We start from the raw sequence: 72,089 nt of genomic DNA, 5'->3' as shown, positions 1-72,089 counted from the left end.
ACTGCTTTATCGCTATTAAATATATATATATATATATATATATATATATATATATATATATATGTCAGAATGCTAGTTCATTCATTTAAAGTAGAAATTTACCTTTATGGCAATCATATAGGTAGCAAGGGCACCCTATGCTTGGTATTTGGTGACTAATTGTGAGACATGAGTGACATTGGCATGGGACTTTCCAGTAAGGTAAACTTGTAACAAAGAAGATATCATGGTCTTTGAGCAAAGCAAATTTGTAGTAACTCATGTAAGGAGGGGAAAGGGGCTAATTTTTAAGGGTTAGACTTGATTATTTAAGAGTTTGGTCACTAGGAATTTAATTCATTCCAAAGAGATTTTATTTACAATTTCATTACAAAATTTAGAAAGAGAGAAGTAAGAAAGCAGAGAGAGGATAAGGTAAGATATCTAGCCTAAACACTAAGTAATTTACTCTCAGCCCCTGACTGAAAACCAGGACCAGGAGAGTTTGTCCTTAGCTGGACCTGGGGAAGTCTCTCCTGAAGCTAATCTCTTCAGAAAATATCCAGGAAAGAGCCAGATTTTTCACTCAGCATGTGTCAGTCCAGTCAGCAGATCCTCCTGCCCTTCTTCACCAGTCTCAACTCGAAAGCATGGAGAATTGTCCTCCAAAAGAATTGGAAGTCCAAGTTGAACTCCAATCCAAGAATCCCCCCTCCAAATCTATGTAGCACTCTCTCTTTTAAAGGCGTTTTCTCTTGTGTCACTTCCCCTAATTTCACATCTACCAATCACAGCTGATGCTCTGCTCTAGGACTACCCAGAACGCAGTTAGTCAATTCTGATTCATTACCCACTACTGCACACGTAGGTTACAGACCTCCCATTTCATGAGTAAGTGGGATATTTGCACTTCTGGTGATTAAATCTAAATGGGCAGGTCATCATAATTAACTTTTAAGTACTGTGTTTGCACTTTTTGTGATTGGATCTAAAAAATAGGCTGGTCTCTATGCTTAATGTTTAAGTAGAGTGTTTATACTTATGGGAATTAAAATCTAAAAACAGACATGAGTTACAATTTAAATCTTCACAATCAGGGAAGAGTTAAGTACCTTCATTGTTACAATCAGGAGAGCCAAATCCAATCTGCACACTCAAAAGAAAGATGTGATCCACAAATTCAAAGACATCTTCATCCCAAATGTTCCTTTGGGCTATCTGTGCCCAACTATCTTCTGAGCTCTTATTGGTCACAGTCAAATACACTACATCTTCAACCTAACACAGTGATATCATTTTGATCCTCTTGAATACAAAAGACTACAACCACCATGTAACTGGGAAATATAATTCACTGTTGAATTAAATTGCATCAGATAAATTGAATGATTTGATTGGAACTAGAGCCATGATTGCTGCATATTCTTGAAGGATACTTCAGTCAGCTGATGATACATTTGAAAAATAATCCCTGATTTAGTAGGAATTCTCCCACATAGAGTGAATAAAAATATTCTAAATTAATTAATTAAATAATTAAATTAATTAAATGATTAAACAAAATTTTACTACTATATATTTATTGATTCATAGTAGATATATTATACTCTGGTACCCAAGATAAAGTAAAATTTTCTAATGCCATGTACTAGACATGACAGTGTATTATAGGATACTTTTTTTTGTCCTCAGACTTAAATTCATTTTTTTAATTTTCCCTTGTTATTTAATATTTTATTCCATTTTAAATGAGTTTTCTTTACATTGATCAATGTAATATTTGAACATGTTAAGTAAAAACTACATTGGCAAGGAGCTACTAGGTGTAGAAATGAAAAGGTGCTAACCCAGTCAATATCTCTACCTAAGAAGGAGCAAAATGCCCTAATCATGCAGGGACTTAAAGGTCAAGCTATACCAGGAGGTTTAATTTTCTGAACATTGCTACAGAAGGCCTTTTTGCCACCTTTTTTACACCTGGTTTATTCTTTGATTTAATTTATTAACTTAATGCAGAGTCCAGATAAGCTTCACTAATATATAAATAAGGAAACTGAGTCCAGGAAAAGGAGGCTTTCTTTTTGTCCCCAAGGGATATATAATGCCACTCAAGGCTAGAGTTTAAGTCTTTTGGCACTCATTCAATTCTCTGCATAGTACACTATTAGGTTAGCCCACACAGCAAAAATCTTTCCTGGGCCAGGAAAAAATGAATAGTTAGATGTTGAAGTTGATGATATTGATATTGTTGTTGTTGATGATGTTGTTGATGCTGCTGCTGATGTTTTTGATAATGAAGATATTGATGATGGTGGTGTTGATGTTGTCAGTATTGATGATGTTGATAATGATGTTGATATTGGTGATGCTGAAGATATTGATGATACTGTTGATGATTTTGGTATTGATGCTGATGATGTTTATAATGTTGTTAATGTTGATGTTGATTATGATGATGATTGATTACAATGATGAAATATGAATGAATTTGGAGTGGGAGGTTTGAACCTTTCTGCCCCTTCCCATTGTAATTATTAAAATTGTCTTGGAGACTGTCTCCAACCTCTTTCATCCTTCCATTGTATTGGTCTTCTCCACACCTCCCACCATGTGCTTTTTTATACAATATATATTTACCCCATTTTATCTCTTTTCCCATTTATCTTACTATTATCCTCCTTTTTACCCTTAGTTTTTCATATATTTTAGGCATATCATCCTATACAGTTTGTCACTGTACCCTCTAAGTATACTTCTTCTAGCAACCCTGATGATAATAATTTTTAAGCATTACCACTATCATCTTTTCGTATAGGAATACAAATCGTTTAAACTTATTGGGTTCCTTAATTTGTTTTCTCTTTTTTAATTACCTTTTAGTGATTGTCTTAAGTCCCTAGTTTGAACATCAAATTTTGTGTCGAAGTCAGTTCTTTTCTTAGGAATGCTTGGATGTCTTCTATTTTATTAAATGACCATACTTCCCTTGCAAGAATAGTCAATTTTGCTGGGTAATTGATTTTTGGTTTTTAATCCACTTCCCTTAGTTTCTGGAATGTCATATTCTATGCCTTCTGGTCCTTTAGTGTGCATGCAGCCAGGTCCTGTGTTATCCTAACTGGTTCCATGATATCTGAATGGTTCTTCTTAGCAGTTTGTAGTATCTTTTCCTTGGCCTGGTAGTTCTTGAATTTGGCTGGAACACTCCTGGGTGTTGTCAATTGGGGATTAAATGTAGGATGTGATTTGTGGATTCTTTCAATCTCCACTTTTCCCACTTTTATTTTGTAAATAAATTATAAATAAAATCTCTTTGTAATTAATTAAATTCCTGGTGACCAAACTCTTAAATAATCAATCCCAACCCTTTTAAAATTAAACTCCTTTTCCCCCTTATAAAAGGAACTGAAGAGGAAGAGATGAATTGTAGAGACGGTCCCAATTGCAATTTGGAGAAGAATGAAATTGTTAACGTTAGTACCCTCCTTAAATGGAGGTCTAGAAGGAGGTATCCAATTAGAGGGAGAGGCCACAGGGGCAGAGAATATTACCAGTTCCAGAACTAAAGTAGGGCTTTGGGATGAAGAACTAGGGCATGGTAAAGGAAGTCCTGAATACAGACTAGGGAGGCATTTGAAGATAAACATAAATAGATACATAAATATAACCATTCTAGAAAGCAATTTGGAACTATACCCAAAAGCACATAAAACTACATACCTTTTGACATAGCAATACCACTACTATGTCTGTATCCAAGGGAATAAAAGATGGGGAAACCATCTACTTGTACAAGAATATTTATAGTAGCTCTATTTGTGTTAGCAAAGAATTAGAAACTCAAGATTTGTTCATTAATTGGGGAATGGCTGAACAAGTTGTAGTATATAATTGTAATGGGATACTTGTGTACCATAAGAAATGGCAAACAAGATGATCACTAAAAAGTTAGAAAAGTTTATATAAAATTATGCAAAAATGAGTGAGTAGAACCAGGAAACACTGTATACAATAACAGCAAAAAATGATGATCATCAGCTGTAAATGACAACCCTTATCAACAACGAGAAGATCCAGGACAACTAAAGGAATTCATGATAAAAATGGTTATTCATCATCAGAGAAGGAAGTGATGCAATCTGAATGCAGATTGAAGCATACCATTCATCAGTTTATTTCTTCTATGAATTTTTCACTACTATAAATGATAGGTGTCCTCTTTCACAACAAAACAAACATGGTAATATATACTATGATAACAAATGTAAGGCCTGTTTTTGGTTACCTGCCATCTTGGGTAAGGGGTATGGATAGGAGGAAAGGAGTTAACATGGATGGCAAAATGTAAAAAAAAAATTATAAAAGATTATACTCACATGATCTTGAATATTTTTTAAATTACTTTAAATCTGCCTTTTTTATTTTATTTATTTAATTAATTTAAGATATTTGTCCATGGTTACATGAATCATATTCTTCCCCTCCCATCCTCTGACCCATCTCCTGTAGCCAACAATCAATTTCACTGGGGTCAATCAAGACCTATTTACATATTATTAATATTTGCACTAAGGTAATTAGATTCTACATCCCCATATTCCCATCAAACCATGTGATCAAGAAGTAGTTTTTCTTCTGTGTTTCTATTCCCAAAGTTCTTTCTCTGAATGTGAAAAGTATTCTTTCTCATAAGTCCCTCAGAATTGTCCTGATTCATTGGATTTTTGCTAGTTGATTATGTCACAATGTTTCCCTCTCTATGTATATATAATGTTCTCTTGTTTCTGCTCCTTTCACTCTGCATCAATTCCTGTAGGTCTTTACAGTTCATGTGTAATTCCTCCAGTGCATTAATCCTTTTAGCAAAAGTGTATTCCATCACCAACAGACACAACACTTTGTTTAGCCATTCCCCAATTGAAGGGCATCCCATCATTTTTCAAACTTTTTGCCATCACAAAGGGAACAGCTATGATTCTTTTTGTACAAGTCTTTTTCATTATTATAACTTTGGCGTATAAACCCAGGAGTGGTATGGCTGGATCAGAGGACAGGCAGTCTTTTAATGCCCTTTGGGCATAGCTCCAAATTGGCATCCAGAATGGTTAGATCAATTCACAACTCCACCAGCAATGCATTAATGTCCCTATTTTGCTACATCCTCTCCAACATTTATTATTTTCTTTTGCTGTCATATTAGCCAATCTGTTAGGTGTGAGGTGGTATCTCAGAGCTTTTTTTTTATTTGAATTTTTATAATTATAAGAGATTGAGAACACTTTTTATGTGCTTATTGATAATTTATTTCTTATCTAAAAATGCCTTTTCATGTCCCTAGTGTAAACCTCAAAATTCCTTAGACTTATAAATGTTGGAAATTTCACCATTGGGATATTTCATACTTGGAAAATTTCTTACTGATAGTCTATTGGAATGGGAACTCCATTGGCATGGGAGGTTCCTTCTCTTCCCTTCTTAAGATTACTTTAGGACAGAAACCCTTTGCTGAACAATGGAAAGGACTTTGACCTATGCTTGAGCATAGAACAGGAATTTCTTTGAGTCTTGATTGATTTTAGAATTGATACAATGGAGCTACTCCACCCTATTCAGTCCTAAAAAGATTGAGTAAGGGCTGCAGCCTAGATCAAAATTTAATTATTCCAATCTCTACCATACTCAAGTTAACAGGATTTAGAAAGGGCTGGAACAAAGGAGTAAAGATTTAATCATTTGAAAAATATGACCTTCAACAGACATGTGCAAAAGCCAGAAACCTCTGGGCGGTCCTGGGTTAAGCGAGAGCCTCCATTGACAGGGAAATTGATGAAGAGTGATTGGTAGATGTGAGGACTGAGGGGAGGCAACTTGGATGGTGTCCTTAAAGATAGGAGGGTCTGGAGACTCGGGAGGGAGGATTGAGTTTTTGGTCGGTGTGGTTCCTGGGCTCTGAGGAAGCTTGCTCTGAAGGAAGCTGAAGGTGGGGGCCTCTGAGACTGTTTCTCCATTTTGGACACGTGAGTGAAAGGGACTGATCTCTTTTCTTTGCCCCAGCTATCTAAGGGCTTGGGCCTTTTGGCCCAGCCTAAACAGAAGGGGTATTTAAGCCCTATTCCCTTCTCTCCCCTTTCTCTCTCTATATATATCTCTAATTCCTTTCTTGCTCCTATTGTAATTAAACTCCAAAAAAGGCTGACGGCTGACTTGAGTTTTTCATTTAGGAATTACATAGCTGATTCCTTGGCGACCTTAAATTAATATATATCAGTCTTTTAAAGTGATTCCCTTGCAACACTAGCCCATTTATCAATTGAGAAATACCTTGATTTTTTGTATAATAGATTTAGCTCCTTATACATTTGAGTAATTAGACCTTTGTCAGAAGTTTATGTTATAAAGATTTTTTTCCCCAATTTGTTGCTTCCCTTCTAATTTTGGTTTTATTGGTTTTGTTTTTACAAAAACTTTTTAGTCTAATGTGTGAATTTTAGATTTACTCCACCATGCTTAGTCTTTAGAATTTTAGCAACCAGGAATGTATACAACCCCCCTTAAGTATTAAGTGTGGGGGAGGAAGGTGTATGATCTGCATGTGCTAGCAAGTGACAAATCAGAAATAACTGACTGCACCCCTGGGCTGTCCAAAAGCCAAATTTAAGCCACCACTGGTACATATGAGACACAGGAAGTGATGTAAAGAACTGCCTTTATAGTTCGCGTCACTTCCTGTGAGAGGATCTTAGAGGTGGATCTGGACTGTGGAGGAGCTCACATGTGAGACAGCAGACTGTGTCCCCGCCCACACTTAATGCTTAATTGGGGTTGTATACATTCCTTGTTGCTAAAATTCTAAAGACTAAGCAGAGTGGAGTAAATCTAAGATTCACAAATGTTATCAAAATTATTCATTTTATATTTTGTAATATTCTCTATCTCTTGCTTAGTCTTAAAATTTTTCCTTTCCCTTAGATCTGACGGGTGAATTATTATGTGTTCACCTAATTTACTTAAAGTTTCCTTCTTTATATTTGTCATTCACCCATTCTGTGTTTGTCTTAGTTTGGGTGTGAGAGGTTGCTACAAACCCATTCTCTCCCATACTGTCTTCCAATTTTCTCAGCAGTTTTTGTCAAATATTGGATTTTTGTCCCCAAAGCCAGGATCTTTGGGCTTATCATAGACTGTCTTGCTGAGGTCACTTACCCCAAGTCTATTCCTCTGGTCCTCCTTTCTGTCTCTTAGCCAGTACCAAATTGTTTTGATTACCACTGCTTTATAGTACAGTTTAAGACCTGAGGCTGCAAGTCCTACTTCTTTCACATTTTTTTTCATGATTTCCTTGATATTCTTGATCTTTTGTTCTTCCAAATGAACTTTGTAATAATTTTTTTCTAATTCAGTAAAAGAGTTTCTTGGTAGTTTGATAGGTATGGTAAAGAATAAGTAAATTAATTTGGGTAGGATTGTCATTTTTATTATGTTAGCTTGTCCTACTCATGAGCAATTAAAGTTTTTCTAATTATTTAGATCTAGCTTTAATTGTGTGGTAAGTGTTTGGTACGTGTGTTCATATAGTTCCTGTGTTAGTCTTGGCAAATAAATTTCTAAATATTTTATATTATCTGAGGTGATTTTAAATGCAATTTCTTTTGCTACTAAGATGTGTTGGAAGTGTATATAAATGCTGATGAGTTTGGGGGTTTTATTTTGCATTCTGCAATTTTGCTAAAGTTATTGATTATTGCTACTAGTTTTTTAATTGGTTCTCTAGGATTCTTTAAGTAGACCATCATATCATCTACAAAGAGTGATTGCTTAGTCTCCTCATTTCTTATTTTAGTACATTAAATTTCTTTTTCTTCTCTGTGATTGCTACTGCTAGTGTTTCTAGAATAATGTTAAATAATAGAAGTGATAATGGGCATCCTTTTTACTCCTGATCTTATTAGGAAGGCTTCTAATTTATCTGCATGGCAGATGATACTTGCTAATAATTTTTAAAATATACTTTTTATTATTTTCAGGAAAGGCCCTTCTATTCCTATACATTCTAAAATTTTCTATAGGAATGAGTGTTGTATTTTGTCAAAGGCTTTTTCTGCATCTATTGAGAAAATCATGTGATTTCTATTGGTCTGATTGTTGATATGGTCAATTATGTGGATGGTTTTCCTAGTATTGAACCGTGCGTGCATTCCTGGTATAAATACCAGTTGATCACAGTGAACAATCCTCATGATCACTTGCTGGAGTCTTTTTGCTAATATTCTATATTCTAGATTTTTGCATCTCATTAAGAAGATTAGTCTGTAGATTTCCTTCTCTGTTTTTGGTCTGCCTGGCTTTGGAATCAGTACCATATTTGGTCATGAAAGGAATCTGGTAGAACTCCTTCTTTGCATATTTTGTCAAACAGTTTTTATTGTATTGGGATTAGTTGTTCTTTAAATATTTGATAGAATTCACTTGTGAATCTATCTGGCCTGGAAATTTTTTCTTAAGGAGTTCATTGATGGCTTGCTCAATTTCTTTTTCTGATATGGAATTGTTTAAGTATTCTATTTATTTTTATGTTATTATAGGCAATTTATATTTTTGTAAATAATCATATCACCTAAATTGTCATATTTATTGCCATATAACAAGGCAAAATAGTTCTTAATGTTTACCTTAATTTCTATTTCATTAGAGTAAGGTCAGCCATTTCATATTTGATGCTGTTAATTTGGTTTTCTTATTTCCTTTTATTATTTGATTAACTAATACTTTATCTATTTCATTTGTTTTTTTCAAAGTACTAGCTTCTTTTCTTATTTATTAATTCAGTAGTTATTTCAATTTCAATTTTATTAATTTATCCTTTAGGATTTTTAATTTTGTTTTTATCTGGGGATTTTTAATTTGTTCTCTTTCTAGTTTTTTTTTTTTAATTTGCATGTCCAATTCACTGACCTCTTCCTTCCTTGATTTGTAAATATATGTGCTCAAGGATATAAATTTCCCACTGAGTATTGCTTTGACTTCAGCCCATAGATTCTGATATGATATCTACTTATTGTCATTATCTTCAATAAAATTATTCTTTCTATGATTTGTCCTTTAACCAACAACTTTTAGAGACTCAACTTATTTAATTTCCAATTATCTTTGGATTTGCCTCTCCATGTACACTTACTAATTATTATTTTTATTGTATTATGATCTGAAAAGGTTGAATTTATTATTTCTGCTTTTTTACATTTGTTTGCCATGTCTTTATGCCCTAGTACATGGTCAATCTTTGTGAATGTAACATGTGTTGCTGAAAAGAAGGTGTATTCCATTTTGTTCCTATTTATTTTTCTCCATATATCTATTAACTCTAATTTTTCTAAGATTTCATTCATATCCCTTACCTCTTTCTTATTTATTTTTTTTATATGGTTCAGGTCTCCCACTAGTATAGTTTTACCAACTATTTTGATTGTATGAATGTTCCAGTAGTTTATCATTTATAAATTTTCATGCTATGCCATTTGATGCATACATGTTGAGTACTGATATTTCCACATTGTCTATATGGTCTTTTATCAGGATATAATTATCTTCCCTATCTCTTTTAATCAGATTTATTTTAACTTTGGCTTTGTTATATATCATGATTGTGAGTCCTGCCTTCTTTATCTCAGTTGATGTCCAAAAAATTTTGCTCCAATATTTTACCTTTACCCTGTGTGTGTCTACTTGCCACATGTGTGTTTCTTGTAGACAATATATGGTAGGATTTGGTTTCTTAGCCAGTCTGCTATTTGCTCCCATTTTATGGGTGAGTTCATCCCATTCACATTCAGAGGTATGAATACCACCTGTGTATTCCCCATCATTTTTATTTACTCTTTTAATCTTGCCCTTCCTTCTTTCACTATTTTCTTCTATACCAGCATTTTGTTTTTAACCAATCCCCCTAATTCCCACTCTTATTTTATTTCCCTTTCCACCCCTCCCTTCTTATTCCCCTTTTATTTTTTTATGTTCTATTAAATTCCCTTCACCCTCTCTTTCCCTCCCTTTTTGTACTCCCCACTCCGCTCCCCACCTTGATTTTTCTCCTCTCAACTTTCCTGTAGGATAAGATAGAATTTGATTTCCCAATGTATCTAGATGCTATTCCCTCTCAGAGTTGATTCCATTGAGAGTAAGGTTTAAGTATTACCTATTAGCACCCTCTTCCTTTCCTTCTTATAATATATATATATATATATTTATATTTATATAATATAAATTTCCTTCTTATAAATATAATCTTTGGAATGCCCACATTTTCCCCTGGAAGTATGTAGTCAGTTTTAATGGGTAGGTGATCCTTGGTTGTAGGCCTAAATCACTTGCCTTTCTGAATATCATATTCTAAGCCTTGCAGTCCTTTAGTATGAAGGCTGCCAGATCCTGTGTAATCCTGATTGGTGCTCCTTGATAACTGAATTGTCTCTTTCTGGCTTCTTGCAATATTTTCTCCTTAGCTTGGAAGCTCTTGAATTTGGCAATTAAATTTCTGGGAGTTGTCTTTTGAGGATTTAATGTTGAGAGTGAACTATGGACTCTTTCAATGTCTATTTTGCCCTCTTGTTCAAGAATATCAGGGCATTTTTCTTGGATAATTTCTTGAAACATGATGTTAAAGTTTCTGTTTACTTCTGGGTTTTCTGGTAAGCCTATGATTCTGAAATTGTCTCTCCTGGACCTGTTTTCCATGTCAGTCATCTTCTCAATGAGAGATTTCATGCTTCCTTCTATTTTGTCATTCTTTTGACTTTGCTTTATTAATTCTTTTTGTCTTATGAGATCAATAGTTTCTTTTTGCCTAATTTTAGTCTTTAAAGATTGTTTTTCAGCTATGATCTTTCGAGTTTCCTTTTTGGTTTGGTCTATCCTCCTTTTCATGGCTTCTAGCAGGTCAATTTTGGTCTCCAACTGGCTTATCATTTAATTTTATTTATAGGCTTCTTTTTTTCCAAGTGGGAGATTCTGTCTTTTAAACTGTCATTTTATTTTTGAATTAGTTCCCACTTTTCTTGCCAAGTTTCTTCTGTCTTTATCACTTGGCTCATTATCTCAAATTTGAGCTCCTCAAGAACTTGTGACCAATTTCCTTTTTTTTTTTTGAAATTTGGATGTGTTTTCTTGTTTGTCTTCCTCTGCAGTCTCCTCTGAGGTCTGGAGTTTTTTTTCCATAGAAATTACTGGAGGTCAAGGGTTTTTTTTCTTTTTCTTTCTTTTTTGGGGGGAGAGGATAATTGTAAATTGTAATTCTTGGATGTTGAAGCCCATCTCTGTGTTAGTTCTTTCTTCCCTTCCCAGTCAGAAGTCTGAGTGAAGAGGGAAGGTATGTCTTTGTGAATAGAACTACAGAGCAGTTTTTGCTTTGAGGCTATTTTTCAGTCTGCTGGGTCTGCTATGTGCAGCCCCTCTCTGCCCTATCTCTTTGCTCAATCTCTCTGTTCCTTAACCTCCTGGGGTCCTAGGTCTCTCTGCTCTTTGGGGATAGTCTGTGGTATACTCACTCAGCCCCCTGAAAACCTAGCAATTGCCCTATGCTCGCTCTGACTCTGGCACCATAGCTGAAGTGGGGGCAGTATGATCAGCATGCTTTGGTAGGAGTAATTTTAACCCTTTATAGTGTGGAAATGCCCAAACCCTGCCTACCTTCAAGGCCGTGTCCTATGGAACAGACCCTTCACTCATCTAATTTTTTACTTTTTTTTTCCTTTCGAGGTGCTTTATAATGGTAGGTGGTGAGGAGAGGAAGATACTTGCTTCTACTCTGTGGCCATCTTAACCCAGAAGTCTTGAAAAAAATCTTAAGCATTTAAAGATATAAGTACATATGTTTTCCTCAATTTCCCTATCTAAAAATGAGCTGGAGGATGAAATGGCAAACTACTCTCATATCTTTGCCAAGAAAACCCCAAATGGAGACAGAAAGAGTAAAACATGACTGAAACAACTGAACAAGAATTTACAAAAACATGCTCCAAACCAGAAATATACTTTTCCTTTTACTACATTGGTTTCTGTGGGTGAATAGATCCAAACTTTAAAATATTTCTATAAAGCATTAACTCCAACAAGTATATCTTCAAATATGGCATAGTCAATAAACAAAGACATTTCCTTGCTTGCAGAGAAGTCAGTGTCTCAATATCAATCCATTGCTGGCCTGGATCAAGCAGGTTACTTGGAGCTTCACTTCTCATTAGGGTCAGCTGCCTACAAACTTTGACAGAGATCCTAAATCCCAGGACTTTGGTGGCTCATTTTTGACTTTTTTGAAGATCACAAGGTCAAAGCTTAGTCCAACCTAATAGCCTTCCTCCACTGTATGATGGACCAGAAGCAGTCATATAATTACTGTAGCTTGTGAAGTAGAAAGCAGATCCCTCCACTGCCCAGAAGCAGATGCACCAAACCTCCATATGCCCCAGGACAGATCCCTCATTGGCCATTTCTTCCATGATAAAAGGAAGGGGACAGGTTGTAAAAGGCTTTAATACTCATACTTGATTTTATATTCAATACTGGACTAATTTTGAACCCTTAGAGTTTATTGAATAGGATCATGATATGGTCAGAGTGGCCCCTTAGGAAAATCAGTTTGGCAACTGAGAAGAATAGATTGGAATAGGGGAAAACTTGAGTCTGGATATTGTATAATTCGGGAAAAAAATAGTGAGAATCTGAATAAGTGTACTATGTGATTAGAAAGGGAAAAATATAAAATAAATATGTTGTAGAGAAAGAAATAATAAGATTTCATAACTGACTAGATATGTATTCTGACAATAGAAAGAAATTGAGAATACTATGAACCAAGAGTAGATTAATCAATAGAAATTATTCTTATGGTAAATGCATGAGGAATTTGTGTGAGAAAAACAAGTCAGCTTACAACATAGTGAAATCAGAGTTTGGAGAGAACGTTCTATTGATTACATTTCAAAGGGAAGTGCCTAATTCATTCTGGAAATCGCTTTTTATAATGTACATAGATTTAGTTAGATAGACAAGATCTAGTCTTTTTGCAATGATTTGCCCCTTTCAAAGAAGTGTCCCCTTCTTGAACCTTCTCTGGAATTTCATACATCTGGAATCTTCCATATTTTTAGCTAACTAGCACCTGCCTGCCTGTGATATCAAGTTGTGTCAGGGAAGTTCATTCCCTCCCCCTCCTGGGTCGCTTACCTATCCATCAACATTCTTAAAATGCCAGAGCAACATCTGAAAATGTCAATAAAGAGAGGGAGCAGGGCCTTTGGGGCCTTTTGACAAACCTGGGGAGAGAGCAGTGTAAAGGTAATTTTAGGGCTGTGACTCAAATCTAAATTAATTTTGGTTGCCAGAGGAAATCCCAAATAAAATACCCATCAGTTAAAAATTCATGGTGATTTTAATTAATATTGAGGGAAGGAATTAAGGAGAAGAGAGAGAAGGAGGATATAGGATTTCTCTCACCTGACCTGTGCCAGGGGAAGTTCAAAGACTCCACCACAAGGTCTCTGAAGAAGATTAGAGGCTTTCTAAGAGGATAATGTTTGGAAGGTAAAGGAGAAAGGAATAGGCCTAAAATCCGAGAAAGCTCAGTTAAGATGCCTCACCTGAACTAGGCTACTCAGCTTATTCCAGTATAGTATCAAGGAAAACTCACCATCAAACTGGACAATAGCTGCCTCCACAGCAAGATGTCGAAAAGCTCAGCACGCTGCCAGCCAGAGCTACCTCTCCATGGAAAGAGACTGGAGAGAGGAAGTGATGTGAAATATATAGACATTTCTAACATCACTTTCCTGCATCTCACATATACCAATGGTAGCTTAAGCTTGAATAAGGACAGCCCAGGGGTCTGTCAGTTGTTTCTTATTTGTCATTTTCTAGCACATGTCTGTCATAGGTCATCCTCCTAAATACTTAATCCTTAAGTATGGGTGTAGACATTCCTGTTTTTGTTAGACTAAGTAAGGTGGAATAATCTAAAGTTCATAGCAGGCAGGTAACAGGAAGGAGGAAAGGACTGGCAGACTAGGCAACATGTGGTCAGAGGACTTAGGGTAAGAAAGAGATTTAACTCTGTGCTGATCTACCTTTCCTATTAATAAACTATGAAAATTAATAACTTGGTAGATATATTAATTTTCACTTAGTCTAGGATAGCAATCAAATTCACAAAAGCAAAATCTTACTTTTACTTAGAAAATACTTACATCTTTTCCATATACAGGCATAAATTACTTGCTATGAAGATCAGTTCAGGTATCCCACACTAAGTGCTAGAGAAATCCCTGATAGGATGACCTATAACCCAGATGGCAGAGTAAAAGGGAGCCTCTTATCATCATCATTAATCTTTCTCATATGAAGCCCAAAGGTCATTTTTCCCAAGTCTAGGATCTTATGTACTCTCCTGAGACCTGGATACATATTTGTTCCTCATCTGCTACCCACTCACCCCACTTTCTAATCTAGGTGTTTCAAGGTAAGTGCCTCCCTTTAAGTGAGATAAAATAGATTGATCTATGACAATATTTTTAAAGATCCATTTCTTTTAGCCATTCTTGGCTGGTTTATATGTTCTTTGAAAATATCTATCTCCCCAAAAGTATCGACAATACACTGAGAAAAATACCCATTAACTCGTCAAACAATGTAGTGAAAAGGCTGTCTCCCACCTCTCCTTCTGTCTCATTTTTCATATAATATTTATTTCTAATAGTTTATTTTTAATTGAACAGACCAAAACCTCTTCTTGGTCTCCTCAAAGACCATCATATATATTGAGTAAAAATATGCATAATGAATAAAAATAATACTAGGGGGAGCAAATGGCATTGAATAGTGTCTCAGGTCATTAAAATTCCATCTAGTGAATTACTCTTTTCAATCAGCTTCTGTCCTCTACCCCCAGTAGGACTCAACCCAGTGTGTAAAGCATTTTAACTAGGTATGAAAGAGATTCCAAATTAATACAAAGCACTGTTATTGGTAAATAATGGTTAATTTGATTACCAAGGGGTTTATAATGATATTCTATAAACAGGATAGACCCTGGGATCTTAAAAGAGTCAGTTTATTTTCCAAATATCTATATCTTACTTACTCAGCAAGTCATTAGCTCATTTTCCGACAGACCTCAATAGCCCATTTATCTTTTCAACAATCTCTCCATAAAAGACGTATGGCTTTATGTAAAAAGTAAATAGTTAAAATGGATTATTCATAAAAATTCTTTAAGAATTAATCATGCTATCACAGAAAGGGTGCTGGACTAGAAGTCAAAAGACTTGCATTCTAGTTCTGGTTGTGATATGATCTAGATATATTACCTTAGGTCAATCATAATCCATCTGAATGTTGATTTCCTAATCTATCAAATAAGATCCACCCACCATAAACCTTGATAATATTAAGAAGATATTCTAAATACATGAACCTGAAAACCTTAAAGTGCTATACAAACATATAGTTTGAGCAGAGGTTTACCTAGGTCTTAGAGAATTTGTTTTCAGGGAAGGGACCTAAATGTTATAAGATAAAAAATTTAACACAAAATCTCTTTCAGTAGAATTAAAGCCCGAAATTATCCCAATAACTTCTTGCATTATCTTCAGGTGATTACAAAATTGATCCTTTTTTTCTGCTTTTCCCACACGTTTCATATTGCTTAGCCGTAATGTCAAAATTGCTAGTTATAGGTCCAAATACGCCCTCATGTTTACCATTACTAGGCTTGATATGTTACCCTTTAGGCCCTCAGTCAAAAATTACTTATATGGACAGTTTTTGGAAAGGTTCTTCTCAGGTAGAATGAACTCTTGGTCAAGTTAAAATAAATGTCCTTTTGTGGAAATTTAAATGGAATTTTAAAATTAGCTTTTATATCATTACAACTACCATATAAGTCCATTAGTTCATCATTCAAAATAGATATCTCTTCTTTCTGACTTACAACAAGTATTTACTTGTCATTTATTATATATCTTTCTCTCTAGTGAAAAGAGAAGGAAAAGATATTGTTCCTTCCCTCAAATAAGCAATCAATCATAAAACATTTGTTAAATGTCTGCTATGTGCCAGGCAATTTAGTAACCACTAGAAATAGATAATAAACTTGGTCGTGGAGATAAATCATACATAAATAAAACATCAGTCATTCCCATGCTCACCTATCATTTACACTTTAGTCCCATAATTCTAAATTACACTTGCCCATAAAGATGTCTTTGTTTTTGTCCCTTTGTGATCACAAACTCAAAATATTTAAATTCAGAGTTATTTTTCAGGTATATGTGCTTGGCTTTGTGTTATTTAACATTTTTAACAATGGTTTGGATAAAGGCATATGTATTTTTACTTTAAAAGGAGGCTTTCTTTTTACCCCCAAAGGACACATACTGTCATTCAAACCTAGAGTTTAGATCTTTTGGCTCTTATTCAGTACTCTGATTTAGGTTAGGCTGCCCAGCAAAAAATCTTTCCTGGACCAGGAAAAGATGGATAGTTAGATGTTAATTTTGATCACAGTGAAGTTGATGATGTTATTTGATAATGATGAAGATGTTGATGATAAGGTTGATGCTGATGATGCTGATATTGTTGTTGATGATGATGTTGATGATGATGTTGTTGATGAGGGTGTTGATGATAATGTTGTTAATGTTGATGATTGAATTTGGAGTCTGAGGTTTTCCTTCCATTTGAACCTTTCTTTCCCTTCCCATTATAATGATTAAAATTTTCTTGGAGACTATCTCCAACCTCTTTCACCCTCCCATTGTATTGGTCTTCTCCCCACCTCCCCCAATGCACTTCTTTCTGAAATATATATTTACCCCATTTATTTCTTTTCCCATTTCTCTTAATATTATCCTCTTTTTTACCCCTAGTTTTTATATATTTTGACATATTATCCTATACAGTTTGTCACTGTATCCTCTAAGTATACTTCTTCTAGCAACCCTGATGATAATAACAAGTTTTAAGCATTAACAATATCATCTTTTGTTATAGAAATACAAATCATTTGAACTTAATTGGTCCCTTAAAAGATTTTTTCCCCATTCTTAATTACATTTTGGTGATTCTCTTGAGTTCCTAGTTTGGGCATCAAATTTTGTGTTCTTTTCAGTTCTTTTCTTAGGAATGCTTGGATGTCTTCTATTTTATTAAATGACCATACTTTCCCCTGCAAGAATAGAGTCAATTTTGCTAGGTAGTTGATTCTTGGTTTTTAACCCACTTTCCTTGCCTTCTGGAATATATTCTATTGCTTCTGGTCCTTCAGTGTAGATGCAGCCCGGTCTTATGTTACCCTAACTGTAGTTCCATGATATCTGAATGGTTTCTTTTTAGCAGTTTGTAGTATCTTCTCCTTGGTCTGGTAGTTCTTGAATTTGGCTATAGCATCCCTGAGTATTGTCAATTGGGGATTAAATGAAGGTGGTAATGTGTGGATTATTTCAATCTCCACTTTTCCCTCTTGTTCAAGAATGCCAGGGTAGTTTTCTAGGATAATTTCCTGTAGAATGATGTCCAGGTTTTTCCTTTGGTCATGATTTTCTGGTAGAACAATAATTCTTAAATTGTCTCTTTAGGATCTATTTTCTGGGTCTGTAGTTTATCAGTAAGGTGTTTCATATTTTCCTCAACTTTCTCATTCTTTTGATTTTATTTTGTAGACTCTGACTGCCTTGTGAAGTCATTTGTTTCTAGCTATTGAATTCTAATTTTTAAAGACTGAATTTCATCCCTGTTTTTTTGGTCATCCTTTTCCTTCTGGTCAGTTTTTCTTTTTAGGTCATCTTTCAGTTTCTTTTCCTCATTTTTCAAACTGGTCAATTCTGGCTTTCAAGAACCAATTTTCTTGTTTTAGTTCATGTACCTCTCTTTCCAGATAACTTATTTTCCTATTTAAGTTCTTTTCCCAATTTTCTCCAGTCTCTTTTAATTGTTTTTTGAATTGTGTTTTGAGTTCTTCCAAAGCCTGAGTCCAATTCACTGGAGTTTTTGCATTTTTGCTTGGTGTTCCTTTGTTCTCCTCTGTTCCATTTGTAAGTGGCATAATATAAGGAGTTATTATAAAATGTTGGACTGGATTATTTAAAAAACAGGGTTTCTAGGAATTTTAATCAATTCCAAGATAACTTTTTAAACAATTTATTTACAAAATATAGAAAGAGTGAAAGTAAGAAAATCGGAGAGAGGATAAGGTAGTAACCACACACTAAATATTTTGCTCCAACCCCTGGTTCAACCAAGGCAGGGCTAATTAGTCCTTATCTGGAGGGGCCTCAGCCTTGAGCCAAGGACCTGGGGATGCAGGAAGCCTCTCTCAAGAGGATAGGCCTCTCTGAGGCTAGTCTCTTCAGGAAGTCTAGGTAAGAAGTCAACTTTTTTCACTAACCCCATGTGGTAGTTCTAAGGAAAATAGAAGCAGTCTGAGGTCCTCAGTCAGAACTCCTCCAAGGTCAAGTTGAAGAGAAAAGTCCTAAAGACTCTTCACAGGAACTTCTTGGCATTTTTAAAGACTATTTCTGTTTATCACTTCCTGTGACTTCCTTCCATTTTACATGTACCAATTGCAGCTAAAGCTTTGCTTAGAATTGCCCAGGGGGGCAGTCAGTGGATTCTGATTCATCACCCACTATCACACACGTGGGTTACAAGCCACCCCCCTCCCCCCGAAGTGTAAGAGGGGTATATACGTTTCAGGTGATTGCAACTAAAAATGGGCAGGGGATAGTTAATTTAATCTTCACACATTTGTGCTTTGTTCATTACTTGGATAGAAGCTATTGATTATAATTTCATTTTTTCTTTTTCTGTTGTTTACTCATATTTTTTTCTTCTTTCTACCCTGTCATTTGCTGTAATCTTGTTCCTCTGATTATTTGCTGGATCTGTGGGGTTTTGCTATTTTGTCCTGAAGGGGCTTCTTCTCTGCTCTGCTGATTGGCTACATTATGCTGATAGAGTATTAATGAGCCCTGAGGTTAGATTTTCTCCAACTGGCAGCATAAGGTGAAGGTGTAGGTGAAGGTGTGGAGGCTGAAGGAAGCTGTGCTTCCTTACAAAATATCAAGATGTTTTGTAGTGGTTGCAGTCTTAGCCCTGGAATCTGAGTTAGCAGGATTCTTACAGTGGCTTTCTGGCACTCTGTTTTGCTAAGAGAAAGGGGGTACTAGAATTATATCTGTCTCTGATAAAGTATAAAGGCAAAATTATATGGACTAGAATTATATCTATTTGACTCCCCTAAATTTTGTGGGTCTAGAGGAATTTTTTTTTAGACTCAAAGGGCATTTTGTTTGATGTTCTATAAAGGAGGGAAAATTCCACATGGTTATATCTGAAATCTGGTTCCATCCCATTGAATACTAGTAAGAAAAAATACCATTGGAAACAATGAATAGTAAATAAATCCATTTATCAAAGTAGAGAGTAAATAAAAATCAAGAAGATAAAATATATTAATTGCTTAGCACAGTGTATGGCACAAACTAAGTGCTATATAAATACTTACTTCTTTCTTTTCTCCTTCTCCAGATTAGGATATACCAGAATGATTAAATTCTCCCACTGGGAGTAAGGTTAGGCAACAAGCAATTATTCAGCTCTTACTATTTGCCAGGAATTGTACTAAGCACTGAGGATACAGAGAAAAGCAAAAGACAGTCCCGGGTTTTTTAGGAACTCACTATATAATGGGGAAAACAAGAAATCAAATAAACACAAACTATTTACAGGGTAAATAGGAAATAATCAACAAAAGAAAGGCACTAGAATTAAGAGGGATTGAGAAAAACTTTCCAATAAAAGGTGAAATTTTATCTAGGACTTAAAAGACACCAGGAAAGTCAGGAGGTAGATATGAAGAGAAAGAGTATTTCAGGCATGAGGGAGAGTCAGAGAAAAATGAGGAGAAAGCAAATAGAAAATTCTCAAAAGTCTCAATAAAGTTAAACTGGAAATCAATACTTTTTTATCAAGCCATGTTCTCCGCAATATTTGTAAGGTCAGCAAGCCCAATATATAATCAACACTACATGGAAATGCATTGCAAATCTCAATACTGACAATAGTTTCCATTAAGATACAGTCCATGGCTGGCAAAAATTAAATCCTTCCAAAATCATGAAAGCATCTCCTTAGAACTAATAAACCTTACCCAAGGGCTTAAGGCTGGTCCTGATATGGGAAAAATGGCATTATAAGGAAATACATAACTGCTAACATTTATTTATTCTTAAGCAGTTCTTAGAAGAAGTCAATAAAATTGTTTCATTTGGTGATTCAAACTTAAATTTGAAAATAATTCCTAGTGTGCCTTTCTTATTAAAAAATGAAACAAAACAACCAACCAATAATTTCATAGAATATTTTATTATCATAGTTATCCTTCACACAAGAAGCTTGTTGATTGTATGAGTAAAAATATGTAAATTACATTTTACTCCATAGACAAACTATGGTAAATTTAGACAATGTCAAAAGATATACACAACTGGCCATGTGCAGCTCAAAAAATCTCTTACATCCAATCTTTTCTCTTCACAGTCACACACAGCTATCACCTTAATTCAAGCTTTCATCACCCTTTCACCTAGGTTACTGCATCAATTTCCTAATTGGTGCACCATCCCCACTGCCAACTCTCCTTAAATTGACTCTTTTGATTAGCTAACTTCAGAGTCTTTCTATTCCCTCTATAATACAATAATATAAACTCCTCTGTTAGCTTTAAAAACTATACACAGTCTGACCTGAAACCTTCATTTTAGCCTCATTGGACTAGCCCACCCACACTTTGCAATCTAGACAAGCTCACCTTCTCTCTGGACCTCAATATAGGACATTCCCATTTCCCATCTCAATGACTTTGCACTGGCAGTCCCCTGTGCCTTAAATGAATTCTATCCTTATTTTAACCCCAGAGTCCTTCTTTTTCTTTATAAGGAAGATCAATCTCTAACTTCCTAATTTATTTTTTGTGTCCTTTTCCCTTAACTACCTTGTATTTAATAACTAAATAGACAGACAGACAGACAGACAGATAGATAGATAGATAGATAGATAGATAGATAGATAGATAGATAGATAGATAGATAGGTGTGTGGATAGATATAGATACTGCATCTGGTGGAATGGCAGATGAGAACAATTTGTTCCAACAGTCATGGTGGTGGTTGAAGCAGACATTGTGGTGCAGTTAGAGCTTGGTCAAACATTGAAGATGCCAAAGTCATCCACTGCATCCCTGGCATACTGAGTTTTCTGTCTTGCCACTGGACTTCAATAACTATGAAAGAGGAAGTAAAGCTAATAGCTCTGTGAAACTGCCTCACTTAAATTCAATTCATGCACAAATGAAGATAGCATCATACAATTTCATTGGTCATCTTCAAAAGTGAAAGATGACTTATATGTAAATTCAATCTACAAATGTATATATACATACTATCTTGTTGTTGTTGTTTTTAATATTTCAGTCTTTTCTGACTCTTTGTGACCTCATAGACCATAGGACACACCTACTATTTTCTAAAGTTTGTCAAAGTTTATGTTCATGGTTTGCATGACACTATATAGCCCACTCATCCTCCATCGTTCCCTTCTACTTTTGCCTTCCATCTTTCCCAACATCCTCCATATCAGTTACAGTTCTCAATTTGAGTTAAATCTTCTTTCCATTAGGCCATAAGATCCTGGTTCACTTTCAAGCCGGTCATTATCTTCAGTGAGGTAAAAATCTTAAGTTGGCTTAATTTGGCCTTTGTTTGTTGGTATGTTTTTATAGGAAAAAGAATGTGAATTTTTTTTGCTTAGTTTTCTCAAAGATTGAGGATGCTCCCATTGGGGACTGAATACCAGAAAAAAGGAAATGCAGGTGGGAGTTACCTTTTCAAAAGCATTTCCTACGGAACCAGGAAGTTCTGTGATACCACATGAATTTAAACAAGCCTTTAAACTGGGTCCTTTTGGGCACCCCAATCTAGAAGGAAGATATTTCCAACCTGGAATATTCAACCTCGTTTCTTTCCATCTTTCCCCACAAGGCCCTCAGAGCTCTGGCCAGCAATCCTGGGTTTTGTAAACACAGTATGTTGCTGGTTATAGTTGACTTAGGACAATACTGATATCCTGGAAAATGTGGGGAGAATGCTCTTAGAGTTGCTGAACTAACACAATAAAGCTAGCTATTTTCATTACATTTTTTTTTTGTTTGGCTGGAAGTTTCTGGACTCCTGGCCCTCTCCATACTCCCACCCCCAAATGATTTTTTGAGTTGTTAACAGTATTTTTGTTAGGTTTTTTTCCAGGCCCACACAGGTATCCTAACCTAACTTCAATGGTGTCTTGATTCCATATCTGATGGAATGGATCACTAAGAACCTGAATGTTAGAATAGTCTTCAGAAAAACCTATTTTAATATTCCTAGGTAAAATCAGTTCTCAAGGTGATTGAAAAGCATCTTTAAAATGACAAATGCAGATACAAGCTGACAGCAGTCAGGATAAAATCAGTCAGCAAAGCAATTTCTCTGGGATGTCAGGAATACCTCGCTAAAGTTCTTGGAAGTGTTTTTATATTCTTTTTTCCCCAAAGGTTCATGATTGGGTTCAAGAAAAATCCTCCTGAGGGCAAAGTTCTCTCAAATTTCAGCAGATTTGTACCTGAGATTCCTTGCTCTCAACAGTGTTGTGGCAATATATGAAGAGAGAAATAGGTGAAGAGTTAACTAATGATTTTCAAGGTCCACAAATATCCTGGCCCATAACAAACAGGTTCAGTTATATTGACTTTTAAAAGAATTGGAAAAATTTTATTAGATATATTCATTCCTTGGCTTGTCTTTTCTTTCCTATGATTTTACTTGAATTAGATACATTAGAAATAACAAAAGGTAATAAAGGAATTTTTTGCCTAATAAAGATGAAGGAAAAAAGATATCTTTCATATAAAAAATGGCAATTAAAATTGGGGAAAATTGCCACAGAAGAAATGATTACAATGCCAGATTGTGTTTTTGTTTTCCAAAATGGTCTCCAATTATTCTTTAATTATACCACATTTTCATACTCAATTATTGATCCAATATATACCACTAGGCATTCATTGTGGTGCTAGACTTGCAACTACAAAGACCTGGATAGAAACCCTTCCTCTGACATTTATGGCCTAATCCCTCTGAGTATGAGTTCCTCACCTATAAAATAAGAAGGTTTGACTAGATAGTTTTGAAGTCCCTTACATTCCGAATCTGTGATTCTAATGGAACATGTCAACTGTGGGCCTTATTCTCCCAACCCTCACTTGGACTAGCGGGTCAATTGTTTGGCTGGCAATTTCCTGTCTCCTGCCCCCCTTCACACCTCTGCCCCAAAAAATGCCTTTTTGAGACATTAACAGTATTTTTCCCCAGGTCTTCAACAGTTTCCTGGTCTTGATTCCATATGTGATAGAATGGATCACTAAAAACTGTTATGTTCAAATAAACAGTCTTGATAAAAACCTAGTCTAACATTTCTAGGTAAAATCAGTTCTCACATACAAAAGTACAAAGAACAGAGCACAGCTACCTACAGTTCCTCTAATGATTCTAAGAATAGTTCTGCAGAGTTGGAGGTATTTTTTCTCTATTATCACTCATTAGCCTCTATCTAATTTATTTTTCTTAACATCAAACCAGTTAATAGATTTCTAACCTCAATTAACAAATTAGCTTTTATTAGTTTTTATAAATGAAGACTTGCTTACAAGGTATAGGAAGAAGTGAAATATAACAACCTCTCAAAGTGTGAAAATGCTTTTCTCTACAACCTTGATAACTGGGAATAGTGGGTTCAGTTGCTGCAAATATTTCCCACAACATGTTTTGTTTTGTTTTTTTCTGAGTATTGATATAACTGTTGGGTTTGGGGGATGTTAATTTAGGCTAGTAACCTGGTTTGGGAAGACTATTCAAGCCCAGGGCAGGCAGAATCAAACCCTGAGATCACACACACATACACACACACACACACACACACACACACACACACACACAGAATCCTAGGTTATAACTAACAGGTGTTTAATATAACAAAGATAGGTTGGAAGGGATTTGGATGTACTTTATTCTATTGATAACTATCTATACCTCCCCAGATCTACAAATATCTCCACAGAGATTGTTTCTGAGTGGTTTCCCTACTCTATTCTTATACTATCTATATAACGCCAAATATACTATACTCAACTAACTAATACTAAACTCCCCTTTGGTAATCTAAATAAAAAGGTCTGTGTTTAAGTCTGACAGGGCCCAGTGATCATCTTAAGATGGTTAGTTGTCACAGTACAGGAACTTAGTAGGTGACTCAAGGCCAACAGGTACAGGATAATTTAAGCAGCAGTAAGATGTGATGAAAAAGCAGTCAAATGCCACAGGAAAAATCTAATTCTCCTCAAGTCCACCCAGAGGGAAAAAGCTATAGTTGTAAGCTTAACTGACTCTCCCCAACAGCAGCTGCTTTCTCAGAATTCCAGAACCTTTGCTATCAGTCTGCAAACTCACACACATTTAACTTTTACCTACAATAATATGGCACAGCCAATGGTCAACTTGCTCTCTGGCTTGTAGAATATGGATTCTTAGTTCTATGAAATGCTGACCTAAATTAAGCAGGCTAGCTTGTCAGGAGGTTCAGATACTCCAGGTACCTGAGGATTCTGCTATCATCCCCTGTGGTCAGAACACTGATAGCTCTTCTTTTTTATAATATCATAATCGAGTTCAAACTACCCCTTTGACTAGTTCACCTTACATCAGGAAGAAATAAATCCTTTCTGCAAAAAAAATTGGAAACAAAGTGGATGTCCATCAACTAGAGAAATAGTTAAACAAACTGTGATACATTCAGTAGGTAAGAAATTATATTAAGCATCTACTATGTGCCAGGTCCTATGAAAAGTGCTGGGGATGAAAGGTAAAATATAGAAGATCATAGTCTAATAGGGGAAGACAAGACTTAAAAAGAAGTTATGGGGAGGCTACTCAGAGAGTAAGCATTGTAGAACCAACCAGTAGAGTAGCCAGGTGGGAAATTACGAGATGGCACTCTCTTTATATGGAGACTATGGGAGCAACTCTCCCCTGTCTACTCTCTATCCTCTTTAGAGGGAGAAATGGCACCAAGAGCCATGGATATTGAGGAGATGAGAATTTCAGGGTTATCTGTCCTTATACTTTTAACAGAGATTCTGATGAAGTATGAGCATGCAGCCAGGTGAGAAACTGGAAAATAAAGTGTTATATTAATATAATAGAGTATGAGTGAGCTATAGGAAATTAATATAGAGAAATATAGAAAGGATTATATCATCTGATGCAGAATGATGTAAGTAGAACTGATTAAACAATAGATAAAAATGAGTACAACAATATAAATAGAAAAAATACAAAACTATATAAATTAAATATTATAAATATTCAAAGAATAAGCAGGACTTCAAGAAAAGAAACGAGAAAAATCTTTTAATCCATTCCTTTGCAGAAGCGGGAGGACCTCAGACATAGTAATTTTCATATATTTTCAAAAATTTTCATGTATTGATGTGTTTGATTTCTGACTCTTCTTTTCTTCTTTTAAAAATCCTTTTGGCTAAGATCAAGTGTTAAAAATCCTTTACAATCTTACTTGTTAAATTATATAGATTTCTAGGAAGAGGAAGGGGGAGAAATATTGGGAGAAATTTTGCTAATATAAAAAATACAGCAATGAAATTTTATTTAAAAAAGGAAATGAATAATACAAATGTACAAGGGACAAACTTGGCCCTAAAGATTTATGAAAACAGAACTTCTCTCACTCCTTTGCAAATGTTTACTTTTACTTTAAATTTTATTTTATTTTCCCCATTACATGTAAAACGTTTCCAAAATTTTTATTCTATTCATTTAAGAATTCTTATTTTGTTCAGTTTGCTGATTTTTCTCTTCTTTTTTTCTATTTAAAAATTCTTCTTTATTATAAGAGATGGCACTCTTTGAGGGGAAGAGATACAGAAGGAAATATAGGCCCTGTACCAAGTTCAATACAATTTGTTTAAAGATAGCAACTATTTGGAAAACAGAATCACCATGTGTTCATGACTATATGACAACTATGTGAGCTGATGAAACAGCAGGTAGCAAATAGTAGTCTACTGATGACTGGCCATTGCCATTTCTTCAACTTCTACTTTAACATCTCTTTTGACCTCAGTTTCCTGATCTTTAAAGTAGGGATAATAATAATACCTACTACTTCACAGAGTTGTTATAAGGATTAAGTGAATATATACATATATGTATATATGTATATGTAGGTATATATAAGCTAAGTTGCTACATATAAATGCTAGCCATTATTAACTAGATTGAGATGAATAATCTCTTTAGTAAACAGTTTAATAGGTGAATACTTAAATATACATTAGAGAAGACTGTCAACAAGTGACTTTATTTTAATAGAGGGTAGTGATGAAGAATAAAATTAGTGAAAGGTATCTGATGGGTATGAGGCCCCACAAAAGCTGCAACAAATTCTTTTTTAAAATGAAATGAACTAGAGGATTTGTTTTCAGAAAGTTCCAAACCCAACTTCATGAAGAGATGTATCAGCAAGAGGGCCCAAGAGGGACCTGTCAATCACATATATCATTTTATGTTTGGGAGTTGAGACAGACACTTTAGATCATAGAAAGAAAAATGAGCAGAGTGATACAAGTACATCATTCATTACCAAGAACTGATGATGCTTTGCACACCTGATTTATTGGCTCACATGACAACTCATTTACAATATATTGCACATACCCTTAAAGTCAGTTTTTCCAAATAGTGCTGGATTTCAAACTATTAGCATCCAGCTCTACCAGGAAGATGGGCTTGAAAAACGAATCTGAGAAGAGCCATTTGAGAATATGTCAATTTTCTCTGGCATAGCATAGTCATTTATTACTTTATTTGTCTTGTCAGTGCTAAGCAAATTAAACAAAGGAAGAATAATTTTTCAATAATATTCACTCAATCTGGAAAAGACCTAGAAAGGCTCAAGGCTCAGGCTGAGAGTTAGCACTTTGAAATTAGCAGTGGAGCTCAAAGTAATGTATGATTACTACCTTCTCTTGCTCTGTCCCCAAAGTGTTTCCATTTTTTTTTCATTTAAGGCAGTTGAAGCAAACCAAGTTAAAATAGAGAAGTACTCCCATATTCCCAGCTTCCTGCATTGACATTCTCTCACAGAACTTAGCCTCAGGCTGTTTGGAGATTGAGGAAACCTATTATTTGCCAAAGCTGCAGAGCACATTCTCCAGTGCGACAGCAATTGAGCATTTGTGAAGCTCTGGTATTTTGGCAGATAGAGCATGCCTCTGACTAATGGCAGGTGATAGGAAGTTGACCCGGAATTGATTCTACTGTGATGCCCTTACATGGGTCTCGGTGAGCCTCAATTAGATCACTCACTCATCTCTCTGGGATCCCAGTGAGTTAAAAACATTTACTAAGTGTTTGCAAGGTGCCACACATTGTGCTGAGTGCTGGGGATACAAGAAAAGTCAAACACACAACACTTGCTTTGTTTGTGATTTTTTATTTTTATTTGGATTTTTTTGTTTTAATAAATTTCCACATAAGTTTTCCAAAGTTATTTGATCCATATTGTCTCCCTCCTTACTGCCCTCCTCCCTCTTGAAGCTGACTAGCAATTATACATGTTTTATCATACAAAAATATTTGAATAATCTTTTAAAACCCAAACCCCACAACATAAACCCAAATAAACAAGTGATGAATCATGTTTTTCCTCTGAATTTCTACTACAACAGTTCTTTCTCTGGATGTGGATAGTGTTCTTTTTCAGATGTCCTATAGAATAACACTTGTTTTTAAGGAGCTCATATTTTAATGGGGTAGACGATGTGAAAACAACTACATGCATACAAGAAATAAAGAGGACAAATTCAGAGTATACCAGAAATGTGTGTGTTTGTGAGGGTGTAGCATCAGTTTGGGAAGGAAAGATCCTGTGCAGAAGATGAGATCTGAGTCCAGTTTTAAAGGAAGTAGGGGTCTCCTAGAAGTTGATTTCCAGCCAACGTCTCTATCATAAAATTACTCTGATGGCCTTTCTCTCAAATGACATAACAGCTAAAGTCAAGTATCTTTGAAACCATTTTTCCCCTTTCCCTAACTCTGATCTTTTTTCTAATTTTCTTCCACCTCAGTGAGTGAATCGATATTCCTGATCTCTGATACAGAATAAATTGTTTATTAGGGAAGTTTCTAGCCCTAGCAAGGACTAAGACATTTGTGTGCCTCAGGCAAGATTTGAAAATATTCTTTTCACCCCACTTTTCCTACCCAATAGAGTCTTTGGGGCATTAGCAAATTTCCCAAGTATACCAAATATGCTTCTATCAAAGTCACTGTAATGAGATAGAGAATGTAAATTCATAGCATGATATTAGAGGAACAAGGCTAAGAACACTAAAGCCCAGAATAGTCTGAAATGAGTGAGAAAAACTAAAGGAAAAAAAGATATTTTAGGTCCATTGGGCAAAAGAAGAAGCTCAAAGATATAATGGGACTGCTACTTGAACTGAGGAAGTTACCCATTAGATTATTTCCATAGACTTCCAAACATTCTACACCTCTTCCTAGGCAGGTGATTATAGGCTCATAGATTTAGAAGTGGAGAGGAACTTAGAGTCTTCATTTTATAGATATAGCATTAAGTCCTAGAACTGAGAGTTGAACAGAGGTCTTCTGACTCCAAACTTAATATTTTTTACATGAGACAAAAGCATCCTAAGTCAAAAGATGCTGGATTTTATAAGATTATTAGGAGGAAAAACTATCATCAGGCCCTATTTAATACCTTGTGTATAGTAAATTAATAATTGCTAGCTGAATTGGCATAAATTAAATCATCCCTAAATTAAAGTGCTATATTAACTCAGAATACCAGTGTATTTGCTGTGGAAAGAAAAATGTTATATAAAATTATATTGATATGGGTACTATTAAAAGATGAAAAATGTCAATAGTTTGTTTAGAGATTCCTTAGGTTAAATATCTGATACTTTTATTTTATTTTATAGGGTAAAATAATTATCCTTTTCAAAGAAATTGATAGCTATTGTTACAACATTGGACAAGGTATCACATGCATATATGATGAGCCTGTACACACTATTGTCCTAAAATGCAGCATGGTGGGTGAGTGGCAAATTAGAATCTGTGTAACATTTGTTTCTATTGATTTCTCAGTAAATAAATCCCAGGTGGTATTCAGTTCCTGAAACTAAAGGTTAAAATATTAAGAATCAGAGGGTTGAAACAAAAACTTATCACTACAAATGTTGATTGCTGAGAGAATGCTCACTCGTTCCAAATGTAGCCAGGGATCTTCACTTCCCTCCAACATGGGTCAATACGAGTTTTATCATTCCTAGTCAAATGATGACCCTGATTTTTTAAAAAAGTGATATCATGAAGACAACAATGGATTAGAACTCGGAATTTGAGTTCTAGTCCAGCTTTGCTATCTTGCAAACTTGAACAGAGAAGTTACTTGGCTTCTCTGTATTGTGGTTTACTTAAAGGTAATATGAGCGAATTAGGAAGCTTTCTTTCAACTTTGCAATAAATCCCATTCAAAGGGTTGATATAAGATTAAATGAGATCTTCTGAAAAGTACTTTGTAAATACTAAAGAGCTTTGTTCAATGGAATTGTGCAAGATTTTCTGCAAAGTAATGTGAATCTAAAAATGAAAATAATACAGACTGTCCTCAAGGAGCTTTTAGTCTAGGAAAGGAAGGTAACCTGTACATGAATAAGCATGACCAAAGTTGGTATATGATAATGTGGCAAAGGAATGATTCATAAAAAGAATTAGAAGGATTTAAGGAGGAAGTGGGTTATTTATAATTGGGGAAATGAAAAGACGCTTCCTAGTGAATTATTTAGGGAAATGATTTTTGTTATCATTAGTATACAAATAAAGATATTTTACAAAATGAGCCACTTTGTATAGTGGATAGAAGGTTGAGCATGAAGGAAGAGCTAGGTTCAAGTTATGCCTCTGTGCCATCTTCCTGTGTCACTTTTTGTTAAGACATTTCGTTTCTCAGTAATGTAGTCACTTTCACTAAGACTTGTAAAGAAAATATAGATCTGGGAGTTCCCTATGGTAGGAATGAAATCACAGTTCCTATCTTTATTCCTTTCAATAAAGGCAATAACAATTCCTTTTTCTAGATCTTGTACTTTTAAAAACACAATCATATCAATGACACACATAAAACCCAGTGGAACTGCTCATTGGCTATGGGAGGGGGGTGAGAGGAGGGGAGGAAAATGAATCATGTAACCATGGAAAATTATTCTAAATCAATTAAATAAAAATTTTCAAATAAAACAACAGCAACAACAAACATGATCATACACAACTACCAAACTGATATCCCTAAACCACAGACCCGATCATGTCATACCCCTATTTAAGAATGTTGAATGTCTCCCTATTTGCTGCTTTGACAAAATATAAACTACCATTTAAAGCCCTTTCTAATCTGGTTCCAGACAACTTTTCCATGTTCATTGCATACTACTCCCTTCCACATTGTTTTCCAACCAAACCAATCTACATGCCGTTATTCAATAAGTGATATTTTTCTCCCATCTCTAAGTCTTTACCCATACCTGGAATGCACTACTTTGTCTTACTTGATACCCAGCTTCCTTACAAGACAACTTTTAGTTCCACCTCCTACAAAAGGCTGTTCCTTGGACTTATGAGAAAGAACACTATCCACATCCAGAGGAAGAACTGTGGGAGCAGAAAAACAGAAAAAAAAAATAAAAACAACTGCTTGATCCCATGGGTTGGTGGGGATATGATTGGGTATGTAGACCCTAAACAAACAACCTAATGCAAAATATCAATAATATGGAAATAGGTCTTGATCAATGACACACATAAAGCTATTGGAAATGCACATCAACTAAGGGGGAGGAGGGTGGAAGGAGGAGAGGTAAAGAACATGAATCATGTAACCATGGAAAAATATTCTAAATTAATTAATTAAATAATTTTTTTCAATTTAAAAAAAAAAGGCTGTTCCTGAACTTCCCCACCAGTTAGTTCATGGAGCTCTCCATTCATATCATTTTATATTTACTTTATGTAATTGTTATATTTGCTCATTTATGTATATACCATTTCATCCAATAGAATGGAAGCTCCCTGAGAATGGAAGCTGTTTTTGTTTTTTACTTTGCATCTCAAGCACCTAGTCCTCAGTTCTCTCTCAGCTATGTTTCTGAATCTTCATATTTCACTGCCATGCTTCCATTGTCTTCTTAACCAGTAATATCAAGGATCATATAACATTTAATGACTCATATACAGCTCTTTACAAAAGTTAAAGTCCAAAATACTATAGCCCAGGTTTATACAGTTAGACTCTGTTGCAGGAGTCAAACCCAAATCTTCTTGACTGCAAATTCAGGACTCTACTCACAATACTTTACTGCTTCAGCTATCTGACACTTTATCACCTAACCACTTAGAAACAAAAATGCATATAAATAATGGAGGGGCAGCACATCACTGTGGATCTTTATCCACTACTCCTGGAGCAGGGAGAATCTGTACTCAAATCTGAGCAAGTCACTTAGCCCCAATTGTCCAGACTTTATTATTCTTCAGCCTTAGAATCAATAATTAAAATTAATTTTACACAGAAGGTAATTTTTTTTCAAAAAGAAGAAAAGAAATGGTGGAGTATATAAGCCAATGGGTAAAACAAATTAAATCTCTTCTCCTGGGTAACTCCTTTGTAACTACAGAGTTTGCTTATCTGAGAGAGTGAACTGACAGTTGTTGACTCTCAGAACAGGGCAAAAAATGGGGGGCTTTTTAAAGGCAGATGCATTTATATCATAGTTAATCATGATTTTGAGCACTCACCTTAGCCTGTTGGGCACTGCTGCTGAGATAATTTGAGAAGTCATGTTAGGTTCCATTTGACATTCATAGAAGGACACTTTGATACTTAATTTTCTGACTAGTGGCATTTGCTTTTCTCCAACTCTCCCTTCCTGCCTTCCTTCCTCTCCTCCCAAAAGGACAGGGAGGGAAAGAGATGTTTTTTTGGAGATTTTACTTATTACATTCTCTGGGATTTCCCAGAGGTTGTGGTTAGCCCTTTGAATGACAATGTTTCAGCAACTTTTTGAGCTTGGAGGAATCATTGTCATCAGGGATTTTTGGAGTATAGATTATTTTTCATGGCAGACATTGCATCCTCCACAAGGCTCATTAGACTTTCTGGGGAGAAGGAGACTGTCAGGAAAAGAGGTGTGGTTTCAATGAAATGCCTAATGGATCTGCAAAGACTGTAGCTTCCCTTAGATCTCTGAATTCCAAAGAAGAGCTTTCAAAATTGTCATTTACCTGACTGCTCATTCCAGAGCAATGGAGCCGCTGTTTTCCACATCTTTTATACTCAGACTTTCATTTTGACACTTACTCCACGGAGGATGTGGGCAGAAACATCTCTGTGATTTTACAGAACTGAAATTCCTTTCTAACTGGCTTCCTAGTTCATCCTCACTAGTTCAATTCCCCCCCCCCCATCTGAATGGGGGATTTAATAGCACCTATCTCTAAGGATTGTTGAGATAATCAAATGAGATAATTATAAGCCACTTTGCAAGTGGTTGGTTTCAAAGGTATGAAAATTTGCATCTCTTCTGCCTCCTATGGATGCTGATTCTGGAAATTTTCTATGTGATCCCTAACAAAGAAAAACATAATTCACTGAATTCCACTGAAGAAAGGGAATTGGGGCTCAAATTTAAAAGTCTATTATAAAGAAATTCTCCAATCAGCTCTGAGAATGAAAGATAAGCAGGGCAGGTTTCATTTCAGAAGAACAAAAGGATCTACTGTGTTTTTTTTTATTTTTAATCAATTCATCCTGTTAAATAAATAAAAAGGATAATATAATTTTACTAATTTTTTGCATTTGGTTCAAATTAATGAAGGAATATCTCCCATTCCTTTTTAGAAACTACTTATACGTTTGAAGAAAAAAGTTATACAACCCCAAAAAGGATACAATTCATGTGGTCATTCGCAATATTGTGTTATGCTTTGAATGAAAAAAAAAAATATATATATATATAGAGAGAGAGGCACCATGAAAGCTATGGAGTCTGGAAGTCCTTTTCTATGTAACTAAGGGCAAGTCATCTACTCTAATCTTCCTGCCTCTGGGCAAATGATAAGGATTAACTAGATTAGGTGCTAGTGTGCATTAGTGGAAAGAATTTCCACACCAGAAACTCTCTTTATCCATATAATCACATGGCCACATTATGTTTTAGAGAAAAGAGGAGTCAGAGGCCATGGATTCAAATTCCACTTTAATACTTACTACCTATTTAACATTAGGCATGTTCTTTGTCATCCTGGATCACAGTTTCTTTTTTTGTAAAATGAAGAGGATGGACTAGATGATTTTTAAAAAATCTTTCCTATCTCTACAGCTAGAGGCAGTAAAGTGCCATAGTGTCCTATCTGGAGTGAGGAAGACTTGAGTTCAAATCCATCCTCAGATGCATTATATAAAAAAAATATATATATATACAGTTTTTGTGTGTATGTATACATACTCATATATATTATACACATATATAACATATACACATACTACAAATATGTATGTATATACATAGTCAGATACATAAATACTCTTACCCAGCATTAATGACAACCTCTGCCTCAATTTCCCTGAATGGGGGATTTAATAGCACCTATCTCAAAGGATTGTTGAGATGATCAAATGAGATAAAGCAGTTAGAATAGTGCAGTCTGTAGTAAGCTATATATGAATGTTAGTAATGATGATGTAATACGTAATACATGATAACCTAATAAAAGAAGGCAAGATTTTATAATGAAGTAGGACTATAAAGGAATTAACAGAGTTTTGAAATATCACTGAAAGAGAGGAAAAATGCCAGATTGTGCCAGTGAATGTGTAAAGAGGATACATGTTAGTTGAATTCAAAGCCTTCAATTTATTTTTTATTTGATTCCTTCTGTGCATGAAATGAGAAGGCTATTACCTCTCTCTAGTCACCTTAATGCAAAGATAATTACAGAAACTGTTGTCATTCTACAGAATCACAGCTGAAGAGTACAGGGAGAAAAAGAAGAAAACCCTCCCTCTGGCTCATTCAAGATACAAGCTAATTAGGATGAGCAGATCTCAATTTGGTGATTTCAACTTTCTATTACTGATTATGAGGACTTGGTCTATGGCTGCCTTGTAGCTTAATGGAACATCAATTAACTGTAGCAAATATGAAATCAGAATGTTCAATCTGAATAATCTACTGCAAATTTTTCATTATTCAGGGGGTATATACATATACTTTATATATACATATTATATACATAAAATCTCCAAAGAGATAAAGAAGTTAGGGATTTGTCTTGGATGACTGGTAGATAAGGAACTCTATTCAAATTTGTCCCTTGCCATGATTAAATAGCAAATAAGTGGTGGAGGTAGCACCTGAGCTCAGCCTCCTTGACTTGAACACTCTATCTAAACCATTCAAAGTTAAGAGTACAGTAAAGAATAATCTCAGGGCACTTAGGCAGAATAGAATGCTGGTCCTGGAGTCAGAAAGATTCATCTTCCCAAATTCAAATCTGGCCTCAGATAGACATTAGCTGTGTCTCCTGGACAAATCGCTTAATTCTAATTTTCTCAGTTTCCTCAACTGAATTGGAGAGAGAAATATCAAACCACTCTAGTATCTTCACCTAGGAAACCCCAAATGATGTCACAAAAAGTCAGACACAGCTGAAAAAATGACTGAACAATAAAAAAGAATAATTTAGTACAGTATAGTATAAGGAATTCTAAACAGAGAAGAATGTGTAGGTTAGTAAAAAATAAAGTTTGCATTACATTAGACCCACTATAGTACAACTATTCTGTCAACCTTATTAATGTTTCTTGCAAATAACCATAATTTACTACAATACAATAATTGTTTATTTATTATCTACTATGTGAAGAGATGGTAAACTTTGAGAAAAGTACCGAATAGGTAAATACAAAGTACTCAATCCATTAGATTGTGAACTTTTTGAGTAGCAATTGTCTTTTGTCTCTTTTTGTTTCCTCAGTACTTAGCATACTGTCTGGCACACAGAAAGCACTTAACAAATATTTATTGGTGATTAATTAAATTAGATGGCATAATTCCTATCTTTCTGGAGCTTGAAGTTCAGGATCAGAAATAAGAATTTGGATAGTTGCAATATAAAATAATATATGATCAGTGTATAACAGGTGGAATACAAATAGTTTATAAACACAAAAGGTGGTTAATATCATTGATCACTATGTGCAATGTTCTTCTGGTTCTGCTTACTTCACTTTGCATCAGTTTATGTAAGTCTTTCCAGATTTTTCAGAATTTATCCTACTTTTAATTTCTTATAGCACAGTGGTATACTATAACTATCAGATACCACAACTTGTCTTGCCATACCCCAGTTGATGAACAACCAATTTCCAAGTCTTTCCTACCACAAAAAGAGCTGCAATAAATATTTTTGTACAAATAGATCTTTTTAATTTTTAAAAAATCTCTTTGAGATATATATCTAGTAATGGTATTGATGGATCAAAATATATGCATAGTTTTAGAGTCTTTTGATCACAATTCTCAATTTCGCTCTATAATGGTTGGATCAGATTATAACTCCACCAATGGTGTTTTAGTGTCCCAATTTTCCACACAAGGAAAATTGTCCTAGTGTTCTTGAAAAAGAACGTTTCTTCAAGAGAAAGAAGCCCAGGTTAACTGGAACATATAATATAGTAAAAGCATTGTAGTTACATTTCCAGAATATAATCCTACAATGATACAGCACAGTAGAGTAATACCTTCCTTAAAGACATCTAGTTTGTTATCCTAAAATTGGAGCTACAATATAGCGTGTTGATTTAATTTCTTATGTTCTCGTATGCATTGATGATGCCTAAATCAAGGAACAGTTGTGGAGTAATGCTGGTTTTATGATCACTGATACAGGCAAAGTTCCTGGCATGATGAATTGAAAAAAGGAGAAAAAAGGAAAAACATTGAGTAGGGATTCATGACTAATCATTAGCAAAAACTACAGATGCCACATACACATTCTCTCAGACATCCAGAAAAATATAACCCATTGGAAACCTAACTCTAATAGTATGATCCCCGGTTATTCATTATAGTAGCAGCTAACAACCCAAGTATGACCTAGAAAGGAAAATGACATTGTCAATAAGTATGAAAATGATTTTGTGGAATGATGTTTCATGAATCATTTAACATGATTAATTATGCATCCATTCAAAGAGATTTCTATGTCCAAGAACCAACCATGTTGGATGCAGAAAAGCTCATTACCAGAATGTTAGTTACTAGGTCATGAATTTTTTGATGCTGATGAATCAAGAAAGAGAAAAATTGAAAGATATCCTTGATCTTCTCTAGTCTTTTTTTTTTTTTTTTTTGAAGGGTGTGGTGATAGAATAGCACAAAATGGGTGGGTAGGGTGCTAAGAATGAGAATATTTTTAGATTAGCTTTAAACATTATCTCATTTATTAGTATTCTAAATGTATTATCAAATTGGACAGAGTCAATATCCAAAAAGTAATTCAAACAAACATCTAGAGCACTGGGCCACTAGGATTGGATAGAGTCTAGTCCTGTGATTTCATTAATATAAGGAAGGGGAAAGGAAGATTTATAAAGTGCCTACTATGTGTTGGGAACTATGCTAAACACTTTACAGTTATCTCATTTGGTCCTTACAACAACTTGGGATGGTGGGATGAGCTCAGATTTTTGTGGTTCCATTTTGTTTTTCTTTCCCCTATCCCATGCTACCTCGTTAGTCAAAGATCTTTTATAGAAGAAAATTTTAAAGCTTTCAGCTGGATTACATAAAAAACTCCTTCAAAAAATATAAAATGGGGAAGGCATTTCAAGGGAGAAATTCCATTATACACATTTATATATTTTAGTGTATGCAACATAACATACTTTGCGCTATATCTTGATGTTTTCAAGGTCTTTCACTGAATGGGAAATTCTTTCTAATAGTGTAAGTCACAATCAATCTGTCACTGTAATTGTCATGCACATCCTCCATAACAAGTCCACCCAATGTACTCAGGCAGTTTCCTCTAACTCTCTTGACATTCTAAGATTATCAGTGGAGAACACAATGTCTTCTGGGATCCCTTGACATGAGTTTATCAATGGTGAATGCAGTGACCTTCTAGATCTCTTGACATAATTAGGTTACCACTAGAGAACACAGCCTGTCCAATTTAAAATCTTATTCTCACTATATTTCCTTCAGCTGCTCATCTCTTATGCTCATGTTTTTGGTGATATCTTTTATTCCACTCATGGTGTGCAACTTTTTGTTGATAATATGTTATTGCTTATTTTTTGACAACTGTGCCTCCATTCTTTTCCTTTCTGAACACCTTTCAGCTTTTCAATATCCTTACTAAAATGTGGACCCAGAACTGAAGGCAAGAGTCCAATTGTGGACAGAAGACACTGGGACCATCACCTACCTTGAAATGAACACTGTGCTTCTCAATCCAGGTTAATATCTTATTAGTTAATTTGGTTCTCATGTCACATTGTTGATTAATGTTGGGCTTAAAGCCCATCAAATATCCTACTTACAAAAACTAAGTACAATTTTTTACTAGTTAAGGTGATATTTTCAACCTCAAGTACAATTAATCACATAAAAATTAAATTTTAGCACATTATGTTTGTCTGAAATGTTCTAGCTTATTGATATATTTTGAATTCTGACTCTGTCATCCAGTGTTAGCTCTCCCTTTCATCATTGCATCATCTGCAAATTGGACCTGTCATCTATGTGTTTTTTTCCAAATAATTCATTAAAATATTAAATGTCACAGGGCCACTGGACAGCACTCCAGTACATTACATTAATGTCCTCCTTACAAGCTGACCTCACACCATTAATAAGTACTCCACCTAATTGCACTCTTATTTAGAGCTTATAACTATCTTTTCTATAAAAATTTATGATAGCTTTGGTCAAATGCTAAACTATACTTGTGGTTTTCCCCTTACATATGAATCTAGTAACCTGATCAAAAAATGAAATAGTCTGGTACAGATTCTTCTTGATGAAGTCATACTGGCTCTTTAAACTCACCACTTCCTTTTCTAGATGGTCATTAACTGTCCTTTTCATCATGTATTTTAGAATTTGACTAAAAATAGAGATCAAACTTGTTGGCCTGTAATTATGGACTACATTCTCTAATTTTCTTCTGAAAATAGGAATAATATTTATCCTTCTTTATCCAAAATCTTAAACATTTTTGAGAGTACATAATCAATCCCATCTAGCAGTTCTTTGATTAGCTAATGATTTGATTCATGTGGGCCTATAGCCCTATGGATATTCTCCCCTGTGTAGGTTTTTATGGCATTGCTTACCTGATTGATCCCTCTCAATCTCCCTTACAGAACTCATTTCCCAACCCCCAAACATGAGTGAATGCCAAATTTCTTTTCTAGGCCCTATTCTCTTCTCTCTCAACTTCTCTCTTGGTGGTCTCATCAGTTTCCAGATGTTCAACTATCATCTCTATGCAGATGCCCACCACAACTGCATATATAGCCCAAATCTCTCTTCCAGCCTCATTTCCACACTTCTAATGCCTGATGGATATCTCTACCCAGATGCATCTTAAATTTAGCATTTATAAACTTGAACTTATCCTTTCCTTTAAATCAATCACTCATCTGAATCTACTGAGGACTCCCCAACTACTCTAGTCAGATTTTTAAACAAGACATCATCCTCAGTTCTTTACTAAAATAACCCCTTCATATCTAATTAGTTGCCCTAAGTTCTTTCATTTCATTTCTCTCTATATAATTTATTCCTCTCCTTCTTTCTTCTAACATGGGCACCACTGTAAAATTGAAAATTGATACCTCACTTTATTTCATATTATTTATTAAGAATTATATCTAATCAGTTAATCTAATTACTGGGATCAAAAGTTTTGGATCTGATGTTGACCTAATTGTATGGGCCTCATTGGTAAGATTTATAAGAGTTTAACTGCCATATTCCTATAGGTCAAAGCGTAATCACAAATTCTCAAATATATGAGCCTTTGATGACCACAGAGGAAGATGAGTCAACTTGATCATAAGATGTTTGTCTGTCATGAGACTTTCTAGAATTTCTAAGTCAACTCTGTGTTTTTTCCTCTTGCCATGGGCTTTGGAAATTTCCTCTCTGAGTCAAGTCAAATGAAAGCTCATCCTTCATCTCTCTCTTTCTGAATAATCACAGTCTTAGTTTAGTTTGCATCTCTGGACTATGTGACACCTTGTGTATTTCAACTGTATAAAGGAGTTGCTCTTGCTTTCAAATGCATTTTGGCTATTAGATATTTTTTAGATATTTCTTTATTGGCAGTTGTGAGCCTTGCTAATAAATTGATTATGCACCAAACTTTTTATCTCAGTTTCTCTTTAGTGCAACATGGCACTAGCTCAGTCACTCCTTAACTCTTTCCTGGACTGTTGCAATCACTTCTTAATTGATTACTGTTTATTTCAACTACCCTTTCCACTCCATAAAGCTACCAGTTGTTATCCTTAAAGTTTAAGACCATTCCTTTTACTCCACTGTTCAAGAAACTTCAGTTGCTTTCTTGCCATTTAATCAGTTATTAAGTATTTATTAAGTACCAACTATATGTCAGGTACTGTGCCATGCACTAGGGATACAAGTACAAAGATTTAAACAATCCCTGCTTTCAATGAATTTATATTTCAATGAAAGTGATAAATACATATAACAATGTATAATATAAAAGTAAGGTAAATTAACATTAATATATTAAGTAGTGGTGATTAAGAAGCTTTTGATGCATAAGATGGTGCATCTTAAAGGAATGTTTTTGACACAGAGAAGGGAGTATATTCCATGTCTCTCAGCATTAAGTTCTGGATTATTTTTTGGATAGGATTACAGATTAGTACCCCTCACATATTTTATTATCCTATTTTCTATTCTCTGTATATAAGTTACTATACTCCATCACAACAGCTTTTGCACAGCCTTACCTCTCCTCAAGTTCCATTTTTTTAAGAACACTTTTGATTTTCCCCAATTTTTAGTGGGTTCTCTAAAATTACTTTGTGTTTATTATAGTGTATACTCATTATGTGTGGAAATTATCTATCTGTATCACTGTATGACCTCTATTTAGAGATTGAACATTTAACAAATAAGGAAACTGGGTTCCAAGAAGTTAAATGACTTGCCTAAGTCAACATTTGATCCAAAAATAGTGATTAGATTCATCAATTAGATACAATTCCCACTCAATAACTAATAAATATTATGAAATAAAGTGGGTGTCCTTTTGCAGTTTCACAGGTGACCATGGTAGAGGAAAAAAGGGTAGGAATAAAAAAAAAGATATAGAAGGGAATGACAGATTTTAGGGCAATTAAGTAGGTAGGAGAGTGTTGCCATAAGACTGAAAGTGTTTGAGGTAGGATTTAAAGTCAGATTTCCCTAATACTTAGGTGACAGTGAACTGAGCAGTAGACTTGGAATTCAAATCCTAGTTCAATCACTAGTTGTGTGTTCCTGGACAAGGAACTTAAACTTTTTGTAAACTCAAAAGTCATTTAGTTCAACCCAAAGCAGCTTGATGCCCCAGTAGACAGAACACAAGATTTAAAGAAAGAAAGCTATACTTTTTGCATCCTTCCTCAGATAATGATTCATTGTATGATCCTGGGCAAATCATATAACCTTTTCATGCCTCAGTTTCTTCCTCTATAAGATAGGAGAAATAGCAGCTACCTGTTATTGCCTATTTCTTATATAGTAAGAATCAATTTTTATCATAATATATAAATTCGTTTGCATATTTAAATTCTAGATAAATTCTACCTATTAATATTAAGTAAGAGAATTTCTTTACAACAAATGTATTCACTCAATTATCCAGCTTTTTCTTGAAAACTTCCAATGAGGGAACATCTAGGTGATTCATTGGATTAAAATCTAGACCTATGAATGAGAGGTCCTGGGTTCGAATTTGATTTTAGATACTTCTTACCTATATGACCCTGGCAAGTCACTTAACTCCCATTGCCTAGTCTTTACCTTTCTTCTCTCTTGGAACCAATATCCAGTATTCATTCCCAGATGGAAGGTAAAGGTTTAAAAAAACACTTCTCATAAGGATACTATGACTTCCTCAGGCAGCCCACTTTACACGAGGGTAACTGTAATTGTTAGAAGTTTTTCATTGCACTTTGCTGCTTTATTATAATTATAGTTACAAAGTTATTCATTTGTAAATAAAACTTTTAACTAAAGATTTCAATATTACACCTTCAGTTTTCTAGCTAAAAATATATTGACAACTGAAAACACAAGGAAAATACTGAGCAATACCTTTCCATTTCTTGGGGCTCTCAAGGAAGGCAGTGTAGTGGGTTTTTTATTTTCTTTTTATCATATGTACAGGAAAATCCTTCTGCTCGGGCCTGTCTGAGAGATGAAGATCATGGGGTGTAAATATGTAAATGAATTATTTTCCACAGTAGGGTTGAGTAATCTTGATTTAACAAAAACCTTAACTCTGTGGTACTGCTCATCTCCCACTGAGATCTTTTCTTTGCCAAAATGGAACTGATTCACTTTTACTAAGTAAACTCAACATGGTTCTTCTGACAGCAGCTGGTGAATTCACCTCATTTGTAATTGTCTGTGTTGAGAGAGATTGATCTCTTCATATTCCATATATATGTTTTGAAAGATTTTATTAAGATTCTTTTGGGGACACAAAATCTACACACTTTAACTTACTTGAAGTATTATATTTGGATGTGAGAATCTATTTTTCTTAGACTCAGCACTGATTTCAGAAGGAACAAAGAAAGAAGTCAGGCCCAGAGTATTGGCATTCTGTTCTATTTGGTCTATTTCACCCCATTGAATATTTGGAAAAAGAAAAAAAGTAAATATTATACAAACCCATAAAGGACTTAATTTATATTGAATCAATGTAATCCCCCTCCCTACTTGATCAGCCTCATTTTTATATAGTTTTGTGAATTGATCTAGATTCTATGCCATATTATATCCTGGACTTCCCTCAGAAGGCATGTGAAGTTGGGGTTACCACTGTCAGGCAATTCTTTCAACCTCAAGATGAGTCCATATTCCTATAGTAAGTCATGAAGTCTTTTCCAGATACAGAGTGGCATGCTACAGTTCTTTACCTGAAAGGGGAATATGCTTGGGACTGCTAACCAAGTTACTTCCCTTCCCACCAGGTCCACATTGTTTAACTTATAACAGCATCCTTTATATTCATTCCTTTGGACCCATGGTTTATAATTGCATTGACCAAAGTTTTAAAGACTTTCAAAGTTATGTTTTACTATAATGTTATCATTCTATAAATTAGTCTTCCTATTCCTATTCACTCAATACTGAACCAACTCATAGAGGTCTTACCAATTTACTCTAAAATTAGTCATCTTTTTTATGGAACAAAAATTTTCAATTATATCCATGTGCCATAATTTATTTAGTTCTTCAATAGCAGGTTACCCTCTTAATTTTTAAATTTGGGCTAATATGAAAAAAAAATCTGTCACTAATGTTTTTGTACCTAGAGATATTTTCATTTTTCTTTAGTTTTTTTTTTAGTGTATGGGCCTGGTACTTGTATTTCTGAGCTAAAGGGGATATATAGTTTAACAACTTTCTGAGCATAGCTCCAAATTGCTTTCTAGAATGACTAGAACAAACCTTTTTTTCCTATATTCCCTCTAAAATTTGTCATTTTTTTCTTTTACCATCTTTTCCATTATAAGTATGTAAAAATTTAACACTAGACTGTACCATTTTCTTTGCGTACCTCAAGATTAATTTTGTATTTTAAAAGGGGTTATCTATAATATTAAGTTTGAAGTCACCCATTCAATAAGTTAAATGGCAATCCCCCACCCACAGATTAAATTAAGAAAAAAAATTAATTAGCTGCTTATCTGTCAACAAAAGTACTTAAGATAATGGGTGATGTGCACCCAAAAGTCATTCTAAACATGACTCCTGGAACCTGGAAGACTCTTGTCTCCTGTCCTTCATGACTCTATAGGGGCAAGAAGACCCAGGCCTTGCACAGAGTGATGTCAGTCTTCCAATCAGGGGGGCTTTGGAAAAGGACTTCACTAAGAGCATTAATGTTAGTTGGAAGAGTAAGGGGGGTGGAGGGTGGGAAGAGGGTTGGCTTGGAATTGAGAACAAGAAGGTGTATATGGGCCCAGCTCCTGGACTTGGAGGAGCCTAAGTAAGGGATTTGCTGGTCACATGTGGCTAGAGGCTTTTTCTTTTTCTGATTTCCTTTTTAAAGTATTTAACAAATAATTATAAATTAAGATACAATTGCTAGAGAATTTTAATCATAACAGGTATTAAGAAGAACCCTACAGGGACAGCTGGGTGGCTCAGTGGATTGAGAGTCAGGCCTAGAGATGGGAGGTCCTAGGTTCAAATCTGACTTCAGACACTTCCCAGCTGTGTGACCGTGGGCAAGTCACTTAACTCCTATTACCTAGCCCTTACCACTCTTCTGCCTTGGAGCCAATATACAGTATTGACCCAAAGACAAAAGGTAAGATTTAAAAAAAAAAGATCCCTAAAGTTGATTTAATTTTCATTCCTCTAATTATTAGTTATTTATATATAATTAATATATTTCACTTAATATATACAATATAATATAATGTAATGTAATATAATATACTTGATATAATATAATGTTATGTTATATTCATGATAATATAAGCTATGAGTTTAGAGCATTTTTAATGAATTTTTGATAGTTTGGATGTCTTTCTTGAAAAATTACTTTTCATATCCTTTGACTATTTTGGATGGCTTAGTCTTAACATTTGAATCAGTTTTATATATATATCTTGAAATGAGACCTTCTTTTAGCAGAAAAATTTGTTGCAAACATATTTCCTCATTTGCCTGTTTCCCTTCTATTTTTTTATTGTTATGTTTATTTGTGTAAAAATTTTAAATCTCATAAGAATTATCTATTTTATTTTTTGTGATCCTATCACTTATTTAGTAATGAAGTCTTCCCCTATCAACTGATCAAACAACATGACTTTTTAAATATTTATCATGTATCCATATGTATCTTATTAGAAATCTTTCTTATATTACTAGAAACCTTTATTATAAGCCGATAACTATTTGGATCAATGATCCTGAAAGAGCATTTGCTCTTTGATTGTTCTTTGATTTAAGCATTAGAAACACATCCAAAACAGAAGAAAGTTATACACACACACACACACACACACACAGAGAGAGAGAGAGAGAGAGAAATTGTATTATAGCTTTTATTTTATAAGTAACAAGTCGGTAGTTGAGGAAGGTACTGCTCTATCATAATGTATCATTGTAAGGGAGTGATATGGTCAGATCTGTGTTTGAATAATATCAATTTGGAAGCTATGGAAAGGGTAAGTTGGAGAGACTATGGACTGGAAGCAGAAAGATCAATTAAGAGGTTAATGTAAGAGTTTTCTGGGCAAAAGACAATGAGGACCTAAACAGGAGTAGAGACTACATGAACAGAGAAGGATATAGAATTGATAAAATTTGGTTACTGATAGGAAAGGCAGGGACAACATGGAATATGCCTCTGAATGAGTCATTTGATATAATCTGAATAAAATTTTAACAGAAAAGGACTCTATAAATCACATTTCTTATGACACATTAGTATTCCATTACAATTATATACCACAACTTGTTCAGCCACATCCCAATTGATGGAACTTCCTTCAGTTTTCAGTTTTTTGCCACCACAAAAAAAGAACTACTATAAATATTTTAGAATATATAGTTTCTTTTACTTCTTTTCCTTGATTACCTTAGGAAATGAACCTAATAGTGGTATTGCTGAATCACAAATTATACAGAGTTTTGTAACTCTTTGAGTATGATTGCAGATTGCTCCTCAAAATTGTTGGATCAGTTCACAGTTTCACCAACAATGTATTAGGGTCCCTATTTTTCCAGATCCCCTTCAATATTTGTCATTTTCCCTTTTTTATCATTTGGCCAATCTGAGAGGTGTGAGATGATATCTCAGAGCTATTTTTACCAGCATTTCTCTAATCAATAAAGATTTAGAGCATTTTATCATGAAGCTTTGATTTTTTTCATCCAAAACCATCTTTTCCATACCTTTTGACCTTTTATCAATTGGGGAATGCTTCTTATTCTTATATATCTGACAAAGTTCTCTATATAATTTATATATAAGACCTCTATCTGAGAAACTGTCAATAAAACACTTTCTCAGCTTATTTCTTTCTTTCTAATCTTGACTACATTAATTATATTTATATAATTTTTTTCAATTTAATGCATCCAAAATTATCCATTTTACAATGCTATCTCTTTTATTCATGAATTCTTCTTCTAAATATAAATCTGACAAGTAATGTTCCATGTTCTAATCTGTTTATATTATCTTCTTTGATACTTGGGCTACATATCCATTTTGATTTTATATTGGTAAATTGTGTAAGATAATGGTCTATAGCTAGTTTATGCCATACTGATTTTCAGTTTTCCCATCATTTTTTCCATATAACTTTATCTTTAATTTTATCAAACTCCAATTTGTTAAATTATGATATTTTACAACTGTTTGTTGTGAGTCTATTCTGTTCCAATGGATCTACTTTTCAATTTTTTAGCCAGTACCATATAGTTTTGATAGACCACTTTATAATATAGTTTGAAATCAGATCCTGCTAGGCATCCTTCCTTAACAGTTTATTCATTATTTCCCTTAAAATTCTTAACCTTTTGCTTCTCCAAATGAATTTTGTTATTTTTTCTAGTTCAAAACATATTTTTGGTAATTTAATTGGGATAGCAATGAATAAATAGAGTAGTTTAGGTAGAATTGTAATTTTAATTATATTGACTCTACTCACCTATGAACAATTACTATTTTGCCTTGTATTTAAATGTTACTTTATATGTCTAAAAAGTATTTTGTTAAGATGTTAATATTGTTTCTGGATTTGTTTTGAAGATATACTCCTAGGTATTTCATTCTCTTTATGTTGAATTTAAGTGGGTTCTTTCTTATAATCTCTTCTTGCAGGGCATTGTTATGCAGATATATACCAATGCTGATGATTTATGTAAATTGATTTTATAATCTGCTACTTTTTGGTGGTTTCAATTAATTTTCTAGTTGAATTTCTGGGATTATAACTATACTATATATATATGTATATATATATATATATGTAATCACATATATGTAATCATTTTATTTGCTTTTTTCTAATTTTTTCAATTGCATACCCAGTTCATTGGTCTGTTCTTTGTTTTATTTATATAAGTATTTAGAGATATAAATTCTCCTCTAATTACTCCTTTTTTTCTTTATCCTATAAGTTTTAGTATGTTGTCCCATTATTATCAGTTTCTTTAATAAAATCATTTTTCTATGATTTGTTCTTTAACCCAAATATTTTCTAATATTGTTATTCAGTTTCCAGTGAATCAATTGTACAAAAAAGCAAGCCATTCTCCAATTGATAAATGGGCAAGGGACATTGTGAGATTTAAAATAGTGAAGCCCATAAACTGTAGTGATTAAAATAGTGGAAGATATAAATTGTGATAGATATAAGAGATGGTGAGTAAATTTTACCACAGAAAATATGTTTCACTACAGTGTCTTGGTTTTAAATCAAATATAAGGTGGTCACCAGGGAAATATTCCCAATTATTCAATTACCCAAGTCAACTGGATTTTATAGAGATTTTTAATTAATACAAATGTGGAATTAAAGAAAAGAGAGAAAGAGAGAAAAAAGGAAATAAGTAGGAAGGGCCTTAAGCCAACATGGCCTAGACCTGAGTCTTAAGAGAGAGATATCAGTCAGTTAGTCTTTTAACACTCACCACAAGGTCTGCCTAAGCAAGGATTCTAGTGACACCAGGCCAGCATCATCTCAGCTGCTTTCACCAGCTCCCTCTCCATCTGAATGTTTCAGAATCAGTCCTTCCTCAATCTAAATGTTTCAGAATGACCTCCAACTCTTTTCTGAGCTCTTATTTTTAAGGGCAAAATCTCCTATGTCACCTCCCCTAAATTCTTCCATCTACCAATCACTGTAGATGTTTTCCAAAAGACAGCCCATTTTGAATTTACAGCTGAGTAGATTAATCTCTTTAGTAAGTCGGAAAAAAATGCTGCTGTGTTGACTAATTTCATTAAGAGAAAACCTCTGAGTAAGTTTTCACCTTTTAGGTCTAAGTAGTTACAAGTTGCCCCACCTTTATAGGCACCTAGCATCCCAGTGTATCAATGCCAAAAACAGGCATGGCTCAAAGAACTCCTTTCCTTTATAAGTATGGTTTTCAAGTACTTTCATTGTTTAGCAAGGAGTTTTCTGCCCTAAAGCAGTCTTAAGTAGGGGTGGAGTAGGGATACTCCCATAGCAAGGAGTTTTCACATTCAAGGAGAGTTCTCACTATCTGGTAGGGAATTATTTCAAGTAGGGAATTGGAGGATTCCTCAATGTGGAGTAAAATTTTTAACATTCATAAGTCTGTAAAATTTTAAGGCTTACAACATAAATAGGCAATTTTCAGCTAAAGAAATCAAAACTATTAATAAGCACATGAAGAAGTGCTCTAAATCTCTTATAATCAGAGAAATGCAAATCAAAACAACTCTGAGGTATCACCTCACACCTAGCAGATTGGCTAACATGACAGCAAAGGAAAGTAATGAATGCTGGAGGGGATGTGGCAAAGTGGGGACATTAATTCATTGCTGGTGGAGTTGTGAATTGATCCAATCATTCTGGAGGACAATCTGGAACTATGCCCAAAGGGTGATAAAAGACTGTCTGCCCTTTGATCCTGCCATTGCACTGCTGGATTTGTACCCCAAAGAGATATTAAGGAAAAAGACATGTACAAGAATATTCATAGCTGCTTTCTTTGTGGTGGAAAAAAATTGAAAAGGAGGGGATACCCTTCAATTGGGGAATGGCTGAATAAATTGTGGTATATGTTGGTGATGGAATATTATTGTGCTAAAAGAAATAACAAACTGGAGGAATACCATGTGAACTGAATTGTCCTCCAGGAATTGATGCAGAGTGAAAGGAGCAGAACTAGGAGAACATTGTACACAGAGACTGATACACTGTGGTACCATCGAATGTGATCCTGAACAACCCAGTGTCAGCTACTGGAGAGGTTGGGGGAGGGCAGTATGATTTTTGTAACCAAGGAATAGTATTTTAAATTGACTGACTAAAATAAATTAATTAATTAAATTTAATTTTTTAAAAAATGAAGGAAGTCTTTGGGAGAAGTTTATGATCTAACATTCTCCCTCCTTTGGCAGTTAGGTGGTGTAGTGGATAAAGCACTGGTCCTTGAGACAGGAAGACATCTTCCAAAATTAAAATCTGTCTTCAGACATTAGCTGTGTGACCATGAGAAAGTCAGTTAACTCCATTTGCCTCAGTTTCTTATCTGTCAAATGAATTGGAGAAGCATGTAATGGCAATCCACTCCAGTATCTTAGCCAATAAAATCCCAAATGGGGTCACAAAGAATTAGATACAACTGAAAAACAGTTAAACTCTAACCTTGCAATCAGAGGACATAAGAGTTTGAGGGAGGTGAGATGTTCAAATCTGAGTCAATCAGTATGAAGATGAAATTTCAGGTTATTACCTTCTCCAATGCAGACCATAATGTTCCCTGGAGTTCAAACCAAATAGAACTGCTCAAGGCAAGTGCAGAATTAACATAAATGGCCACATATTTCCCCAGTTTTATTATTCTTAATTATACCTTTTATATCATTTGCTTACAAGTTAATTTTGGAATTATGATGTTGCTTTTGGTATTTCCACCCACAATAAACTTTCCACTGTCGTTTTGGTCACTGGTAATGTAAATTTTTCATAAATTGCAATGTTCACATTCATAACTATTTAGCATTCCTGGGAAAATAGTGAAATTAAGGCAATTGACTTTGTTAGGACATAACTTGTGATCATCAAAAGCACTCTAATTTTCCAAATGCAATCTGGCCTATTACTCTATATTCTCCATATCTATATATAATGTCTGTCCAAAATGCTAATGGACAAGTTCAATTGGCTGTCACTCAACTTTATTTCACAGTTTTGGATATTCCCATAATTCACTTATTTGTTTTGTATTTTTTCTGGAAGGAACTGTTAACTTTTCATTTTTGAGATCCCAGATCTCACGGAAGAGAAAAGTATAGAATTTTATGATGACACGATTTGGACAATGTCCTCAAGCAAGAGTCTCTAGCTTCATTTCACAAATTTCCCTTCACTGAAAATGTTTCTTCAAATTGGATTTATCAAAGGATATCATCTATGAAAGTAGAAAACACCTTTGGTGAACATTTTACCATATTTGGGGATTTTTTTTAATTTGGAAAAATGTATTTAATTAATTTAGAAAATTTTTTCCGTGGTTACATGGTTTATGATCTTTCTCTTCCCTCCCCCTAATCTGCTCCCAAAGCCAGCAGGCTATTCCACTGGGTTTTACATGTGCCATTGCACAAGACCTATTTCCATATTATTGATATTTGCACTAGGGCGATCATTTAGAGTCTACATCCCCAATCATCTCCCCATCGACCCATGTGATCAAGGAATTGTTTTTCTTCTGTGTTTCTACTCCAACAGTTCTTTCTCTGGATGTGTATAGTGTTCTTTCTCATTAGTCCCTCCAAATTGTCCTGGATCATTGCATTGCTGCTGTTAGAGAACTCCATTAGGTTCAATTGCACCACAGTGTATCAGTATCTCTGTGTAATGTTCTCCTGGTTCTGCTCCTTTCACTCTCCACCAATTCCTGGAGGTTGTTCCAGTTCACCTGGAATTCCTCAAGTTCATTAATTCTTTTAGCACAATAGTATTCCATCATATTTTTGGCTTTTAAAAAATGTTGATTTGATTAAAGATTTCAATTGATTAATGATAAAAATCATTAAACAAAATTATTTCTGTGGTCGTCTTTCATGGAAACATGTATGATCTCAGCATACGTGTGGGCTAACTTGTTGGAGAAGAACTTTTAAAGTTTAATTTTAATATTCTAAGACAAAAGCTTTATAATCAATGAACAAAAGAGTTGTATTTATAGAATTATTAGGATATTTTCTGTCTGTAAAGATATCTCCCATGTATAATCCTAGGTGAAGATATGATTCTTTCCTTTTCTCATATTTTCATCAATGTTATACTTGAATAAATAGGAAATTCTTCAAGGATATACAGTGATTTGGGCTTAATTAAATAGAAGGAAAGAAAATATCCAGATTTACATTTGGTAAATTGGATGGTGTTTTTGGTGTTTTAATTATTGTAGTTTCAAAAATATTCATTCCTTTGAGTAAAGAAATGGGAGGGTGGAGAGGTAATGCTATTGATATTCTCCTACAGGTGTTACATAACTGAGAACCATGACACACCGTAATCTCAGAAGTATAAAAACTTCAGCTAATCCAAGAAAATGGATTAGGCATTTAATGCCTAATGGAAAATGGAAAAGGCATTTAAATGGGTGGGTGTAAACAGAATATAGCAATTTGACAACACATCAATAATTCATTTATTAAATGCCTACTATGTGCCAGGCATAGAGTATCATAATCAAACTTATTAAAAGGCATATGTGTCCAGAAAAAGAGGCAGACCAGCCATCTAACAATAATATAACAACATCATAATAACAGTAATTATAGGTAGCATTTATACAGTACCTACTGTGAGTCAGGGACTTTGCTGGGAATTTTGCAAATATTATCTCATTTGATACTCACGAACAACTCTGGGAGGTATATACAATTTTTTATCCACATTTCACAGCTGAAGAAACTGAAGTAAACAAGTGACCTGCCCAGTGTCACACAGCTAGTAGTGAGTGTTGTTAAATTTTTTATGGTTGGCCTTAATTTTGATTGGTGGTGACCAGGGATTTAAATTCTAAATCCCAAAATGAATTACTAAAATAGAATGGAATTATGGTAGTTTATTTACAATAGAGGGAAGATATTAAGGAAAGAGAAAGAGAGAGAGAGAGAGAACTCCGGCTTCCTATGAGCCAGGTAGAAATTCTAAGACCCTAATCAGGGAAAGAAGTCTCAAGAGAATGGGTTCACACTTCCAGAAAGGTGGGGAAACTAAGTCAGCTTTTCACTCGCCATGGTGACAGTCTAAAAGGAAAGCAGTCTGAGGTCTCCTGCATAAGCTCCTCCAGGGGTCCAGTGCCACAGCCACGTCTCTTCACTCCAAGTCTGAGTGTCTGTCTTCCAGTCTCTCCTCAATTGTCTGTCTTCCAATCCAACTCCAAGCAACTGATTCTTTTTCCAGTTTAACTCAGAGTCAGAGGATCTATATATTTTCTGGCCTCTGTGGTCCTCTGTTTAAAGATCTTTTTCTCTTGTGTCACCTCCCCTAAATTTTACATCTACCAATCATAGGAGATGCTCTCTCCAGAACTTCCCACTTTAGTTCACACCTTTTTTGGTTAGATTATACCATTTTTGGTTTTATCACAACTTTTGTAGTTATTTCGCACCTTTAGTAATTAGTTCCCACCTTTATTGGTTAGTTACTTTTTTGTAGATTAAAATGAGTAGATCTACTTCAAATAGTGAGTTAACACTTTCGGGGATTAAAAATCTAAAAATAGACTGGGGATTATAATTTAATCTTCCCAATAAAGGAAGAGCTAAATACCTTCATTGTTACAATCAGGGGAGAGCTAGATCCAATCTTCACAGTATCTGAGATTGGAAATGAATTTGGGATTTTCTGACTTCAGGCATAGTGCTTTATCAACTGTGTCACCTTGTTGCATCCTAAAAGAGTAATGAAAAACAGATGGGCTATTTTACCATTATATTTCTGTCTACTAAGTATTTAAAGGAGTGGTGAAAAGCTTCCAGCATATTGAGTGGATCATTATAAAACACATATAAAAGTCACATAGGATGAAAGAGAATAGATAGCCTCTTTAAAGGAGGAAGTCATCATACCAATGAGATTAAGGATTTACTAAAGAAATGAGGTAAAATATCTTAAACACTACAGCTGTCCAAAAGTAGAAGAGGCTGACTAATAGATGTTTTGACTTCTTGATCACGGGAGGAATTCATTTAAAGGCTGGATAACTACTTATTGGGTAAAAATCTAAAGGTAGGACCAATGCTTTGGGTGGGTGATGGAGGGAAGGTGTTGCCTTAAATGACCTTGGTAATTCTGATTCCAGTTCTAAGAGTCTATCTATGAGATTATGTATTTATTGGTAGGGGTAAGGAGAGAATTTCCTTCCATTCAGGCTGTGGATAAAAATAGTTCAAATTCTGGCTAAGTTCATGTATTCAGTCACAACTCTTGTCAAGGAAGTAGATTGCAACTAAAAAAAGAGAGAGATAATCTTTTTCTTAAAGAATCCACCATTATTATCCATTAGTAACTAACTAAAGTTATCAGAGGAAATAACATAGTAAAGTGAAAAGATTGCTGGATTTGGAGTTAGAGAGTCAGGGTTCAAGTCCTGTTTCTACTACTTAGTACTCATAATAAGCATGAGGTAGCCTTGACTTCTCTATGTTTGATATTTTTCATTTTAAAGTGAAGGAATTATAATAAATGACCTCTAAGCTTCCTTCTATTTCAAGCTCTGCATCTGTAATCCTAAAATCTAATAAAATTACAATAAGGGAGTAATGTTCTTGATCAAAAATATCTTTTAAAAAAAATTTGTCAGTCTGTTTACTTTTCCATTGGCCAGAAATACATTTGGGAGTTGGGGATGGGGAACAGTACTCAATCTGTCTGAAAAATCAAATTTGTCTTGGTTCTTATGTAATTGACTTCTTTAGGCAGTTGGCTAACAGAATACTAATATCCCAGCGCTGCGCTTAAGAGGATTTTCATGAAGGTCATTTTAGTTAGCCAACAATATTTTAAAAAATAAGAAACCTGTCTTTCAAAATGGCTAGGTCAAGCCAGAAAGGTCATATTTCACAAGTCAATGTCCACAAAGGCTCAAAATATAGTTCTTCATATTGCTGGTATCCCATGAAAAGGTGCAAGGGTCAAGAGAACAAAGAAAGCTATGGAGAGGAGATATTGAGAGAGCAAAGCAAAACTTGCGACCACAGAATATCCAGGGAAAGAGGGAAATTAAAGAAATGTGAGGAATACAAAGTACGAAGCGGAGCTACTCAACTGTGACCGTAGCTTACCCCCAACATGACAGAGAGCACAGATGGACAAAGGATTAATGTCCTGCTGCAAGCCTAATGCCACCAGGCCAAGGCCTTACAGTAAGACCAAAATGTTTTTTATAAAGAAAAATAAGTGTTCCTGTTGCAAGCTCAGGCCAGGACCCTACAGTATGACCAAATTGTCTTTCATAAAGAAAAGTGAATGCTATAAGCCAAAGCCAGTCATGTGTAAGCACTACCAAAAGACACGGCTGGTTGCCATTATAGTTCTCAAAACTGGCATTTAAAATCACTCAGACAGATGGAAGAAAATTATGCAATAAAAAGTTGACATTTGATTCTACTCTGTGTGTTTGTTAAGTTAATTCTTATCTTGCACTCAGATTAATTCTGAATGACAATCAGATTGTGACAGTTTGTAGTTCATGTGAGGATTATATTGGTTCCAAGGGCCAAATGGAGACTAAATGATGCTTCAGTTTATAACAATTAATCACAAGTATGTAATTATATCAAAAGCCCAAGGATGACAAATGATGAGAGCAAAGCTTACCAAAGGAAATATGAAACACATCAGTCTTATTTGTAAGAATGAAAAATTGCTTGGTGGGGATGATCAAGGATGATGTAGAGAAGAGAAGAATTAGCACCTCCATTTTTACAAATAAGGAAATTGAGGCACATAAAGTCTAAATATTCTCAGGGTCACAAAGCTAATAAACACCAGGGTCAAATCCTTATCTATCACTCTACCTCTCTTGTGCAACACAAGTGTGCAAGACATTGAATAAGATTTATGGTACATTTTTGATAACATTTTATTAAATCAAAGAATTCTGAGACCTCTTTCTTCTCCATGAATTCAGTGTGGCTTTCAGTCTTTTCTTTCCTTCTAAAATCTTCCCTCTAAAAAATTTCCTTCTAAAAATTCCCTCAACAAGGGAATTTTGACATATATATTTAATATTTCTCCATCCACTCTAACTTCCTGTTTCCTCCTTTCCAAAATCTAACCCCTCCATCAAACCACAGCTAGAAACAGATTTTTTTTAAGTTGTCATTACCCACAAGTGTTCCACTTGCAAATTTCATGGACTCTGAGATTCCTTTATTTGCTCGCTGTGTGATACTGTTCCATTTCTTCCTCTTTGTTTCAACTCCAAACCTTTGTTTTCACCAAGACCCCAAGTCTTTCTGCTTAACACTTCTTTCTCAAGTCATTATCTCCATATTGACTACACAATCTTCCTTTTCTTATCTTGACCCTTTGATGAGCTTGTTCAGCTCTATACTGTCTCCTCTCAAATTTCCTGCCCTTTATCCTATTTAAGATCTTGCCTCTCCAAACCTCAATCTTATGTTACTTTCACCATCTAATTCCTTTACTTCTGAACTTCCAGGTTGCTGAACAAAGCTAGAAAACTACCATGAAGTCATGCTAACTGAGTCCACTATAAATTCATGTTACATTATTTCCACTATGTCCAATCTATGGCAAGGCAATCCTTTCACATCTCTTTAATCAATTTACCATCCACTCACATGGAAGCTTTTCCAAGTCTTTACACCCCTACGCAAGCCACTCATGATTCCTTGTCTTCCCATCCTCTCAGTTGAGAGCTTTGCCTTATTTCACTGTTTCATTGAAAAAAATTGAGACAATTAACTGGCAGTTTTTTTTCTCTGCTCTTCAACTCATAAGATACCTTCTGTGTCTATTTCCTTATTCTCCCATCTTTCATAATGAAGTAGTCTTTCTCTTTGCCAAGGTAAATCCCTCTACATGTTTAAGTGAATCCATTCCATCCCATCTTGACTAAAATATTGCCCCCCTACAATTCCTTCTCTCTTCATAATCTTCTATCTCTCTCTGGCTATTGAGTACTTCCCTAATGTTTACAACCATATCTGTGTCTCCCTCATTTGCAAAAGAACCTCAGTCTAACCATTCTTGCTAGCTATCATATTATATCTCTCCTCTCTTTTGTGGCTGAACTCCTAAAGAAAGTCATCTCTAAATACATGTTTTCTCTTTCTTTCCCTTCACTCTCTTCTTAACTCTTTGTAGTCTGATTTCCAACTTCATTATTCAACTGAAACAGCTCTCTTTAAAGTTCCCACTCTTTTTTAATTGTCAGATCAAATGGGCTTTTCTCAATCTTCATCTTTTTATTTACTTTTCTGCAGTTTGTAAAACTGTCAATCACACTTTTATTGATACTTTAAAGGTTTTCTAGACACTAATTTCTTCTGAATCTCTTCCTAACTATCAGAATTCTGTCTCCTCTGATGAATATTCAATCAGGCTTCATTCTGGGACCCCTTTATGCTTGGTGATCCCATCAGCTCTTCTGGATTCAACAATAAATCTATGTTAATTATTGTTAAATCAATTTGTTTCATAAACACCCTAAACTCAACAAGTCTAAAACTATTTATCTTTTCCTCATGCCTTTTTTTTTCTTTTCCTAAACTCCTTAATAGTGTTACTACTATCCTTTCAGTTACCCAAACTCATAATTTAGGTGCTATCCTCCAATCTTCACCCTCACTCTTGATATCTATGGAAAGGAAACAAGAATAAGTTCTGAACATTCTGTCACTGTGTTGGAACAAGCAACAGTGGGAATATCCATAGAGAAGAAATTGACAAGACTGACAGTTGGTAGGGGAAGGGGCAACTGGGAGTGGCAATGGGTCTTGGGACTAACACTTCCTTCCTGGTGTGGGGAGTGTGAGGAGCTTGTTCTTCATAGTCTCTGGAGAGTGGTACTGATATTTTGTTCAGCCCAAAGATACTGGCCCAACCATCTTTGAAAGTCAGAACTGTTCTTGTTGTTTGCTGTCTACTGCTAAGATTATGAAATTAAGAAAACTAGCACAGATATAGGGTACACAGGAACAGGGGGAGAAACCCTCCACCATCCTGTGAGGCCTGGCCTCAGCTCCAAAGCTGAGAAAGACTCCATCCTTATTTAGGGACCTCCCTCTTCCCTTTTTCCCTGATACCTCTTCAATCTGAACTGGTTATTAAAATTTCTCTTATTAGAATATTGCAGTCAGATAAGTGAACTATCTTTTCTAGGGCATAGAGGGAGCTAAACCTCAGTTCGGTCATCCAATTACAAATGGTCCTTATTGGACCCCTGCTGGGCGACCACAGTTGGGAGAAAGACTGGTCCCTCAGGAGGGTCTGTGTTTAGCCTGCTTTGGGGCAACTTCAGCAGCATTCCAGCAAGAAGACATCCCTACAGGCTATCATAAGTTGCTCATTTCTCGGACACCCCATTTGGTCAAAAACAGCCTCTTGGCAGGGGTCATCTCTCACCTTTGCCTCACCAGCAGCCATATTCTCTCTCTCCCTTCAACTCCTCCTTACCCTCCTACAAGCCTTCCTTATCCCCTGTTTTTCCAATTCCCCATTCTTTCCCAATAAATATTACATATCCAATAAGTGGTAGATAGTCACTCACTAGTATAGGTTGGAGCTCTTAATAGATTAGATAAGCACAGAATTTAAGATTTGGAAGGGACCTCAGTGGCATCTTGGTCTTTCACACATTTGTAAAGATTCCTCATTTTAACATACAAGACATATGGACATCTGCATGCAACTGAAATTCTCTCAGGAATGAAAATATTTTTTGAAAATTCTAATCTACTTTTGAATAGCTTAAATGTTAGAAAGTTTAGTTTAACTTTGTTTTGTTCTCTTCCTGATGTTAAGCTCTAATTTGATTATTTTTAAATTTAAATTAGTGTCATGTAGAACCAAAGAGAATGAATGTAATCACTCTTTCACTTGAGAGTTCTTCAAATATTTGGAACTAACTATAAAGTTTCCTTGAATTCATTAAACTGATGGTCCTGGGGAATTTTCTACATTTCCCCCCCAAAAACAAATTAATAACCAACCCTTTTATGAGACTCACTGATTACATACCCAGAAACTACACAAACATAATTATAAAACATGTTTACACAAATACAGTCAAATTTAAACAATTAGAGAAATAACAAATATTCATGGGTGGGCAGAGCCAATATAATTAAAATGGCAATTCTACCTAACCCAGTCTGCTTGTTCAATGCCATCCCAATATAATTTCCAAAAAATATTTTATTGAAACTGAAAAAAATAATTTTAAAAATCAATTTGGAAGAACAAAAGATAAAAAACCAGCAAATTAATTAATGAAAATAAGTGCAAATGAAAGAGGTCTAGAAGTACCAGTTTTTAAACTGTATTATAAACCAGTAATTATGAAAACTGTCTGGTTCTAGCTAAGAAATAGAAAGGTAGACAAGTGGAGCAGAATGGACATAAAACAAACAGCAGTAAAAATATATATATATAGTAACCTTGTATATGACAAAAGTATAGATTCAAGTTTGGAGATAAGAACTCATTACCAAGTTAAAATTGCTGAGGCTGTTGGAAAGTAGTTTGGCAGAAACTAGGTATAGATATTAATCTTACACCATTCAATAAGTTGAAAATGGCTACATGACCTAGACATAAACATAGAAATCATAAATAAAAAAGAATGGAGAATATGTTACCTATCAGATTTATTGATAAGATTTATGAATAGGAGATGAATTTATGAGTAAACAAGAGAGAATTTTGAGAATGTAAAATGGATAATTTTGATTACATTACACTAAAATTAGTTTGTATAAATAAAATTTGTGTAGATAAGATTAGAAGGAAAACAGAAAATTAGGGGTAATTTTATAGTCAGTTTTTCAGAGAGAGGTCTCATATCTAAAAGAGAGAGAACTCTGTCAAATTTAGAAGAAAAAGAACTATCCTCTAAATGATAAATGGGTAAAAGATATGAAGAAATAATTTTTTGATGAAGAAATCAAAGTCATATATAGGCACATAAAAATGCTCTAAGTCACTGATTAGAGAAATGCAAATCAAAACAATTCTAAGATATCTTCTTCATACCAATCAGACTGGCTAAAATGATAAAAGGGCAAAATGAGAAATGCTGCAGAGGATATGGAAAAATGGGGAAATCAATCCACTCTTGACAGAACCATGAACTGATACAACTACTTTGGAGAGCAATTTGGAATTGTGCTATATAGTTTTAAAACTGGGTGTATCCTTAAATCTAGTAATACCATTGCTGGGTCTGTTTCCCAAGAAAGTCATAGAAAAAGGAAAAGCATCTATATATTCCAAACTATTTATAGCAATTCTCTTTGTGGTGGCAAAAATGGAAATTAAGGGGATGTCACTCAATTAGAATGGCTGAACAAATTGCAGCATATGGTTGAGATGAAATATTATTGTGCCATAGGAAATGATTGGCAGATTAATTTTTAAAAACTTGGAAAGAACTACCTGAAACAATGAAAAGTGAATCGAGTACAACAAAAGGGACTTTATCTACATCTATAGAATTAATATTTGAAGAATGATTTGTGAATGTCCACCTGCAGAGAAAGAGCTGATAAGCAGGAAAAAAATATATATATATATATAACATACATACATATTGTTTTTCAGGTTATGCCTTCTGTGGTGTAAGGAGAGGGAGAAAAGACCTGAGAATAAATTCTAATAAAATAAATTACTTGTGTAAATCACTTTGGGGTGTATGAAGTATTCAGGAATTTCTAGCACCTCTGGTATAAGGGCTTGCTGAGCCATTTTCATGTCTATGACATCTACTTTTGATGTCCACCAATTCTCACCTATGGCTTGAAGAATCTTCATATTGAACAGCAGTCATATTCTGGAGGGCAAAAAATCACATCTGGGCAGGTGGATAAAACCAGGTTGAGGGTAAAGGACAGGCTCAAACTATCAGTGAGTTAAGGGAATGTCTACCCCAAGTCTGTGAAGACTTACCCTAGTGTAATGAGCAGGTGAGAAAAATATTTTCCAAAGGTCACAAAAGCATTTGAAGCAGATGATGTGGAGTGCTTAGAGCTTGATCAAACATCAAAGTTCTCAATGTCATTCACTGCAACCCAAGCCATCACAAATTCTACTGACTTCTGTCTTGCCACTAGACTTTGATAACCCTGGAAGAAAGAGTGAGGATGCTAACTACAAGCAATTCTGCTTCCCTAAAACCTAATGCGTGTGTGAGTCAAGACATCATCCTGTGATTGTCTTTAGTCTGCTTCAAAAACAAAGAATGAACAACAAAAAGATGCTATTTACCCTCCTTCTCGCTTGAGCCTCAAGTAAGCCTCTTGGGAGAAGGTATCATTTTCTTTCTTATCTTTGTAGTCAGGGTCTATGTGGCCCATCTTGGGTCCTTAATAAATGTTTGGTGAGTTGAATATATATGTGTGTGTGTGTGTGTGTGTGTGTGTGTGTGTACATCTATATGTATATATATATATATATATATATATATATATATATTTACTACTAAAAAGTACAGAAGGCTCCTGTTTTCTAATCATAGCACTGAAGTAAAGACAATGATGGCTAATCTTTGAATAATGAAAGTACTAAAAAGAAAGCAACAGTGGATAGAAGGCCAGGTCTGGAGATGGCAGACTAAGACCTTCCTAGATATGTGACTCTCAGCAAGTCACTTAACCCCATTTGCCTCTGCCTTGGATCTGATACTTATTGATTCTGAGATAGAAGATAAGGATTTTCCTTTTGTTATATTTTGTTTTTAAAGAATATAAGTTGCTCCCTGGTTGGGATTGTCTTTTTTTTTTTGGTCTTATTGTTTCTCTGCCTAGCCTACTTCCTGGAAAATAGTTATTATTTGATAAATATATGTTGAATGAATGAAAAGATAAATGAATGAAATAAAAAGAACATTTAAATTCAATGAATTTTCTGCATTTGAAGAACTTCTTAACCTGGTTTGGGTTAGATAGCCTAGAAGAGTTTGAGAGAGTTTGCCCTTCAGTTTTCATTACTCTTTTATCCTCATCACCCCCAGTTGATCCCCAGAAGACTATGAGTTGGTCTATACAAGCTAAGAAGCATGACTCAAGGCTAGGAATAGCTCATACTGCCAACTCTGAGTTCCCATGGGGTAAGTGACACTAGAGATCTCAGGCTACGTCCAAGTCAATAGTGGACAAATGAATAATGCCTGATAAATGCACCCTCCTCCCTCCCACAAAAACACCAAATTGATTGTTTTTTTTTTAACAGTGTCATGTAGACAAAAACTAGTCGCATAGGTGGACAGTTGTAAAATTCTGATGATTCGGTTTCATGAACTAGAAAGAAAGACCCTAATATACCTCACATTTGTCATGGGGAGGTGGGAGGTCATACTGGAGACAACAGGTCAATGGATGAATGTTTTTTTAAAGCTGAAGATATGAATACCAATTTTTAAATTTTCATGAAAACCTGTGGAAATTCACAAAAAATCATCTGAATACATTAATTGTGTTTGTCATCTTAATAAATTCCTCATTAAAAAGCCTGTCACAAACTCACCACTCAAACCTCCTCTTTGGACATTTCCCAGTCTCAGCATGTAAATTTTTATCTTGCACATCTGCTAGGAAAATGCAATTAGTTAAACCCATATGTCTCAGGGGAGCATGAAAAATTTAAACAGTCAGAAAAGACCATTCAGCCCAATAAACATTTCCTTATGGTTTCCCAATTTTCATTTTCCTGTGGCCTTAACTTCTCCTTTTCTTTTTCTTCATCATCCCATGTCTGGAAAGAGTCATGGAAACCTATATCATTTAATCAGTTATGATGCTGGCCTAACCAAAAATCCTGATATACTAAACAAACTTGTATTGTTACCCAAAAATAAGTCTCTTGATATAATTTTAATTTTAACAAGTGAGAAGATAGAAAGGAGTTTGGAGGTGCTACTGTGAAGAGTGAGTTATACTTCTCAGGATGTAAAAGTCATTCATATATGTCTCTCTCTATCAGGGCTTTACTTTTATTATGGATAAACAGATTGCATACATTTCCTGTCCTTATGAGGCTCAAAAAAGCCCCTGAATACCCACAATTTTCTTAATAGATTGTTCTAGTACTTAGAGAAATCTATCATATGTCTAATGTGTCATTAATTCGATCATTTTAATCAGTCTTATTTTGTAACAAATATCACCTGCATATACTTATCAGTATAAATGATTCTCACTCAATACCAGTTCTTAAAATGAGTTCTCTGTGAATGAGCCAGAACCCCCATCTCCTTTATAACCCCACAAAGAAGTGAAAGTCTATATGGCAGAAGAAAGTCATGGCTCTTTTTTTCAGTCACTTTCACAAGGGACTAAAAAGCAAACAATTAAGTAATATATGTGGGGACCCACTCACTACTTAATCAATAATACAATCCATTTTCCCCTTATTTTCATTCTCCAAATTGATTCTTCCTTCATCATTTCAAATTAAATATTTCCAGTTCACTACTCCATCCTCACAATTCTGATTTTCTAGCCCCTTCTTTCATTTTGTTGTGATTTTCAAAGATTCATTAGTTCTGATATCTATCTCTTTATGCCCAACACAGGTAAGTATGATCCTTCATTTGTAGGGTCTCATCCAAAGTAGAACATGTGTGTGGGGGGGCACATAAGCACATATGCTTTTGAAATCTGGCTATAAATATATCATAGAACGAGAAGCCAAAAAGTCTCTCTAAGATTTCCTTTTCTGGACAATGGCTGCCAAAACCTGGCTGGAAACAGAGTTAGTGATTTGGGCAGTGCATGTAAGGGTGAGTGGATGGGGACTTTCAGGCTTACCCACCAGCACCCTGAGCACCCATATCTACCTTGGGCTCATTCCCCCAGCCTGCTCATGTTCATGCATGCACTGGTCTCTTTCCCAATCTTCCAGTGCCACATATCAGAAACACCCTTATCCACCCTAGGCTCTTTTTCCATTTATACTATTCCATTTTGTTTTTCTAAGATACTTTTAAGGTGATGGAGTAGCTTATGAAGGACTTTCCTGTAAAAAATGCAAATGAGATGGTCTCTGAAAGGCTGAATGATCTAAGTTCTGCCCTCCCCGGAGAACTGACCCTTCTATCCATCCTCACATCACTGGCAGATGGTGCCAAGCACTATCATGGGATACAAAATACTCTAACAAAACACTTATAGATTCATTTCATATATACTTCCTTGGATGGGCCTCTGACTATTTTCACACTAGGGGAGAAATACAGAAAAAAGACTGAGAGAAGTTTTCTCATTCAGAAAATATAGTGGCCCATCCTAAGCTTTAGAGATTCCCTTCAGTCCAAAACTTAGTTTTAAAAAAAATGAAAGTCTTCTAAAAGTACCAGCTTGATTGGTAGTCAGAAAGCAGTAAAAATTCCCTAATTTCTATTAAAATATTTCATTGATGAGTATAGGTGATTCTGGATGGCTCTTAAAATCTATGAAAGTAAAGCATGAGCCCTGGCAGTGGTCTACCATACTAGAAAGTGTTTGAATATAGTTCTAGGGGCCAATTGAATCCACCACCCAAGAATCAAATGAGCTAAGTACTGAAAAATTAACCTTTCTAATCCTTTGGCTACTAGAATACATTTTTTGACCATGACTATTATACGAAGAGGTCCTAAGTTCAAATCCCGAAATCACCAGAGCAATGGTAACTACAATCTAGTAGAAGAAAGTACATTAATAAAGGTGTTAAAAAGAGTACCATAAGGAGGCTCCAACTATACCTCTGAGAAAGCAGGCACTTATAAAGTAAAATATCCAGCATCATGGATTCAAGCTAAGTATAGACTTCATCATTATATCACTACAATTATAATAGTTTCTTTTATTTTATATATTTTATTATAAATTATAATTTATAAATGCAAATAAAATGATTAAGATTACTTTTGGATATGTAACCTAAACAGTCATATAAGTTACATAAGCAGTTTCTCATAGATTCAATGATTGGACAAAATGCATCTTGGGTGTTACAGAGACAGATACAGGGGATTCTATTTTGTAGTTTCAGGCAGTGGCCACTATCTGATTAAATATGTGTTGCATATTTTGCCAAAATCAGTGGTCAAAGTGTGTGTGTGTGTGTGTGTGTGTGTGTGTGTGTGTGTGTGTGGAAGAGGGGGAGTTTTCAGTTTTCAATTAATCTTTTCATATAGTCTTTCACAAATTCTCTCTATTACCAAGACAACCCAAGAAACAAAGAAAAATAAAATATGTTCTTCTTTCCTTTCTGTCTCTTTCCAATTTGTCGAAGTGGTGGAATAGTTTCACGAGGTATTTAGAAATGGAGTTTTTAGATCATTTATAAATATTAACTCATAAATAATAGTATAAAGGACTGGAATATTATGGGGAAATTCAATTAGGTCAATATTGACATGATCATGAAAAATGAAATTAGAAAACAAAAAAAGGAATTCTACCAAAGTGAAAGAATAACTTAGAAGTTTTCTTTGGAGAGGAAAATAAAGACATTGAGGAGGTGGCTTTATTGTGCTCCAAACTGCCACAAGAAACATCATTTGATGGAATACTTAATTGTCTTTTTTGTAGTGTTTAAGTTAAGCATAAGCAAAAAAGAGAACTAGAAGCATAATCAAATCTTAATTATTATAAGACATGAAGATAAAGAAATTTTAGTAACAAATAAAATCACCCAGACCATATCTAAATAACTGAGTTCAAAATGCAAAATTAGCCATAAGGATGGATGAGGAAAAGTCTATTAGAAATTGGCTCAAATGTAAGAAATAAAGTCCAAGATCCTATGTGTAGATGTTAAATACTTTTTCATTAAGTCAATCAGAAGGTACTGAATATAGCAGACATTGAAAGGCATCACACACAAACACAATTTACTATATTAGAAGACACAAGAAATAACTGCTTACTGATATAACCTCTACTCGAACTTATTTAACGACAGAAGACCTAGACAGATTCAACGAAAGAATCAATTAAAATATATTTTATGTATGGATAAGTATATAATGTATTTTTGAGGAATAATGCCTTTTGATCATTAGAGAAAATAATGCTTCATAAAATATCTTATAATTGACTGGATCAAAGCCATCTCTAATTCAATGTATAACAAAGAAAGTCAGTTCCTAATTGCTTATTCCAGGAGCAGGGATGGAAGATTTCCAACTAATTTCCTAAGAGGTAATCAGTTCCATCCACCTTTAAGCAACCATGTGAGTTTTAAACACCTATCAGAGTCATCAGAGTTCCCACCAATATTTGGGTAACTACAGTACGTAGCACAGTTGACTAGATCTAGTAGAAGTGGTCACTTGGGTGAAAATAGCTAACAATAGTCTAAACTCCTGCAGACAGATGTGGAGACACACTATTGAAGAGAGTGGCAGCTTCAAGGATCATGATCTCTCATGATAAGAGAAAAGTTTTTGCTATGGATCCTAAAAAGGTAGCAAGTCTTGGATCTCAGCATAAATACACACCTACAGGAACTCTAGTACTCTCAAAAGGAAAAAAAAATACTCCTAATAACTAGGAGCCATCCCCACTTATGTCCTCTACACATATGTCTTCCGATCTTGTTTTGAATTTGATTCTAATATTCCAAGGGACCTTATATATAAGGTGGGGAGAGTGAGCTACAGGATTCGAGTAAATGTTTTGTACAAACTGTTAGGACCCTTCTATTCCGATTAAATAACTTTGGTAAAGCAGAGACATCTCCTAGCTAAATGATAATAGGAAGCACATTGAGTCTGATCAGCAAAAGGATTAGAAACTCTAACCTTTCTTGGATAGCTAATAGAACCCAGAAGCAACTGCTTTCTAGTTATTCCAATATAAAAGCATAAATGAGAGTTAGAGGAGTGAAACCAGAGTGGAATTTACTTCAAAATCAATGTTCTTTGTGAAGTCAGATGATTAACTTCTTAGCGGAAGGATCAAATTACCAGTAAATCTGAAGAAAGATTCGAATTAAGAAGAATCTGATTACAATTCCAATAGTTCTAAATGGGCCCATTCAAAAAGCCATTTACGGTATTTTCAAAAAGAAATGGCAATAATGTGAAAATATTGCCACTAATGATTTTAATTTCCAGCCCAAACTCAACAAATGAAAAAATAATGCCATAACGAGTCCAACAATAAACAAACAAAAAATCCTTTGCTAGCAAGTATTTTATCCTCTAGGAGAAGCACATAGAAGCCAGGAGCAGTCTTCATGTAGAATACAAAGTCATTTGTTCAACACAAAGAAATGAGCTGGTAGAAGATTATGAGCAATATTGTCTTGAAAAGAGAAGAAAGCATTTGGGGAACAAATGGAAGACTTCAGTTAAAATTAAATTAAGCTCTATCGTCTTCATAGCATTATAACTCTAAAAGATGGTAAGACAAGAAAGAAGACAAAAAGGCAGAAAATGGAACAAATTTGTAAGAATTTCCACCACTACATAAAACAATGGGCAAAAATATTTGTACAATATGAGAAAACAGAAATGGCACATATGAAATTGGGGAAAGTAGCTCTACTGGATGAAATATTCATAGTGGAAATGTGTACCTGGCTAACAATATTAAAATCATCTCTTTTTTCAGCATTTAAAATCCTTCACAATATAGCTTTTGTATCTATTATGGTCAGATGTTGAAATGCCAATGTCATCTATTACACACCAGGCTATCACCAGTTGTCTTGATATTTGTCTTACCACTTGATTTGTTTGTTTCTGCAAGACAGACTGAGGACCATGACTTCATGAAACTGCTTCACTTAAATTCAGTTTATGCATGAATCAAAAGCCATTGCCCATAGCATTTTACATCTTATGTTTTACTCTTTTACCATGTTACACCGACCTTGAAGTCCTGTGACAACAGGTAAGTGACAAATCAGCAGGTACAGATAAATGAGGAGTTGTTGTCAAAATCCTGCCCATAAGCATCCTAGATCATTGGGTCATCTCCTCACTGGTATTTGGCAGCTCCCTGTTCATCTGAGCAGCCTTTTTTAAAGATTGCCCTGTTCACCTCCCAGGGTTAGGAAGGAGCTAGAAAAATTGTCTGCTTCATCCAATCTAAACCTGACTGCTTGCTGAAGCAGGTGGGAATTCTATCATTTATTTTAAACACAAAACAATGCAAAACACTTTTGTGAAAATGATTACACTCACCATTATGGACAACATGAAATCCAGCAGATCTGAAAAATAGACAGCTCTTGTTTCAAGGGAAACAATGTATTATATACAAATAGCAGCTCTGAGTAAAACAAGACTAGAAAATGAAAGCTAATATATTAAAATCAGAGCTGGATACAACTTTTTTTGGAGTGATTGCCATGATGAGGAGTGCCATGAAGCTGGTGTAGGTTTTACAATCAGATCTATTTAGTCAATAACCTTGTATGCCTCCTAAAATGAGTGAATTCCAGGCCCGTGACCATACAACTGTACCTTTTGGGAAGTAACACACAGCTCAATAAAAGAACAAATGAAATTCAATTTTATGTTTATAGTAACAATTCAAAACCCATTTGTGATGCCCTGAAGGTTTCTAATTGGCCAAAGACCTATGGTGCATCTCAGCTTCTCAGTGTTGATGGAGCCTCCTTACTGATCAGTGATAAAGACATGATCCTGGAGTGATGGGCTGAACACTTCCACAGTATTCTCACCAGACTCTGTCATCAACCAATGCTGAAGCCAGTTTTATATATACATATATATACATATTTTTTCGGAGAGTTTTGTCATAATTTTTCATTGAATAGTCAGAGAAACCAAGGACACACTGACTGGTGAAAATCACTCACACACACACACACACACACACACACACACATATACTTGAGGTTGAAGTCAATCCTTCTCTAGACAAACTTCTCACTGAAGAAGTTTTGAATGCCATCAGGCTCTTCATGTGTCAAAGAGCCTAGTGCTGATTCCATTGCAGAAGAGATTTATAAATCAGGGGTGAGGAGGAGGACCACTGGTCACACAAAAGCTGACTGAAATCTTCTGGGTTATATCCAAGACATCAATAATGACCTCACCATCCATCTCTCTGAAGGAAAAAGAAGTAGATTGTCTTATGACAATCACAAAGGGTCTCTTTCTCTTAGTCACTGATGACAAGATTCTGGCAGAGTCCATCTTAATCAGAGGATCCTTCATCTGGAAGATGGACATCTTCCTGAGAACCAGTTTGACTTCCAAAAGGGCAGAGGAAGCATTGATATGGTGTCTGATGCCTGACAAGTTTAGAGAAATTCCATGAGCAGAACAGAAATTTGAACACAGCATTTGTCTATCTGATCAATGTCTTTGACACAGTCAGTCATGTGGGCATGAGGAAGATTATGTCAAAATTTGGTGGTCCAGAGTATTTCATCAGTATTGTACATCAGTTCCATGACAGCACACTTGAATGGGTTCAGGATAATGGATACTTGCACTTTCCCAGGCACTAATAAAGTGAAGCTAGGTTGTGTGCTTGCTCTCATGATTTTAGCATGATACTTGCAGTTGTTGTTGAACACCTTCAATGATAACAAAAATAGCCTCAAAGTCAGCTACTGCTTTGAGGAAATTATTAATATGAAAAGGCCACGAGCCAAGGCTGAAGTGGAAGGAGAGTTGGTGCATGGCTTTCTGTTTACAGATGACTGTGTATTCAATGCAACTTCTGATGCTGAGATGCAATCGAATATGCATCAGTTCACTGCTCCTTGTCCTAATTTTGGCCTGATAATCAACACTGAGAAAACAGAGGTTTTCTACCAGGCAACACCACAACATCTGTATTGGATTCAGCAAATGAGGAAATCTTGAATGCTGTGGATAAGTTCACTTACCTTAGCAGTACACTTTCCAGGGATGTATTCATAGATGACGAGATTAACAGACATTTCCAGAGCTAGCTCAACATTGGGAAGATCAAAAATTGGAAGAAAAGAGGTATTAGGCTACAAAACAAATTGAAGATCTACAGAGGCATTGTGTTGACCTCATTAGTGTGTCCTTGTGAAATCTGTATATATCTTCTAACACCTTCCATTTTGCTCTTTTATCATTTTAACCAATCCAATAAATGTGAAAGGGCATCTCAGAGCTACCTTGATCTCTTCCATTTGAATTGTCTTAGGAAGATTCTGAAGACAACCTGGCAAAATAAGGTAGCAGGCACCAAGGTCCTTTCTTGAGATGAATTGCCAAGCATTGACACTGTAATGCAGAGAGCACAACTCTGATGGACTGACCATATTGTTCAAATACCAAATACACATTTGCATAGAAGGATATTTTATGGATAACTCACATAAGGCAAGTACTTACATGGAGGTCAGGAAAAGCAGTACAATGACAATCTCAAGTTCTCTCTGAAGATCATTGGTATTGATTGTGAAGTGTGAGAGACACTGGCACAAGACCATCTGGCATAGTGTGCATGCATCAATATGCTCTATAAACAAAGTAGTATTATAATAGTTCTATACATATTTAGAGAAATGTCCATCTGAAATGTCGATGGGTGCCTGAGCTTTGGTAGTCTTCCAAGCTCCTGCTGGTCTGAACATTCTATAGTGAGACACACTATATATAGAATCCAACATAGTGATGTCATTTTGGTCTTTAAGTATGAAGGAAAACCACCTACCAACCAATATTATTTGCCCTTTATGCAGTTATCTAGGATGAGTGAGAGAGGGGATGGTTATGTAGTTTCTGTCAGAGTCGGTTAGCCATGAAGAAGCTCACCACTGGGTACCTTCTTGTCATGATGGAACACTGACCCAGAAATACCACTATTTGATTTATTTATAAGGTGGCCAAAACAAAGTAAGGGAGACTATATGTTCTAAAATATTTATAACAGCTCTTTTATTGGTGGCAAAGAACTGGAAATTAAAGGAATGTCCATCAATTGAGGAATGGCTGGAGAAATGATGATATATGATGTAATGGAATACTATTATGTCATAAGAAATGATAAGCAAAATGATCACAAAAATACCTAGAAAGACTTATATGGAGTGATTCAAAGTGAAGTGATCAGAACCAGGAGAACATTGTACACAGTTACAACAATAATGTATGATGATCAACTATGAATTACTTGACTACTATCAACAAGGCAAGGATCCAAAACAACTACAAATGACTTATGATAAAAAAAAAGTCATCCTCTACTATAGAAGGAGCAAACAGAGTCTGACTGTAGAGTGAAACATACCATTCTTTGCTTTATTTCCTCTAGGAATTTTTCTCTAGTGTAAGGAATATGTATCTTGTTTCACAACATGAGGAACAGGGAAATGTGTATTATATGATTATATATATATACATATGTACATATACATATATATTCTGTCATATTACCTAACTTATTCAGGAGGAAAGAAGAGTGGTAAGAGTTTTAAAATTAATAACAATAATAAATAATGCTATTTTTAATCTCTAAAATTTAATTTTAAAAAAGAGTAGAATACATCTAGGGGCCAAATCTGTAGGACATGTGATTACTACTTAGATCCTGTCTTCCTACAGAACATATCTATATATATATTCACATACTTCCTAAAAATGCTTTTTTGGGGGGCAGCTGGGTAGCTCAGTACATTGAGAGCAAGTCCTAGAGACGGGAGGTCCTAGGTTCAAATCTGGCTTCAGACACTTCCTAGCTGTGTGACCCTGGGCAAGTCACTTGGCCCCCATTGCCTAGCCCTTACCACTCTTCTGCTTGGAACCAATACACAGTATTGATTCCAAGATGGAAGGTAAGGGTTTAAAAAATGCTTTTTTTCCCATTAGTGGCATTGTCAACCAACTGGTTACATATGCTACCCCAATGCCTGATGGATTATGAAGATTATAACAGGAAGCCAGGTGGTATAGTAGATAGAGTATAGGGTTTAGAGTTAGGAAGACTCATCTTCTTCAGTACAAACCCACCCTCAGACACATACTAGCTGTGTGACCCTGAGCAAGTTACATAACCCTGTTTACCTCCATTTCCTCATCTGTAAACGAGCTAGGAAAAAATAGCAAACCACTCTAGTATCATTGCCAGGACACCCCCCCCCAAAAGACACAACTTAAAGTAACTGAACCACAACAAGAAGCATTTTTAAATTAACTAACATTGGTCAAGAAAAGCCTTAATCTCCCACCATCTCTGAAAAACACTCAAGGACACTAAAATATTCTCTTCTCAGAAGAGGAACCCCTGCAGTCCTGTGTAAGGATCATTCCTGGGTCATGACATGAATAATTACTGCCTTTAGATACAATAATCTGCTTCCTAAATGTGTTTAACACTTGAACTAAAACTTCCCAAAATAAGTGGGAAAATTATAGGTGCTATTGTTTCTGTTATCATATCCTATGAAGATACTCACCATTAGGTTATTTTTTCCCCACTGATTGAGGATTGAGATCTTGGAGGACAAATTTGAAGGACATATACCAATACTCAGACCCTTTCTTTAATAAACTTTTTGTCCTTGCTTTCAAGCAGTGTATATAGGACTTTTCTATGGACCAAATAAAATTTGAAGGAAAGCTGACACCCTACAGACTCCCATCTAACTGTTTTCTTATGGGTAGAGTAGCCAAGACCTAATGATGATGATGATGATGATGATGATAATGTTAATAATACCAAGGAGACTGCCATCACAAAAAAAAGAGAAAGGCTGATAAATAAGGAACTTGAAACTTTTATCCTAAAGAAAATTTGAGGTGTGGGCCATTATTGTTTTCAAGTATTTTGTAGAATTTGAACCAGAGGTCGTCTGAGAGCCCTTGAAACTCTGAGGTGCTACATTTCAGTCAATAGGGGAAAATACCATAAAACAATTGACATACTATACATTTGCCTCATTTCTCTATATTTTGAGAAATTAGGCTTTTATTAGAGACTTGTAAGTTTTTTTTCCACCATTATGATTATGGTGTTTTACTCTCTGTCCTATTTCCCCACTTGCTCATCTTTTTCTTTCTCCTTTCATTCTGTCCATGCTCAAAAGTGTTTTGCTTCTGACCACCGTGTCTAATTTGCCCTCTTTTTTGTCAACCTTCCTCACTTTCTTATTCCCTTCTCTTCCTACTTTCTTGTAGGTTAAGAGATATTTCTATGCCCAATTTATTTTAAATGTTCTTCCCTCTTTAAGTCAATTCCAATGAGAGTAAGGTACAAATGCTCCCCTCTCCACTTCCTCCATATTTCCCTCCACTGTAAAAGTCCTTCATGCCACTTTTATGAAAGATAATTTGCCTAATTCTATTTCTCCCTTACCACTTCTCCCAAAATATTCCTCTCTTACCAATTAACTTTATTTTTTAAAATATCATCCTATCATATTCAACTCAGACCCTTTCCCTTAGCCAATTCATACTCTTTCTAACTTCCCTAATAATGACAAAGTTCTTAGGAGTTATAAGAATCATCTTCCCATGTAGGAATGTACAATTTTAAATGTATGTCCTCTTTACTTTTTTAATATTTATTTTGAATTTTATGGTTGAGTAAAACTTTCCATTTAGCTTTGGTCTTTTCATCAGGAATGCTTGAAAGTCCTCTATTTTGTCAAATGTCAATTTTTTCCCTAAAGGATTATGATCATTTTTC

The 72,089-nt window shown here is 34.9% G+C and overlaps 1 long non-coding RNA gene across 1 annotated transcript; it reads left to right on the top strand.

Annotated features, from left to right (window-relative positions):
• Positions 1-21,598: 21,598 nt before the first annotated feature.
• Positions 21,599-59,832, top strand: LOC103091923 (uncharacterized). Its single transcript, XR_463254.2, has 3 exons — positions 21,599-21,747; positions 37,621-37,737; positions 59,568-59,832. It is a non-coding gene; the product is annotated as an uncharacterized LOC103091923 (long non-coding RNA).
• Positions 59,833-72,089: the final 12,257 nt, after the last annotated feature.

Source organism: Monodelphis domestica, chromosome 2 (assembly GCF_027887165.1).
Source record: "Monodelphis domestica isolate mMonDom1 chromosome 2, mMonDom1.pri, whole genome shotgun sequence".
Lineage (NCBI taxonomy): Eukaryota > Metazoa > Chordata > Mammalia > Didelphimorphia > Didelphidae > Monodelphis > Monodelphis domestica.
The sequence above is the reverse complement of the archived record's forward strand: the minus strand, read 5'-3'. Positions and strand labels throughout refer to the sequence as shown.